The following is a 72,089-nucleotide window of genomic DNA, read 5'->3' on the forward strand; positions in this document are numbered from 1 at the left end:
CCATTCTATGCATTACTGTGTATTGCTACCTGTTGCTGAGTGTCATTTCTTACACAGTGATATTTGTTTTTCTCCTGTGCCTTCAGTTCCATCTGGCCACCCCTATTTATAGGTGGATATGCAGGTAAGATGAGCCTATGGTGTCCTGGGTAATGGACTACCTGTCTGGCGGGCTGCAGTTTGTGAGGCTCAAGGACTGTGTCTCTGATACTGATATGGGAAACACCGGAGCACCACGAGGAGCAACAACAACAACAACAACATTTATTTATATAGCACATTTTCATACAAACAGTAGCTCAAAGTGCTTTACATATTAAAGAATAGAAAAATGAAAGACACAATTATAAAACAAAATAAATCAACATTAATTAACATCGAATAAGAGTAAGGTTCAATGGCCAGGGGGGACAGAAAAAACAAAAAAACTCCAGACGGCTGGAGAAAAAATAAAATCTGTAGGAACAGTCCATCTGCTTTTCTCCTCACTCTGTGCACCTCAAACTACACATATAACACCAGGTCATGTCACTTGCAGAAATTCTCAGATGATCCTTACCTCATTAGGTTAAACTAAAGGAGATTAAGAGGAGATGTGATTGAAGTGTTTAAAACTATGAAAGGAATTAATACTGTGGATTGAGACTGCAACTTTAAAATGAGTTCAACAAGAACACGGGGACACGGTTGAAAACTTGTTAAGGGTAAAATTCGCACAAACATTAGGAAGCTTTCCTTTACACAGAGAACCACAGATGCTTGGAATAAGTGACCAAGTAGTGTGGTAGACAATGGGACTTTAAGGACCCTCAAAACTAGAATTGAGGTTATTTTTGTTAACCTTTGTTGGGCTGAATGGTCTGTTCTCATCTCATTTTTCTAATGTTCTAACACTGGTCACCACAAGGAACAGTGTTCTTTCACTTTCTGTTTCTCTTGACCCTGTACACCTCAGGCAATAAATATAACACCAGATCATGTCAATTGAATAAATTCCCTGATGATTCTGCACTAATGTGGTGTATTTACAGTATAAAGGTGGTGAGAGTATAGGAGTCAGGTGATAACTTGGTTTGTTGGTGCAAAGAGACTTCCCAGCAGCTTAACTTCATCCGAATCAAGGAATTGTTTATTGACTTTCACAGCACCAAAGTGCCTCTGTGTTCAGGGAGTGGATGTGAAGGTGATGCACTGTAACAGGTACTTGGGTTCCACATCAGTGACAGGCTGGACTTGTCTCGTAGCACAGAGGAACTATACTGCTCACAAAAATTAAAGGAACACTTTAAAGAAACACATTAGATACATCAGATCTCAATATGAAGTTGGATATCTATACAAATAACGACAGGGCAATGTCTTAGGAACAAAAGGATGCCAAGTCTTTTAATGGAAATAAAAGTTTTCTGCCTATAGAGGGCTCAATTGTGTAGACACCCTAAAATCACAGTGAAATGAAGATGTGGCAGGCTAGTCCATTTTTTCAAAAACTTAATTTCTGCTACTCAAAATGCTTTTCAGTATCTTGTGTGGCCCCCACGAGCTTGTATGCATGCCTGACAACATCTGGGCATGCTCCTAATGAGACGACGGATGGTGTCTTGTGGCATTTCCTCCCAGATCTGTATGAGGGCATCCCTGAGCTGTTGTACAGTCTGAGGAGCAACCTGGCGGCGCCTAATGGACCGAAACATAATGTCCCACAGATGTTCTATTGGGTTAAAGTCAGGGGATCGTGAAGGCCATTCAATTGTTTCAATTCCTTCATCCTCCAGGTACTGCCTCCATACTCTTGCCACATGAGGCCGGGCATTGTCGTACATTAGGAGGAAACCAGGACCTACTGCACCAGCATAGGGTCTGACAATGGGTCCAAGGATTTCATCCTGATACCTAATGGCAGTCAAGATGCCGTTGTCTAGCCTGTAGAGGTCTGTAATTCGCTCCATGGATATGCCTCCAAGATCATCACTGACCCACCACCAAACCAGTCATGCTAAACGATGTTACAGGCAGCAAAATATTCTCCACGGCTTCTCCTGACCCTTTCACGTCTTTTACATATACTCAGGGTGAACCTGCTCTCATCTGTGAAAAGCACAGGACGCGAGCGGTGGACCTGCCAATTCTGGTATTCTATGGCAAATGCCAATTGAGCTCCCCGGTGCTGTGCAGTGAGCAGAGAGCGCAGTAGACATTTGGGCCCTCAGGCAACCCTCATGAAGTCTGTTTCTGATTGTTTGGTCAGAGACATTCACACCAGTGGCCTGCTGGAGGTCATTTTGTAGGGCTCTGGCAGTGCTCATCCTGTTCCTCCTTGCCCAAAGGAGCAGATACTGGTCCTGCTGATGGGTTATGGACCTTCTATGGCCCTCTCCAGCTCTCCTAGAGTAACTGCTTGTCTCCTAGAATCTCCTCCATGCCCTTGAGACTGTGCAGGGATACACAGCAAACCTTCTGGCAATGACACGTATTGATGTGCCATCCTGGAGAAGTTGGACTACCTGTGCAACCTCTGTAGGGTCCAGGTATCACCTCGTGCTACCAGTAGTGACACTGACTGTAGACAAATGCAAAACTAGTGAAGAAACAGTCAGAAAAGATGAGGAGGGAAAATGTCAGTGGCCTCCACCTGTTAAACCATTCCTGTTTTGGGGGTCATCTCATTGTTGCCCCTCTAGTGCATCTGTTGTTAATTTCATTAACACCACAGCAGCTGAAACTGATTAACAACCCCCTCTGCTACTTAACTGACCAGATTAATATCCCATAAGTTTCACTGACTTTATGCTATACTCTGATTAAAAAGTGTTCCTTTAATTCTTTTGAGCAGTATATATAAGAGCAGAGCAGTGCAGGCTCTTTTTCTTAGGATACGGCATTCCATTAATGTGGGAAGTGACATCCCTCACATCTTCTAAAACTCTGTGATGGCCAGTACGATTTTCTACACTATGGTGTGCTGGGCCTGTAACATTATTTCAATAGAGGCCCACTGAATCAACAAGTTAATTAAAACAGTGGTGTCACTAAGGCTGGTGCCATACAGGGCGGTAACCAAAGCTGAATTAAGACACCCACAAGCCCCTGGGTGACTCAATGAATAAAGTTTCTTAACAAAGATTTGATCATACCTTTAATGATGCAGCGCACAGACATTTAATTTAGTGAAGTAATTACCACTATTAATGGTGCATGGACACTAGATCATTTCATTGAGTGGGTGGGTGGGTACCCCTTGGGTGGGTGGGTACCCCTCCACCCCTTGGTGATTTCAGCCCAAAACACTGCACAAACATTTTATAGGCAGTCATTTGAGAGTCACTACCTCTGATGATGTCACCCAGTGAGGTTCACTTCCCCAGCACCTCCGGAGTGATGCCACTCAATTAAAAGGTTAAGCTCAGTTATAGGATGCTCTCTTGATCCCCTGGAGATAGCAATGGAGGAGAGAGTGAAGATAAAACTGATGGCCATTATGAACAATGCTGCACATCCTCTCTATGAAACACTAAATCTGAGGACTTGTAGCCAGGAAATTATTCAGCAGAAGTGTGTCAATAAACACCACTAGGGCTCCTTCATACCTACAGCATAACTGATATTTTTTTATCCTTAGCAAAGTCACAAATATTTCTTTCCTTTTAGTTATTCTGGTGTGTATCTGAGGGGGACGTTGTTGTTTGTTATTGCTAGCTGCATAATTCCCATGCTGTAAAAGGCCCAGGTTCCTAGAAACTATTGAAGTCGTCAGAAAAAAAAATTAAATGTTGAGATGTCAGGTAATTGAAAGGAACTACACTGGGCATCTCTCTCCTAGGTTTCGTTGTGCTGACGTGCTCACCTCACTTGTGTATTAGCGGCGGAAGGAAAAGTAAAAGGGATACTGTTTTGCCGATGTGCTCGTCTCGCTTGCGTAAGAGTTTCTCTCTTTTCTCAGTGGTTTTACTTTGGCAACAGGTTTAACTTGGGACTACCTTGCTGGCTCTCTGAGCTTCATGGTGTAGTAGCCTCGCACTTCCAGGCCAGACAGAGACACACACTTGCGAGCATAGACGTTTATATATAAAGAGATAATATTTATTTATTTATTGATCTTCACAAAAACAACTAATTTTCTCCAGGGTTAGTCTATTCACAGTGAATGTCATCATAATTATCAGTATGACATTAGATTTCTACGTTTCTAATGTTAATCTATTCATTATTTTTATTGTGAATTCTTGTGCTATAAAGATACATTTCCACAGTCAAAATAAACAATTTTCCGTAGATATATAACTGAAGAAGAAAAACTCCAAAGTTCATGTTTGCATAAGAATTTAAACTCTTTGCTTGGGAAGCTCCAGGCTTACACAAATGACAAATGAATCACAAACAACCCAAAGGTGATAGTCATTTGACAGTCATAATTATACATAATGTTGTATGACTTGTGAGTCCTTTCTATCTCTCTAGATATAAAAAGCCCCCTTTGGAAGGGCCATAGTTTTTGTTGGACTATTGCTGACAAAATGAAGACAAAGGAGCATTCTGCTGTTGTGAGAAACAAAGTCATTGAAATGCACAAAGGCAGGAAATGGCTACAATTACTAGAAAAGGCCGTCCATCAAAACTAAATATCAAAGCAGAACGTCAACTGGTGAGATAGACGACTAAAAATCCAACCATCACTCTCAGAAGTCTTCAGTGCTCTTTGGGTTAAAATGGAGTTAATGTGCAGGTATCCACAATTTCAAGAGCTCTCCATGAAACATGTAGCAAGAAAAAATCCATTCCTTAAGAAGGTCCACATAAAGGCACGTATGGCATTTGCTACCAAGCATGAGAAATACCCAATTAAAATATGGGAGAAGGCTTTATGGTCAGATGAAACCAAAATAGAGCTTTTTGGCCAGACTTCAAAGAGGTATGAGTGGCATAAAATTAACATTGCCCAGACCTCAGGAAACACCAGACCTACAGTGAAATATGGTGGTGGCAGCATCCTGCTATGGAGATGCTTTTCATGTAATGGGACTGGGAATCTTATCAGAGTTGAAGGGACAATGGACGGAAACAAATACTGTAAATTATTGCAGAAGAACTTGTTCCAGTCTGATATGAACCTATGGCTTGGTTCCCCCACACTATGCGACTCTTCAGTTCCACCCGGGGGAGTAAATGCTAACATTATTCAAAGTTATTGTCAGTTTTTACATGTATTTTTATTAATATTTAATTTAATATTGTTTTTTGTATCAGTATACTGCTGCTGGATTATGTGAATTTCCCCTTGGGATTAATAAAGTTATCTATCTATCTATCTATCTATCTATCTATCTATCTATCTATCTATCTATCTATCTATCTATCTATCTATCTATCTAAGATTCATCTTTCAACATGACAAGGACCATAAACATGAGGCCAAAGCAACAATGGAATGGCTCAAACACAGAAAGGTGAATGTTTTGGAATGGCCGAGTCAAAGCCCTGACTTTAACCCTGCTGAGAATCTGTTGCACTATTTGAAAACTGCTGTCCAGAGGCACCATCCCACCAACTGAGAGGATCTCTAGAAATTTTGCCAAGAAGAATTGGGAAGAATCACTCCTGAACAATGTGCAAAACTGGGACATACTTACATACCCAAAAGAATGAAGGCTGTTACTGCAGCAAAAGTGTTCTCGACAAAGTATTCATGTGTAGGGCTTGAATACTTTGGTAAACATAAACAGAAGTTTTTCTTCTTTAAAGCATAAAACTTAGAAGCTTCTCCTCTTTAACACTAGAATCCCTGAAGCCTACGAAAAAACTCATAATCCCAGCCCACCTTAAATTCCTTCGCACCTCTCCATCAACGTCATTTGTTTTGTAAATGTGTTGATCAGCACAAGCAGCCTGCTATCCCATCCCCCCCCAAGACCTCCGCCACCCTCCCCAATACATACATTTCATTTGTGTTCCATGTCTACAAAGATCTGGGTAAGTGTAGGATGAAATGCAAGGCAGGAATTGTTTAACACATAACCAAAAAAGAAACATTTTTTTATATTTTAGTGATAATTGACAAAATGTAGACATAAAGTGTATAATGTGTGAAGACTGAAGTCCAAATATCAAATAAACACTTTCGCAAAAGGTACAAGTATAACAAAACAAGTGGGCTTATATCTACAGAAAATGGCTTATTTTGACTTTGGAAATGATCTATCTATCTATCTATCTATCTATCTATCTATCTATCTATCTATCTATCTATCTATCTATCTATCTATCTATCTATCTATCTATCTATCTATCTATCTATCTATCTATTCATTATATATTGCCTTTCGCATCTATCTGTCATATAGCACCATTTATATTTATCTATCTAGTCATTATGCAGTGTCTTTCAAATCTGTTTAATTGATCTATCTATCATGCAACACCATTCATATCTATCTATTATATACTGCTTTTCCATTTATCTCTGTATGTTAAATAGCACCATTTATATCTGTCTATTTATCTATCTGTCTTTTAGCACCTTTCATATCTATCTATCTATCTATCTATCCATCTATCTATCGATCTATCTATCTATCTATCTAAAATATTTGTATGCCCTTTTTACTTTAGTGAACATAAAAGAAAGTAATCTTCCACTCATGGGATTTGTTAAAAATACCCAATGGAAGCCATACCTTTAGTTCTAAGTGTTTGTTAGCATGGAATAAATACCACTATGAAATTATTTTCCATTGGTCACCAGCACTACAGCCCTGATAACAAAATGAATACTAAAGCATTAAAAACACAAGTAATATGTGAATGAACAGTAATTTAAAACAATGCTTTTTTGTATTGCTAGAACAGAAATTACTTAGACAGTTGAACATAATGTTCTAGCCTTGTTACTGAGTTTGATCGTAGGAAATCCAATCTCAAGGGCATTCAAAAAAAAAAAAAAAAAACCTTCAAAATATTTTTTTTTTCTTACAATGATTAAGACTGGTCTCTAAGCAGTGAGAGTAAGTCACTTTGAGACCTGTCTGCCTTTCAGGGCAATCGTCTTTCAACATAGTCACCCAGGAATATTAGTCGTATTGCATTTAATCACCAAATTCTAGCGCAGAAGATTTCAATTCATTAAAGGCACTCAGAAATTCTGGCCAGCTGTTTCCTGCCGCTTGGCTGAGGACAAGGTGGAGAAAGACAGGCAACTCAATCCTCAGCAATGCTCGGCTGTGCTCAGCATAATTCAGCCACCTAATTATACTTTCAACTTCTAATTCTTAAGGTGGAAGCTGTATATCTGACCAGGAATGTAAGGAGCTTAGAGTGTTTTGTGAGCGGAATTTATAGGTGCATTCCGAATCAATATTCCTAGAGTCAATTAGAGTTTTCTTTTGAATTGAATTATACAGCGTAGTCACATACAGTATTGTATGCAGAGCAAGCCAAATAAAGAAATTAATTTATGCTTTATATAGTGAAGAGCTGTAATGACAAATCCTGATTTCATGTATTTTTTTCCTTAAACAGTTTTGTTTAATGTTTAATTGCTGCTAAAATATTATGTTGTCTTTCTCCAAGGAAGAAAAAAGAAGAAAAAGTCAACATTTAAAAAGGCTATAAAGCAGCACTTTCATTTGCATCTGTTTGCTGTATTCTTGTGATAAAATATTGACTCAGTGGTTTAACTAGAATTATCTGTTGTGGTCAAAAACAGGATTTTAGGCTTAGGCTCATGCTATTACGAATTACCGCTGATGCTCTCATTTTGGTGTCAATTGTATAGCTTTAAATGTAGACCAGGCAGAGCCAAAAAAAAAAACAAACCTTCATGACAGAGAGGTTTTCACAACAAGGGGGTTGACACACCTAAGTTCACGGCAGATGGCGTTTCTTTTTACGTTCTCCTGTATTAAAGCAAGAATTCTGGGCAGCCCGACTCCCTTGTATCTGCAGGCAATTCTGCCTCATTTCCATATATTATCAGCTTCCAATGATGGCTACAATGCTGCTGTTCCAAAGGATGAAAGAAATGCATAAGACATATTGTGGAGGAAAAAAAAAATCCCTTTGTTGCCCAACCATTGTTATGTGGTGTGTCATGTCTTTGGGTCCAGTAATTCACTTTATACCCATGCAGAGTTCAGTTTGCTTTCTTTACGCAATTCCATCCATGAAAGGAACAAAAAAAAAAAAAAGTAATCACCCAGACGTACAGTACAATGTCATGGCCTGGCAGAGCATGCTGCTTTTTCATCTTTCACCATCCCCATCTGCAGTTTCAAAATAGTAATGAAGGCTTTTAAAGTTGATCATGCGTTTACCAATCACAACATTCAATTAACTCTGCATTCTTTAGGAAACACACATGGCTCACAGCAAATCAATAACTCTTCCAAACTGAGATTGTCTGTATGTACATTAGCCATCTTCACTTGACCCTTTTATTACCGCCACACTTTGTTAGGTCAAAAATGCAGTTAAACAAGGTCAATAGACAGCTGTAAGGAAAGGCAGTCGTATTTTATTTTGTCCAATTTGGACGTCTTCTCAGATTTGGAGGGAAGTGTTCTGAATAGAAAACTTGTGGCAATTAAAATAATTGGAAGAATTATTTATGAAAATGAACTTATTTCATACTAAAAATACCTTTTACTGTGAATGTTATTCATTGATTGGGTTCTCAAATGGATGGTGAGAATGTAGGGGGTTATGGGATTGTTACGTCATTCAGTAATGACGTCTCTATGACGTTTTTAGTTTAAATTTTAGAATACTGATGTTAACTCGGGATGGGTATTGGCACTGGTGTCTTGACTTGATTCAATTTCGATTTCTGGATTAGCATGCACTGATATACTGTATTTGAAGTGCTGGCTTTTTTAGAGATTACTTAACCATGCATAGAGGACATTAATATAATGTGACAAATTTCAGTAACACTTTATTTGAAAGGTGTCTACATAGTAAACTTCAAAATAATTGAATAAGCATGGAATAGCATTTAAGAAGAAATACTTGATTAGTTGTTATAGATAGATAGATAGATAGATAGATAGATAGATAGATATATACTTTATTAATCCCAAGGGGAAATTCACATACTCCAGCATACTGATAAAAAACAATATTAAATTAAAGATTGATAAAAATGCAGGTATAACAGACAATAACTTTGTATAATGTTAATGTTTAGCCCCCCCGGAGGAAATAAAGAGTCGCATAGTGTGGCGGATGAACGATCTCCTCAGTCTGTCAGTGGAGCAGGACGGTGACAGCAGTCTGTCGCTGAAGCTGCTCCTCTGTCTGCAGATGATCCTGTTCAGTGGATGCAGTGGATTCTCCATGATTGACAGGAGTCTGCTCAGTGCCCGTCGCTCTGCCACGGATGTCAGACTGTCCAGCTCCGTGCCTACAACAGAGCCTGCCTTCCTCACCAATTTGTCCAGGCGTGAGGTGTCCCTCTTCTTTATGCTGCCTCCCCAGCACACCACCGCGTAGAAGAGGGCGCGCGTCACAACTGTCTGGTAGAACATCTGCAGAATCTTATTGCAGATGTTGTAGGATGCCAACCTTCTAAGGAAGTATAGTCGGCTCTGTCCTCTCTTGCACAGAGCATCAGTATTGGCAGTCCAGTCCAATTTATCATCCAGCTGCACTCCCAGGTATTTATAGGTCTGTACCCTCTGCACAGTCACCTCTGATGATCACGGGGTCCATGAGGGGCCTGGGCCTCCTAAAATCCACCACCAGCTCCTTGGTTTTACTGGTGTTCAGGTGCAAGTGGTTTGAGTCGCACAATTTAACAAAGTCCTTGATTAGGTTCCTAATGAACAATTAATATTAATATTTGGAAAATATGGAACAAGATATAATTGCTCTTTTAAAAAAAAACTTTTTCAAGGCAATGCACCCATTCAAAATTTGCCATAATGTAACTAACATGTATTGCCACATCAAAGTCCACACATATTATGGGGGGACTCCTTGTTTTAATACAATACAATGGCATCTACTTTATAAAACATCTATATCATCCTGCGAATTATATTATTATAAAATAATCGAATATTGCTTCTTAAATAATAAATGCTATTCAATAACCTATTTGTGTGTTATGAATCTCCACATCAACACCCTTCAACTAAACTGTTAGCCAAATTTATTCCCCTAATGGACTTTAAAATAATCTTGAGTTAGTTGAAATTAAAAATACAGTCGGAAGACTTGCATTCTACAAGTTACACATATCTTCAGTTGTTCATGCGTAGCAGTCACGTTATTCAGTCTCAAAAATGTGTTCTCACCGTACGTCTTCAGACTAAAAGGAAGCATTTTAAAACAAGGATCTAGAGCTGATAATTGTTGACAGCGGTGTTGGATAAATGGAACATAAAAGAAAAAGAACCGGCCATTGTGACTAATAATGCCGCTAATATGATCCGTGCGTTACAGCTTATGGAGCTACTTCACGTCGGCTACTTTCGCATACACTCACTTGATATCACAGGCTGCCCTGAAAATTTCAACAATTTTCTGCTTGCTTTGTTAGGTCAGGTGCTTTGAAAACTTTTTCTGCCGTGGCAGTACAACTAGCCATGTGCGTAAGAGAACCATCGTTTATTGAAGTAGCCAACACACAAACTTGTGATTGTTGCAGTCACACGATGGAACAGCGAATTGGAAATGCTAGAAAGGTTTTTGGAACAACGGCCAGTCATCTCAGAAGCTCAACATATAAGTATCGAGGTAATTCCTGGTGAAACTGACATACAGCACGCTTCTCTACAACATATCAACCACAGGTGCTGAGTCATTTTTAAAGTAGTGGCATCTGATTGTCACGTAGGAATCTCCTGCCCTGCATATTCAAGCTGTCACAAGTTAGGGCTACTCTCTTTACTGACCGGAGAGACGTGGCAATGCTTTGCTTAAGATCTTCATAAAGCCTTGGTACAATAACGTCACTCATTTGCTTTCTGTTTGGCATAGCATACCACAGTTCATAAACCTGTATCACTTGTCCAAAGCCCTTTTTTCAACAATGGTGTAGTGTCTCATATCCTTACAGATAAAAACTAATATAGACTGTTATGATTTTGGGCATGAGACGAATTGAACGGAAGCTTGTATAATTACCTGATTCTTTTGAGTTAAAGAGGAATCATTACTTGAACGAGTCACATGACTCTCGTTAATTTGATTCGAGAACAAATCATTACCAGAGAACAAGGTGTACGATTTTCAGGTCCTCTCATTTGTGAACAAATCATTACACCGGAATGAGTTACAAGATTATTGTTCACTTATGATTCTGTAACATAATGTCTTTATTTAATTATGTATGTTTTTATAGGGGCAGCATGGTGGCGCAGTGGGCAGTGCTGCTGCCTTGCAGTTAGGAGACCTGGGTTCGCTTCCTGGGTCCTCCCTGCATGGAGTTTGCATTTTCTCCCCGTGTCTGCGTGGGTTTCCTCCTGGTACTTTCGGTTTCCTCCCACAGTCCAAAGACATGCAGGTTAGGTGCATTGGTGATCCTAAAATTGTGCTTGGTGTGTGTGTGTGTGTGTGTGCGCACCCTGCGATGGGCTGGTGCCCTGCTCGAGGTTTGTTTCCTGCCTTGCATCCTGTGTTGGTTGGGATTGGCTCCAGCAGACCCACGTGACCCTGTAGTTAGGATATAGCAGGTTGGATAATGGATGGATGGATGTTTTTACAGCTTATTGACTGTGCTAGGCATGTAACATTATCTGATTCTTCTGAGTTAAAACTGATTTATTACTTGAGAATGAGTCACATGATTCTCATTCATTTGATTTGTGAATGAATCATTACCCACAAATGAGTCAAACGATTATCAATCACTTATGATTCTGTAATATAACATTTTATTTTAAATTAGGCTTTTCTAAATATGTTGTAACTATTTTTGTTAGAATTTCTTTCCTCAGCATGTATTTACATGTGTTTTATCGTGTATTTATTATGTTGGAATTGTTTTTTTCTCCTGGTATGTTATTGCTCTGAGTCTTGTTTAATTATTTGTTTCTTAAAAGTCACACACATTCTGTAAGATCCGTAGGTGGAGCCCCAAGAGGCCGGGTCACTTTGACATCTCTGCTGTTGTGTGTCTTTCCTCTGGCTATTTAGATCAGCCAGAGAAAAGTATCCAGTAGTGCAGGGGTGCCCACACTTTTTTGACTTGTGAGCTACTTTTAAAATGATCAGGTCAAAATGATCTGCCTACATTATATATATATATATATATATATATATATATAGTGGTACATGGCCGGCCATTCATCCCGGCCAATACCCCCAGGCTGCCAGATGGAGCCCTCCTTGCAGCATGGAGATGCCCCGGATGCCTGCAGGGAATTATGGACAGTGGACTTTTAATGCACAGCCCTGCTGGATACCATGGGGGCCACCAGGAGTCGCTGCAGGAAGGCCCAGGGACTATTTTCCCTACACCCCGGAAGTACGTCCCAGTCACATGGACAGAAGAAATGATGTGCTTCCGGGATAAAGAAAAGGAGTTTTTACCTGACAAGGTCAAGGACTATAAAGGACTCTGGGAAATCCCAGACGGATGAGCTGAGTTGGGAGGCAGGGTGGCTAAGCGTCTGGGAGTGGAGGATTGTGATTTGGATTGGTTTATTGAGAATTGTGGAGAGGAGCTTGCTTTGTGCACTTTATTATTATAATACAGTAAATAATAATTATTGGACTTTTACCTGGTGTCTGACAAGTGGTCTGAGGGTACAAGGGAGCGAGAAAGCCTTAATCTGTCACAATATATATATATATATATATATATATATACATATATATATATATATATATATACTGTGTTTTAAAAAAATTGCACTTTTAAGAGTAGTTTTACTGTACCATACGTTTTACTTTTACTTGAGTACATTTGCGAAGAAGAAATATTACTCTTACTCTGCTACATTGGGCAACACTCGAATCATTACTTTTTTTCCATTAGAATAAGTCTGACAAACAATTTTCAATCTGCTCTGAGTAGCGTATGCTGTCAAGTTGCGCCCATGCCTTCCATTGCGTCTCCAGTTCTGATGCGACGTTCTGGATGTTCCCCAAATCAAGGCGCTGCAGCTTTGAGGAAAGATTTTGCATTTTTCATTTGAAAGTATTAACTGAGCTAATCATATTGACCATGCTTTTCTCTTTTCCTTGCAGCTGTAAATTAAGCTCATTCAACATGTTGGTCAGATCGGAAGAAAATGCCAAGTCTAGCGGCCATTGATCGTTATAAAGTGGCTTGTATTCTGCATGTTTAATGACAAGGAGAAACTAATTTTTCTCTGACCAGGGGTCTTGAAATCTCAGCAGGAATTTCTCTGTAGCCCTCTGCCGCAACGAAGGCATCTTTTATCATCTCTCCATCTTGGAAGGACTTCTTATGCTTAATGATCGAGTGACTCAGCCAGAACGATGCTTCGGTGTGTCTGCCATTGCTTTTGAATTCAGCCGAGTGAAAAATGACAGCTGTCTGATTAACTGAGATTTTAGTTCCCTCTCCTTTCTCTTTCTCAGATCACTTTTCGGAAGGAAGTCAGTTTCATAGTTTTTATGAACAACTCAAAAGTGCCTTTCCACATTTTCTTTCTTTGGAATAGCAATGATAGATTGACAAATCAGACAAATGCAGTTCGATTGTGACATTGTGAGAGAAAAAAAATCCTGTTCCAAATCCACATCTAGCCCATACTCTCCCCACACAATTTTTTTTTAAATGCCTTCTTTAGTCGATAAAAATTAGAAGGCTAACTAGATCACTTAGATAGCAGGAGTTCTGCAGTAGCTCGCGCGTTTGATCATGCGTGCGGGATGACCAGTGTGTTAGAAGAAAAGAGATCTCAGACTGGCTGCCCTGTATGTCAATCAAGTGGCAAATGCCATAGGGAGGATATATAATTATATAATTTTTTGAATGCAACACGATCTACCTGCACTACCTTTCCAATCTACTGGTTGATCGCGATCGACTTATCGGGCACCCCTGCAGCAGTGGATCACTGAATGTTGTAGGAGCCTTTTTGTACTAATATTGTCTTCATTGAGATTTACCTTTTTTTTTGCTTTGTTAACTGTATTGGGACTTGTTAGCCTTGGATTGTCTTTTAGGAACATACTTTTTGCTCTTTTGCACATTTTGCAATTTTTTTTTATTTTGTTAAACAAATTTTCAATTACAAATATTCTTTGTAGGAATTTGTCTCTACAAGCCAAAGTTTGAAGGTTTTCTTGTGAGAAATTTTTAAGTTATAGTCACGTTAACCTGCACTCTCTATCAACAGGTCATCAAAATAGCAACATCCATGAAAACTAAATGGCGTAACTGTAAAAATAAATAAATAAAATGGTAGCAAATTTTAAGTGTTAGAAAACAATTTTAAATGCACAAAACCACTTTCAATTTGAATACCCTGATATTTAAAACCTAACAACATTTATTCGCAGAGAAAGGAAAGTCAGTGATAAACCTGCTCAGAAAAATGTACAGTATAAAGTTCAGGAAAATTCACATTGGTTTCTAGTGCTCACAATAATTGTTGGACACCTGCTTGTCCATAAAAGTCTCAAATTAAAAATAAGTAAAAACGTAACAAAGCCGATCAATGAATGCGGCCTGTAAGTAAATGTCGAAACAAAAAAAAAAGCTCTATATACTCTGTACAACCCAAATTGAAGCTCTTCAAACCAATTTATACAACATCGGTCAAGTGGATGAGTGTGTGGAAAAAGGGACTCCAAACGTAGAATTATCAGTAGACTAATGCTTGCGGAATCATTCTTAAAACAGCTCACCTGCCAGGATTTGTTTCTTTTTATGGGGAGGAGAAATAGTTATGTAGCTACAACAAGTGTGGCTGTTTTGAGTTGATGACATTGCAGAACCAGTGATATAGTGGGTCTGTGGTATGTGCATTTTATTTGAATAAATAATCAGCACGCTTAAGCTTTCAGGTAGGGTGTAGGTAGCGTGCTAGAGCAGCTCCAGAGGCAAATGTGGGAATGGCATTCCTCCATTCACATGCGCATGTGCAGGACTGACTTGTATCCTCATTAGTACCGGAGTCTTGATTACTGCACCTGTATCCCACAGTAGTTTATAAAGGAAGCGAAATTGTGAGACCAGAAAGAGCAACGAAAAAATTAAAGGCAGAGAAGAATGAAGAGTTTGAAGGTTGAAAGGCAAAAGGAAAGTAAAAGTGAAGGAAGAAGGCAGAGAGCGAGAGACCAGCACAGTAGAGTGGAGGCAGGCAACCAGGAAGAGAGCCCCGAGGAGGACTGTATGGTCGACACTCAAAGGGACTGAAGGGTGTCGCTTCAGCTGATCATCATTGGGTAGCTGGAGTAACTCGTTGCTCAAAAAGACACCTGTGTAGGTCCTTGGAGTGTTGGCGTGAGTCGGAAGAGTGAGGCTCGGCATGGCGCTCTGATTGGAACCTTTGATAGCAGCAGCCTGGATTTTAAATATTGGCTGGGCCTTTTGGGAAGACATTTCTTCTGGCTGCAGGATCTTCCAGACATCAGCTTATAGAAAAAAATGCTGAGGCCCTGGATCAAAGGACATGGAGCAAATTTGGACTGTCACAGATTCAGAGAGGGCACGTATAATTTTTTATGAGATATTGTTTTGTCTTGGTAGAGTAATATATTACTCTAGTTTCCCTTTTTGTATTATTAATATGTATCCTTTGTCAGAATGCCTCAAATCTCCCAGACTTACCACTGTTTATAAGGTATTGTACCTTATATCTACTCCCCACCTCCTCTCTACATGTATAACCTCAGGCAATTAGGTGTAGTAAAAGACAAGCAGGGGTTTTAAATTACAATTTAAACAATGTATTATTGATAATATTCAAAAATAATAACAATATGAAAAGTACATTTGAATATTGGCAACCATACAACCTGATTAATGTTGATGCGGCACACAGACTTGTTAGTTTCTTAAAATGTCTCTAGTTAAGGCATCATTTGTGGTCAGCTTTCTTCAGAACAGGCCACATGCCTGTCTCAATATGGCTACCAAGTTGTGCTCTTCATTGTATTGTCCTTTTCAGTTCATGGTGTGAGATGGTCTTTCATCAGATTGGTAAGAGAGAGAGAGAGGATGAGGTAAATCAAGCAAATTTATAGGTTTTTTGTCCAACCCCTACAGCCAATAGGGTGTTGTGGTACTTAAAGGCTTTTGATATACTGTAAGCCAGTTCCAAACAGCCATACGTCAGACCAATGGGACAGAGAACACCTTCACACCTGCCCCCATGAAGCTTGGCAGTTAGGCAGCCTGGATATCTTGTGGGGGGTGAGAGAGAGTCCTGCAGAGAAACATTTACCAAACTTGTTTGAGGCACTTCTCCCAACCCTGTCGTAAAATTACAACCTCTTTCCTAAAAGGGGAGAAGTTGTTCTTAAACCATTGCTGTTATTATCAATAATGTAACACTAAATTACATTGCTTTGTCTAAGTTACAAATTAAGACATACAAGATATTTATCAACTTGTATGCAAAATTTTACATCACAACAGGTATCCTATACTGGGCAAATCCATAATAAAAATTGCCAATGTTATATTGTAACAGTAACTTTACAGACATACAGTCATATTAAAAAGTTTGGGAACCCATCTTAATTCTTTGGATTTTTGTTTATCATTGGCTGAGCTTTCAAAGTAGCAACTTCCTTTTAATATACGACATGCCTTCTGGAAACAGTAGTATTTCAGCAGTGACATTAAGTTTATTAGATTAACAGAAAATATGCAATATGCATCATAACAAAATTAGACAGGTGCATAAATTTGGGCACCCCAACAGAGATATGACATCAATACTTAGTTGAGCCTCCTTTTTCCAATATAACAGCATCTAGACGCCTCCTATAGCCTTTGACGAGTGTCTGGATTCTGGATGGAGGTATTTTTGACCATTCTTCCATACAAAATCTCTCCAGTTCAGTTCAATTTGATGGCTGCCGAACATGGACAGCCTACTCAAATCAGCCCTTAGATTAGCATTTCTCAACCTTTAAGTATTTGCGACCCGAGTTTTCATAACAGTTTTCATCGCGCCCCCCTAACTTTTTTTGAAAGGAGCCCACTAATACCAATTTGTTCTTTTATAATTAATGATATATCATAGATGCATATTTTATTATACCTACTTAACTTTTATCGACATTTATCTAACTCTATATTTATGTTTCTATTATCAGAATGTAGTTTAAGTTAATTTGTTTTGGTTTCAATAGATGTATTTTTCATATTTTTGATTCTTGTTTACTTTTTTTCACATCTTCATGCCCCCCTTTTTGTTACTTCGCGCCCCCCTAGGCCCGCCCCACAGTTTGAGAACTACTGCCATAGATTTTCGGTGATATTCAAGTCAGGGGACTGTGACGGCCATTCCAGAACATTGTACTTCTCCCTCTGCATGAATGCCTTTGTAGATTTCGAACTGTGTTTTGGGTCATTGTCTTGCTGGAATATCCAAGCCTTGCATAACTTACTGTTGCTTGACCATTATCCTGAAGAATTTGTTGATATTGGGTTGAATTCATCTGACCCTCAACTTTAACAAGGGCCCCAGTCCCTGAACTAGCCACACAGCCCCACAGCATAATGGAACCTTCACCAAATTTGACAGTAGGTAGCAGGTGTTTTTCTTGTAATGTGGTGTTCTTCTTATGCCATGCAAAGCACTTTGTTCCAAAATGAATCTGGCTTGTCTAAATGAGCATTTGCATACAACAAGCGACTCTGTTTGTGGCGTGAGTGCAGAAAGGGCTTCTTTCTCATTACCCTGCCATACAGATGTTCTTTGTACAAATTGAATTGAATTGTAGAACGATGTACAGATACACCATCTGCAGCAAGATGTTCTTGCAGGTCTTTGTAGGTGATCTGTGGGTTGTCTGTAACCATTCTCACAATCCTGCGCATATGCTGCTCCTGTATTTTTCTTGGCTTGCCAGACCTGCTGGGTTTAACAGCAACTGTGCCTGTGGCCTTCCATTTCCTGATTCCATTCCTTACAATTGAAACCGACAGTTTAAACCTCTGAGATAGCTTTTTGTAGCCTTCCCCTAAACCATGAGACTGAACAATCTTTGTTTTCAGATCGTTTGAGAGTTGCTTTGAGGATCCCATGCTGTCTGTCACTCTTCACAGGAGAGTCAAAGGGAAGCACAACTTGCAATTGACCTCCTTAAATACCTTTTCTCATGACTGGGCACAGGTGTCTATGAAGTTCAAGGCTTAACAAGCTCATCCAACCAATTTGGTGTTGCAAGTAATCAGGATTGAGCAGTGACAGGCATTCAAATCAGCAAAACTGCAAGGGTACACAAATTGTTGCACGGCCAGTTTTTCAAATTTGATTTAATTCCATACAACTAAATACTGTTCCACTAAAAATCTTTGTTCGGAAAACACCTTAGTGCTCAGGTGTTCCTAGGAAATGAAAGACATACCACTGTTATCTTTTTTGTTGAAAGGATAGTCAATTATTATGCAGGCTGAGAGGGGTTCCCAAACTTTTTCATATGACTGTATGTCCTGAAAGCTTACCCCGTGCAAGTGAATGAAGTTTGAGGTCACACATAAAGTAATGTCCTTAGTCCATTACATAAAGTATTTGTATCAATTTCTTTGCAGCTGAAAGGGTGTGGTGTGCATTTCTTGTAAAATCACTGAATGCCACTTTAGCTTTGTCCTGTTCTTCAACACTAAAATGTAAAGCTTTAAAGGTCTTCTCTGACCTATCACCCTCTCTCTTTATTCTGCAAACTTCACATTTATTTGATAAATTGCGAAGTCCTTGCACTTCTACTTACTTACTGGCAAACTCTGAGATGCACGAATTTCACGTGTTCATCTGGAAAGTCATTTACAAAAACTTTGACACATGTTCCTGTTTTTGTGTGTTTTTGTTAAATTGCTTGTTCGGGGTCTGCTGGGGAGTGAGGATTACTGTTGTGCTGTTATTTGTATGGCAGTAATAAAATTTTACTTGTATGAGCGACGACAAATAAATTTCCATAGAAGTGAAAATGCTGTGACAATAAAATCCTAGCTTATATCAGCGAGAATGAAAATATTCATCTTTGCTGACTTTTACAAGAAAATAAAATTAATATATTAGGCTCAAATGCAGCTAAATAGGACAAAACTGTGTATGGACGAATGCAGACAGTAAACTTCAGCAGACAGCATAAAACTTGATAAAAGACTGCTGCCATTCTGCTTCTGAGGGGTGAGATTTACTGAAAAAAAAAAGCATACGGAAGTCTGCACAGCAATTTATTTTACAGAAAACGGCTAAGTGGATCTTCAATTACTTGTAAATAAATAAACGCTTAAATAAAACATTAAGAAATTCCCCAAACACCATTTCAGGATAGCTTGAGCAAAATAAATAAATAATTCTGGCAAGACTACAGTAGGGTTAACCTTACGAAATTTAAAATTAGATTACTGGGCTTTTAAGCTTATAGTGTGGTTCTCTCCCCATGTGTCATCTGCAGTGTAAGCTATTAAGGGGGCTTCAGTAATTCCTTACAGGCTTGAAGATTGCCTGCTTGTCTGAATACATACAGTGAGGTGGCCTCTTTTTGGGCTTTTCCAATGGCTTCTGCCATGCATAGCTCAGCTGACGCGTCTAAAAGAGAACGCTGAAGATAAATATATTTGCATTCAACCTGCTAATCATTGTTGTGCGTGTGGCATGCAACCCTGTAGATGACATATAAAGTGAAACATAAAAGAATGCAAAAGAAGGTTAATTTATATTTTTTGGAAAATATGGAGAAAAAACACCTGACATGAGGACTGTAACAAAAGTGCTATATAGGCGCCGACCCGACACAGACTGACACCGGAGGCACGTTTAAAAGCAAGTGAGCTTTTATTGTTCTTCACCAGTGGGGCACGTCTTTCTCGTGCCCCACAGGCAGAACACAGTCCCAAAACACACAAGTGAACACAAAAGCACAAACACTCTTCCTTTACCACACTACTCACGGCAGCTTTGTCTCCCCCCTCCGGACTCTGGCTCCTGGAGTGGTGGCTGCTGGCCTCTTTTATAGTTCACCCGGAAGTGCTCCAGGTGCTTGATTGCCGAGTTCCGGCTGCACTTCTGGGTGTGGTGAAAACAATGCCCATAAGGGCTCAGGAGTCCCAGCTGCAGCAACCCCTGGCAGCACCTGCAGGACCCAACAGGGCTGCACCAAACTCCAATTCCCATGGAGCCCTGCAGGAGACTGAGGCACCATTCCAACCCAGGTGGCTTGCCATCTAACGTCCAGGGGGAGATATTGAATAGTCCATGGCTGCTCCCCCTGAACATATACTGGCCGGCCGCCACAAGACATAAAAAGGAATAATGATATACTAAAATATCACATGTATGTTTTTAACCTGCACACCACAAGCCAGTCCAGAATGAAATGAAGTCAGAAGAGATACGTGATATATGACTTGTAGTCTGATATATTATATACTGTACTAAAGGTGCTTTATCAATATATGATGCTTTTCAGGTACGATACAACACCAGGCTTCAGCAGGCTAAGCTTTTTTTCTAGTTATCCAGCTCATCCCCATCAAATAACTGGAGGGCATCCTGATTACATGCCTTGACTTGGCTTGTCTCAATCCAAAGAAATGTTCTGATCTACTCTGAAGTCCTCTTGTATTCTCAATGCACCAGTCCTGTGCAAGAACCTTCTTTAGGCTGCTTCTACAGTTAAGGCCACGTGAGCAAAAAAATTTCATACTCAATGTTTCACAGCTCCACATATTAGAAATTTAGAACAGTCTAGATGAGAACAGGCCATTCAGTTGAACAAAGCCTCCAAGCCCTATCCATTTAATTCTTTAACAAAAAACATCTAGTCGAGTTTTGAAAGTCCATAAAGTCCTACTGTCTACCACACTACTTGGTTGCTTATCCAAGTGTCTGTGGTTCTCTGTGTAAAGAAAAACTTCCTGATGTTTGTGTGAAATTTACCCTCAAGAAGTTTCCAGCTGTGTCGCCGTGTTGTTGATGAACTCATTTCAAAGTCACCGTCTCGATCTACTGGACTAATTCCATTTATAAACACAGTCCACAAGAGGTAGGTAGAAGTATTTTGTGCTTTTATTTTCAAGTGTGAACTTAAACCCGGACACAGACAGACGGACATCATTATTCACCCAACACACGTTTATTATACTAATATTTACAATGTTTGGTTCAGTGCACTTCCCAGTGCTTCCAGCACCATTCCCCCAAATGTCCAGGCCTCACAGTCTTTGTACCTCTCTCTTGGCCGCCTCCCGTCCTCTCTCTAGCTCCGTCCTCTTCCACCCGACTTCCACCATCGACTGAAGGGAGGCGGACCCTTAAATAGGAACCCGGATGGGTTCCAGCTGCATCCCGGCACTCCTCCGTAGCCACGCCCCAGTGTGGCGGAAGTGCCGCCTGCTCACCCGGAAGCCGTCCGGGTGTCCCCGGTCGTCTTCCCCCCAGCACTTCCTGGTGTGGCGGAAGTGCTGGGCTCCAGGGATATTCAGGCACCGGGGTGCCGCCTGGCCCCCAACATAACCAGGGCAGACGCCACCTCGCGGTCTGGAGGAGGCACAAGCCCTCCTCCGGTCCTCCTGGGCGATACCACACAAGTAGCAATAAAACTGTCACAGATTCAAAAAGCTAAAGGTGCAAATGTGCAGTACAAGTTCTTCTATTATTAAATACATACAGGTGCATCTCAATAAATACGAATATCATCATAAAGTTAATTTATTTCAGTAATTCAATTTAAAAAGTGAAACTCATATATTATATAGATTCATTACCTACAGAGTAATATGTTTCAAGTGTTTATTTCATGTAATTTTGCTGATTATGGCTTACAGCTAATGAAAACCCAAAATTCAGTATCTCAGAAAATTAGAATATTGTGAAAAAGTTCAATATTGTGGACTCCTGATGTCCCACTCCACTCAGCTAATTAACCCAAACCACCTGCAAAGGTGCCCTGGGCCTTTAAATGGTCTCTCGGTCTGGTTCAGTAGGCCACACTAGCGCCTTCAACACCATCCAACCTTTGCTCCTTAGGGACAAGATGACAGAGATAGGAGTAGAGTCATACCTGGTGGCATGGATCATAGACTGTCTTACAGACAGACCTCAGTATGTGCGTCTCGTGAACTGCAGGTCTGACATTGTGGTCGGCAACACAGGAGCGCCGCAGGGGACTGTACTTTCTCCGGTCCTGTTCAGCCTATATACCTCAGACTTCCAATACAACTCGGAGTCCTGCCACGTGCAAAAGTTTGCTGACAACACTGCTATTGTGGGCTGCTAGAGTGGGCAGGAGATGCTGCAAGATGCTGTAGAGCCTTGCGTCCGAAGGTGGCTGAAAGTTGTTGAAAATGGAGGCGCTCATGTGGAGGTATACAACTAGTCTTCAAGGCGTTGGAATGTGTTGGCAAGCCTAGCAAGTAAAACTGCAATGACTCCTTTGTTGATGCTAGAAATATTAATAAACTCAGTTTCTTGTGTACTTTTTAGGACTTTTTAAAAAGTGTATTGTGACTTTTGGACACCCTGTACATATAAATATATCAATAAAAGATGAGGTTAAAGTTGAGGACGGATTCCTTCCACTAAAAGCCATGAGTCTTGGTGCTTCTCTCTAAAAACTGCACCTCTGACCCCGGAGCAGTAATGAGGCAATCGACTGAACCGTGAATGTACTTTCAGCCGATCACCCCAATTAACGCCCCACACTACCAGTCATAGCCTTACTCCTCCGGAGCCAGAGCACCATCATTAAATTAATTATTTAAAATTGTACTTCACCACCAACCTCTGCCATCATTTTGCCCCACCAAAGCCTACATGCCAAAGATGCCAGTGCTGGTGAAGAAATCCACAATAAAGACAGTTCAGTCAGGGACTTGCCAGGCAGCCATGCTACTACCATACTGACCATTTCACAAACTGATTACAAATATTCCAAACTTGCTAATTTTATCACAAACTGTTCAATACTCTGCACTGAAAGCGGAGTCTTTTTTGCTCAGTAAACTCATGAACTCTGTTTTTTTTTGGCCATTCAGCCCAGCACTATGCCCCTTTGACACTCAAATAATTTCACTGTGGCACAGTAATTGAACATGTTCAGATACCACGTTTTTACTAGCAATGTTCATGATGTTTTTTTAACCTTGGAGACATCCAGAAGCACTTTTTGTATGAATAAAATGAGTCCACTTTGCTTTGGGTGCCCTTTTAAAAATTACTTCCACAACATTCGTCTGCCTTCCAGTTATATATTCAGTTATGTCTATGCAAGATCACTCTTGGTATTCGTATCAGGCCAGTTTTCCTTGAAATGTTTGTTTAAAAACATGAACTGTCTATCTCCCATTATTCTAATTATGTGTTCTTCACTGTGTATATGTAGTAAGTAATTACCTTATAAAATTAACAAGTGCACTATCTTTGAAATCTGCTCTGTCATCTTCTGCATAAAGATACTACCATAATTTTATTTAGTGAAGCATGTCACCCTAAAAATCGTTTTTTATCATACATGAATACAGTGCTGGGCGATATGACGATATATATCGTGGGGACGATAGAAAAGTGTCTATCGTCCTATTTCTCTTCTATCGTTTCTAACCTAATTTTATCAATTACTAAAGAAAATATTGTATTAAATAGGCTATGACAAATGAATGATAATGTCTTGTCGCTATGCAATGCATACTCTACCCTTTATATAAGTGATAATCAAATTTAAAAATGAACTTTTTCGCAAAGAAACTCCATCTTGTGGTTTTGTGACAGTTCAGTTAAATGTCACTTCAAAATAAAGTTGCAAAAAAAAGTATGCAATGATATTTTTGTCAAACTTTTAAGAGAATAACTGGAAACGTACTTTATTGTGGGTGGTTTATCGTGATATATATCGTTATTGTGATATAAAATAATCCATATCGTGATATATGATTTTTCCATATCGCCCAGCACTACATGAATATATCTGACCATTGGCATAATCCAAGGTTAAAAGCTCTTAAATAGATTGATCATGTAACACTTTATATTGAAATAACTCTAAAATAATCTAAACTACACTGGATTTACAAAGTATTCTGACCCCTCCACTTTCCACACACTTTATTTATTGTGTTGAAGATTTTATTTTAAATGAAATTATTTAACATATCTGCCCATCAACTTACACTCAAAAACCCATCTCTCTATTATAAAAAAAAAATCCTGGAAAGGCAAAGCAGGGCGATGAGACGTGATCTTTTCGGAAGTTCTCGAATACACTTAAAAGACTGGCGAGACGCAACCAATATCAAATAAGAGCACAGCCAGCAAAACACTCAGTCGTGTAAAGGCACGTAGCACACACAGATCCTGTGCTCTCAGCACATATAAAGCGTATAAGGACAATACTTTCTAGATGAAACATCAACGACTAAGCAAAGAAGAAAGAGCAGCACAGAGAAAAGAGACCCAAAAGCGTTGGAGAGAAAAAAAGGCAGATAAGAGATTATGAAAGCAGTGGAATTCGAAAGGCTCAAACAAACGGTGGCACGATACACATGCAGAGAAAAGTACAGAATATGAAAGTATTGTAGCATCCCAGCCAGGTTGAAGCCTTTTTCGTTTTAAGTGACTGTTAGGTCCGATTGAGGGAGGGCGGAGTACAGAGTACAGCACGGAAGACTGATAGCGGGGTATTGATTGATGCGGTATTGTTTGCGAGACGCAGGGGATGAGGGGTTGGAGAAGGTGCTAGAAAGTTGTGTTTGGGGTTATGAAGTCGGCGATTGTTCAAGTAAAACTTTTGTGACACTTTATTACGTCAGTTGCTACAGTATCAAAGAAAAGATAGTAAAGATCGCATTAGCGCAAACAAAAGGAAATTAATCAACAGGACCAGGTGTAATTGAAAAAATATCAGGACAAAGTGAGGTCAGAAATAAAAGGCGAAGAGCAGAAAACAAAGTCTTTTCGTATTCGCATCATTCAATGCACAAAACGTAGATTTACACAATAATGGACCATATGCTATGAGAATCTGTGGTTCCGCAACAGTTAAAGCAACGACAAGTTTCAATTCAAAGAAAACACAATTCGGTCAGCTTTATATTTATGATCACAGAGAAGCGATGTAAATTTTAACAGGCAACAAGAAAGGTAATGTATGTATTCCGTGAATAACATTAGACACCAAAGGAGATTGTGATATGCCATTCGTATTAAAATGTTTACAGTTTCCCGTGAGAATATCTTTTGCTATGACAATTAATAAATCACAGGGACAAACATTAGAGAAAGTCGAATTATTTATTAGAGAAACAGAAACAATATTCACTCATGGGCAGTTATACGTTGCATTATCACAATGTGTCTCCAAAAACGGAATCAAAATTCAATGCGATCTTGAAGAAAAGGTAATTCCAAATATTGTTTTTAATGAAGGTTTAAAGTAAAAGTGCAAATAATGAAATTGAAACAATTCCAAAGAAAAAAAAAGCTTTTAAAATTGTATATCCAATTAAGCAAACACAGGGGTTGGCGAGCGAAGCGAGCAGGGGGCAGAGCCCCCTAGTATTGAGAAATTAAGAACATGATAGATTTCAGAAAGATCTGAAAATATATTAAAATTAAAAACTGAAATATCTCAGTCATGTAAGTATTCAGACCTTTTGCTCCGGCACTCCAGATTGTGGTCAGATCCTCTCAAGCTCTGTTGGATTGGATGAAGTGTCTGTAAACTTCCATCCATAGATGTCCACTGTGTTTAAGTCTTGGATTTGGCTGTGCCACTCAAGGACACTCAGAGACTTGTCCCAAAGCCTCTCCAGCATTGTCTTAGCTGTATGTTTCAGGTGATTGTCATGTTGAAAGGTAAACTATCACCCCAATCTGAGGTTTTTTTCAATGACTTCTCTGTGTTTTGCTGCATTCATCCTTCCCTCAATTCTGACCAGAATTGCTTGGCAGACAGAGTGCTTGGACACCTGCACAGTGAGTTCAATTTATAACCAGAAATCTTTTTCCTCATATGGTCAGAGTCTTTTAAACTGTTATATACGTACAGTCGTGGCCAAGTTTTAAGAATGACACAAATTTTAATTTTCACAAAATTTGCTGCCTCAGTTTTTATGATGGCAATTTGCATTTACTCCAGAATGTTATGAAGAGTGATCAGATGAATTGCAAAGTCCCTCTTTGCCAAGAAAATGAACTTAATCTCAAAAGACCCATTTCCATTGTATGTCTGCCCTACCACAAAAGGACCTGCTGACATCATTTCAGCGATCCTGTTGTTAACATGGGTGAGAGTGTCGATGAGGAGAAGACTGGAGATCACTCTGTTATGCTGCTTGAGTTAGAATAGAGAGGTTCAATTGTTGTGAAGAAGACTTCAGGCCGCCCAATAAAGTCCAGCAAGCGCCAGGACCGTCTCCTAAAGTTGATTCCGCTGTGGGATCGGGGCACCACCAGTGCAGAGCTTGAGTGTGGGTGAGAGTGCATCTGGACACACAGTGAGGCAAAGATTTTTGGAGGATGGCCTGGTGTCATAAAGGGCAGCAAAGAAGACAAGAAAAACATCAGGGACAGACTGATATTCTGCAAAAGGCACAGGGATTAAACTGCTTAGGACTGCTGGGGTAAAGCCATTTTCTCTGATGAATCCCCTTTCCGATTGTTTAGGGCATCCGGAAAGCAGATTGTCCGGAGAAGAAATGGTGAGTGCTACCATCAGTCATGTGTCATGCCAACAGTAATGCATCCTGAGACCATTCATGTATGGGGTTGCTTCTTAGCCAAGGCAGTGGGCTTACTCACAATTTTGCCTAGGAACACAGCCATGAATAAAGAATGGGACCAAAACATCCTCCAAGAGCACTTTCTCCCAACCATCCAAAAACAGTTTGGTGACCCACAATGTCTTTGCCAGCATGATGGAGCACTCGGCCATAAGGCAAACATGATAACTAAGTGGCTCGGGGAACAAAACATCGAACTTTTGGGTCCATGGCCAGGAAACTCCCCAGATCTTAATCCCATTGAGAACTTGTGGTCAATCCTCAAGAGGCAGGTGGACAAACAAAAACCCACCAATTCTGACAGTGCAGTCAGGATTTGGCCCAGAAGTTGATTGACAGCATGCCAGGGTGAATTGAAGAAGTCTTGGAAAAAGAAAGAAGGGCCAACACTGCAAATACTCTTTGCATAAACTTAATGTAATTGTCAATTAAAGCCTTTGAAAAGTCTGAAATACTTGAAATTCTACTTCAGTATACCATAGAAACATCTGACAAAAAGATCTAAAAACACCACATCAGCAAACTTTGTGAAAAGCAATACTTATGTCATTCTCAAAACTATTAGCTAAGACTGTAGTTTCTATCTTGCCTTTCAACCATAAACGTCAGCTTGATGGAGTACTGCTAAGACGGTCGTTCTTTCATCAGGTTCTCCCATCTCAGCAGAGAACTTCTAAGCTCTGTTAGAGTGGCCATAGTGTTCTTGACCACTTCCCTGCCCAAGACCCTACTTGCCTGGTTACTCAGTTTGACTGCCTTTCCAACTCTCCAAAACAGTCCTAGTGGTTCCAGTCTTCTTCCATTTCATAATTATGGAGGCCACTGTACTCCTGGTAGCAGTCCGTACTTCAGAAATGGTCTCTTGTCCTGATCTGTTCCTCACCACAATTTGATCATGGAGGTCTTGGACTTCATGGCTTGGTTTTTGTCCTGATATGCAGTGTGAATTGTGGGACCTTTCATACACAGATAAACATATGCCTTTCTAAATGATGTCCAATCAATTCAATTGGCCACTTTTGTGGACTTCAATCAAACTCTAGACAGATCTTAGGGATCATTCGAGAAAACAGGATGCACCTGAGCACCATTTGGCAGTGTTACAATAAAAGGTCTGAATACTTATATGAATCTGAGATTTCAATTGTTGATTTTTAAATAAATTTGCAGATGTTTCCAAATATGTTTTCACTTTGTCATTAAGGGTTATCGAGTGCAGAGTTGTGGGCAAAAATGTCAAATGTGTCCTTTTAAAATGAAATCTACAATACAATAAAGTATGCAGAAAGTGGAGGAGTCAGAGAACTCTTTGAATCCACTGTCAGTTTTTGCTCCTCAGTATGTCCATGTTTTGTAAAGGCAGCAATTGAACTGAGCTCTTCACAACAAAAAAACAGCAAATGAACTCAATGCTCCATTTTGGTAACAAGGAAGCAAATGAGCTTCAAGAACACTTTTTGAAAAACTCTAATAAAAGCCGGTTGCCTGCCCTCTCCTTGTGTGATCAAAATGAGCACCTGGCTTGCTTGTTTTCATCTTTTTAGCAGAGCTTACAGTTTCTCAAAACACACAGAATGTTACTACATCATTATCTCAAGCCCAAGGTTTTTTTCCCATGGGAATGAAAAACTACACATCTAACCAAGCAAAATACTCTAAATCAGTGTTTCTTACACTTTTTAGTGACCCAATCTTACCCTTGTTAGTGTCTTTAAGATCCAATCTATGCCGACCGTCAAATGGAGATAGTCATTGAGGGGATATTGGCGGTTCCCCCTTGGTGAATCACTGCTGACAGTCATAGTGGAGCAATGTCGACTGCTTAAACTGTCTGTGCCGGCCCATCGCCAGTCACTTCACGAATAATATGTTATCCATTCCCATGGAATACAATGACCATGACTCTTCACAACCCAAAATCTGGCAACAGGCAACCAGAGAAACTATGCTTCAAATCACTACCTTTCAACTCTCCTTCTTCTGCAGCATGACAAGACTTTCAGGCTAAGACCACATCTCCAAAACCTGTCAGTTGACAAGGTTAAGGTATCTCCGATGCCCAGGAAACAAAACATTTCTTCCAAAAGACCAACTGAGCACCAAGTAACAGCACCTGCTCTTCTTCAGCGTTCTTCATAAAATTATTATAATACACTGAATCCAATTCTAGTTAGCATAACGGAATCCCTGGACAGAATGCCAATCCATTGCAGGGCCTACTTATAAATGGTGCTAATTTAGAAAGGCCAAATTACCTAGCATGCACGTTTTGGGATGTGGGAAGGAAATCAGACCTACTGTACAGGTAAGACTGACACATCATTCCGTCGCTGAAGATTCCTTTACAAGTTCCTTCCTTCCCACACTTTATGCTTCAAATACAGTACTTGACAAAGACACACAGCAGCAGACATTTTGACATCATCTTCACTACAGCTGCTATACCTTTATTCAGCTCCTCATTAGATGAACATTTCCTTTCTCAGGAAATATTTTTGGAGGATAGAGATGCCACCTCCTGAATAGCTTCACCCTGCCCATCATTTCCACTCCACATTGGTGTCCAATCAATTCAGTTTGGCACTTTTGTGGACTCCAATCAAGTTCTAGACACATCTCAGGGAGAATTCAAGTAAACAGGACACTTGACCACAGTTTGGAGTGTACATCTTTGCTACAGAGCTGAAGAAACAGCAGTGCAAAATAAGGGATTGACTATTGGGTGTGAAAACACAAGAGCCAGATAGGAGCCGGTTCTACATACTACTGGTGTACAGCCACATGGCCTTGACCGTGACTCTGGTAGCACACTGAACAGGTAATGTTAATACTGTTAAAGCTGAAAAATAATGAACCAAGTGTTTTACATGTAAATTGTGTTACCAGAACCACCGAGAGGAGCACTGGAGATTGTTTAGGATAATGGCCTTAATCGTTCTTTTAGAATAAGTACCTTACTTCTGTTTTATTTATTGATTTATTGACCATGAAAAGACCAGGATATTATTCACTTAGATAGCACAATCTAATTTACCATTAGCTGCCCAGTGAAAGTTGCTCATTATTATATGCATACTAAGTTTCTCCTTGTTTGATCTCAAGGTAGACCAAGTCTGATGAACATTACAAATTAACAGGGTGAATGAAGTATGGCTCATTGAGTAAGTACAATTTCAGCGGATGATTACGGTGCAGGGCTTGCAGCGTTTTTGTGGGTTTAGAAAGAAGAAGTACAGTAGCTTTTCATATTATTTTATCTATTAAGATATTTCAGAAAAAATACAATTTGGCAAAATTGATTTTATTCATATTTAGATAAATACTTTAAGAAATATATTTATTTAACTTTAGGAAATTGGAATAGGATTTGAATTTGGAATAATATTATATTTTAGGCTAACCATTTAGGAAAGTTTCATCCATTCATTCTTTTTGGATTCAGACATCACCTCCTTTACAATGATCCTCAACACAGGCTCCCCCAAATAGTGTGATGAACTCCTGCTGCACTCCTTGCTCATCTAAGACACTGGTGGGCAAACTGTGGTGATGGCAGGATAAACTGTCGATAATGGCACATACAGTGGGCTGTAAATAAAATCTAGGTGTGGCAATGAATCCTGGTAATCTAGCCTTACCAGGATGTTAGGTTATATAGCACAACATATGGAAATTAACTCAAAGGTGGTTATGTTTAAGCTTCACAATGTGCTAGTATAGCCCCACCTGGAGGACTTTGTGAAGTTTTGGTCTCTTGGCTACAAAAAAGTGCTATACAAAGTCCAGGGAAGAGTGATATGGCCGATTCTGGGACTGCAATGAATGAGTTATTGGGAATGATTAAAGGAGTCAAACCTTTTTAGTTCACGCAAAAGGAGATAAGGAGATGACACGATTGAAGTGTTGAAAATCATGAAAGGAATTAACAAAGGAGATCCAGGTTGTTACTTTGAAATGAGTTTAACAAGAGCATGGGGGCACAGTTGGTAACTTAATAAAGATACATTTCTCACAAATGTTAGAATGTTTTTCTACACATAAAGAACTATAGACATACCGAATAAGTTATGAAGAAGTGCGGTGGACAGTAGAACTTTAGGACCTTTAAAACTCAACTTGATGTTATTTTGGAGGAATTCAGTGTATGGGATTGGTGAGCTTTGTTGGGCTGGGAAAAATGATAACTAAGTGGGCTTTTTAAAAATGAGCCAAAAAGATGTCAAGGGGATTGCAGTCAACCGTCCATATTTGTTTCTATGCATTACACACACTCTCGGATAACAACTACAACTACAGTGGATTGCAGTTTCTTCTGGATGTGTTCTCCTGATTGTCATCACATTGATTGACAACCATGACACTGATTGACAACACTTGGCTTTAATCTCACCATCAGATTACCTGCTAAATTCACATATTTTTGCCATTCACCGAAATATAATACTGGGTGATTTTCCTCAATAAATAAATGACCAAGTATTACATTTTGTCTCATTTGTTTAGCTGGGTTCTTCATATCTACTTTTTGGAGTTGTGTGAGAATACGGTGATGTTTTAAATCATATATATTCAGGAATATGGAAAACTCTAAAGGGTGTCTGCTTGTCTGTGTGATTTAGTCTTGGTCAGATACAAACTCCCAATCATGCCAAATCTTCATGCTCCAACTGGAACCTGGTAGGACAAAACTTTATATTTCAGTGCTTCTCAACCTGTGGGGTGGGCCACCCTAGGGGGGCGTGAAGTAACAAAAAGGGGGGCGTGAAGATGTGAAAAAAAGAAAACAAGAATCAAAAATATGAAAAAAACATCTGTTGAAACCAAAACAAATTAACTTAAACTACATTCTGATACTAGAACAATAAATATAGAGTTAGATAAATGTTGATAAAAGTTAAGTAGGTATAATAAAATAAGCATCTACGTTTGTTAGGGGGGGTGCGATTAAAACTGTTATGAAAACTCGGGTCACAAATACTTAAAGGTTGAGAAACACTGTTAAATTTCATTTCATAAATTTCATTTTCATTTCAGATGACTGTTCACTGGGGTGTTCATTTCACAAATCGTAATCTGCCCCTGCTGTACTGGACTGTTATACTTTATTAGTGTTATCTGTTTACTGAGTAGTGTCTATTGTTTGGTTCTGTTTCATGTATGTAATGTAAATAATTATCACCAGCCGGGGATCGGGGAGGGTTATTACATATGCAGTTTTTGTTTAAAAATTATTTTTTTTGCCTTCTTTATTTTTTTGAATATACACATTATTATCTTTATTATTTATCACATGTCAGTGTTTCTGTGTCTGGGTATGTGTGTGTACAGGGTCAAGGCTGTGTATGTTCCTTTAGGTCCCAAAAATATTAAAAAAACAAATCACCATCTTTGGACAGTGTGAATCTTAGCGTCTTTGTGACTGCTACAAACTACTGGAGGTTTTCAAGAACATGTAATTTAGGAAGACACATTAATTGTTCAATACTTCTAAGCTGGAGAAAGCATGCTTTAAAAATCTTACAAATGTCCATCCATCCATTTTCTAACCCGCTGAATCTGAATACAGAGGCATGGGGGTCTGCTGGAGCCAATCCCAGCCAACACAGGGCACAAAGCAGGAACCAATCCTGGGCAGGGTGCCAACCCACCGCAGGACACACACAAACACACCCAGCGCACACCAGGGCCAATTTAGAATCGCCAATCCACCTAACCAGCATGTCTTTGGACTGTGGGAGGAAACCGGAGCTCCTTGAGGAAACCTACGCAGACACGGGGAGAACATGCAAACTCCACGCAGGGAAGACCCGAGAAGCGAACCCGACCATGGAAAGTTAAATCCTTCTTCTTCTTCTTCTTGAGTCCTTAAAACCAAAAGTTTCATATGCCATTCCAATGGCGAGCACAGGCTATGGCTCTGTTGGTGGCCACAGGGAGGTCCTCCAGGGCGCATGGTTCGTCCAGGAATCGGCAGATCAGGAGGTTTTCCATGGTCACAGTAGTAGTGTTCTTGTTGCAACCTCTGTCAGATTTTATCTAAATCTGCAATCCTACTACAGTACATACCTTAACTAAATAAAGTTACTATGCCTACCTTAGCTAAATCCTTATCAAATACTGTAAAATACCAACAGTAAATTTTGAACATTTTCAGCTAATGTAAAATTTGAGTATTTTGAATTAAAAGAATTTAGCATTGGCTTAATATTCATACAATTACTACTCTCAAAGCCACTTCTTTGCCTTGCTGCTCTCCAGGTTTTTTTATTTAGCGTTTTCCATTGCCTTTTGCTTTGCCCAAAATGTTCCACATTAGCCAGGGCAGGGTTTCATGCTAATTCACGTCCCTGAGTTTCTACATTCATTAAAGCTGAACTTACCTGAGAGGCCTACAGATGAGTTCTATCTGTCACATCCTCTTAGCTGTGGCACCTGTAAGCTCTTGCTTTCTGTACTTAGGGCTTTTTGGCACTTTTACTTCTGACTCTTGTAGTGTTTGGGAGTTTCTCATCTCTTTTGGAATATTTAGTTTGTAATGGTAGTTTCTAATTTCCTTAAGATGTTGAAGAAATTAAAGTATTCTTCTGTTAGAGACATTTAGGTTAACAATTGCAGTTCTCTTTTGAGAAATTTTGTTTTTGGATTAATTTGTTTTGGTCCCTTCTTGTGCTTTTTGTTCTGTCAAGAGTGAAAACTTTGCAAATTGAATTTTAAAGGGACTGAATTGAGAGATAAGATAAAACATAATTAGAAATGGGCTGAGGCCAAAACCAAAAGAGCAAACTGACCAAATCAACGACTCCCAAAATGCTAATCAGAAATCATTGTCAGGAACATACTATTGTTATAAAATGTTTTTAAACTCTAGAAAAACAATAACTAGTACTGCAAAATTCATTTTGAATTTATCTGCAGGTTTGGACAATTAGAAATAGCCTACTGGTTATGTACCAGCAACCCAATGATGTGACATATCACCACTTCTGGCCCAGAATTGATACAAATTAACAAAAGCCCTAAATGAAACTGAAAAACAAAATGGCCACGTGGTAAATGTAAAAGTAATGTTGACAACATCTCCAGTTTAAATAAAAAATAATGAAACTAAAAATAAGCAACAAAATTATGATACCTTTGATAAACAATTTCTGGATTTGTGACTTTTGTTCATTCCATGAGTCCTTTATTAGTTCCTTTTGTTATGTATTGTTGATAATTTTTTTAAATTATTTCTAAGTTAGGAGGATATGTCTTCTTTATCATTACTATCTTTGTGTCCATTTTTGTTTAACTGAGTTGATTTTCACTAAATTCAGTCTTTAGCATTTAAGCAATAGATAAATTCTGATGAAATTGTAACGAAAACTGGAATATCGTTTACAAAGTGAGTTAAAGTAGTTTCTGTGTAGTAAACAAAATGAAAACAAGACTGAAACTGAAGATCAGATTCAAGATGTTTAAGATAAAAAAGTAATTGGATTTTATTCTTTAATTTGTAACAAAATTTAGAATGGAATCAGATTACTTTAAAAGAGGTTTAGGAATGGCTAATTTGAAGGAACCCTAATTCTTAGTTAATTATGTCCTGTAATACTTGTGTAACTTTAATCTAAGTGAGTTTTTCAATGCAATAGCTGGATTTAAGTCAAACTGACATATCATCAATGTACTCTTGCTAACATGGTTGATAACATGTGATAGGAGTTTTGATCCTCTTATTATTTTAATTATTATTAATATTTATTTAGCAGATGTCTTTATCCAACGTGACTTACAAAGTGAGTCAAAATACGAGGAACATTCAAAACGTTTCCGCACTTTTAAAGGACTAAATTAAACACTTTAGTGAATGCACCTTCCAAAAACAAATAAATCCACCAATAGCATCCATCCATTATCTGGCCTGCTATATCCAAACTACAGGGTCATGGGGGTCTGCTGGAGCCAATCCCAGCCAACACAGGGCGCAAGGCAGGATACAAAACCCGGGTAGGGCGCCAGCCCACCACCGGGCACACACACACACCAAGCACAATTTAGAGTCGCCAATGCACCTAACCTGCATGTCTTTGGACTGTGAGAGGAAACCCACGCAGACACGGCGAGAACATGCAAACTCCATGCAGGGACCCAGGAAGCGAACCCAGGTCTCCTAACTGCAAGGCAACAGTGCTACCACTGTGCTACCGTGCCACCCAATAACATCCATCCATCCATTTTCCAACCCGCTGAATCTGAATACAGGGTCACGGGGGTCTGCTGGAGCCAATCCCAGCCAACACAGGGCACAAGGCAGGAACCAATCCTGGGCAGGGTGCCAACCCACCGCAGGACACACACAAACACACCCACACACCAAGCACACACTAGGGCCAATTTAGAATCGCCAATCCACCTAACCTGCATGTCTTTGGATTGTGGGAGGAAACCGGAGCGCCCGGAGGAAACCCACGCCACCCAATAACAAATACATGAAAATGTATTTCAGTTATTTACCAGTGACATTCAAGCAGCACTTATGTTATATACTTTCTACATGTGAGGGAAGTTCAAAAAGCTTTCACACTTATTTTTAACTGTATTTATTAAGAATTTCAAAAACAAATTACAACACTTTTCTACATAATCACCTTCCTTTGCGATGCGATTTTCCCAGCGTTGTACCAACTTTTTAATTCTCAATTACTACTCCTCCCACCTAAACCAGGGGTCCTCAATCCCAGTCCTGGAGAGCTGCAGTGGCTGCAGGTTTTTGTTCTGACCTGGTTGCTTAATTAGAAAGCAATTCTTGCCAATAAAGCACTAACAAGCTATGAAATTAAATTAACTCTGCTATGTCAGGTCATTCTCATATCCTAGATTTTCTTTCCCTTTCTATCATGCAAATGATTTGAAGGCTAAAATGGACGAGTAATTCTCAGTCCTTCACTTTTTTCTCTTCATTTTTCTTCCAAGTATTTAATTAAACCCAATAGTGCAGATAAATACACACAGGTGTAAATATAAAGAAGCTAAATGGAGAAATGCTGATCTCTCTTGTCATTTGCATGTTATTGATAATAAGGAGCAATTAAAATAGCTGTTTAAGACAAAATTAAGCAATAAGGGCTCAAAATCACTAAAGTGAAGCAGAAGTGTTACTTTAGCAATAAGTGCTTTTTATTAAGCAACTGGGTTGGAGCAAAAACCTGCAGCCACTGCGGCTCTTTGATTGAGGACCCCTAACCTAAACCGTTTCCAACGAAAGTATAAAAGTGCAGAAACTTTTTGAATGTCCCTCGTATATACAATAGTTTTTATATACTAGAATATATAATACTAGCTGTGCAGCTGTGGCACAAATTGAGAGGGGCAGGCTGGAACCAGTCTCAGGCAAAACATATGGTAGCTCATTGTGTGAACGTACAACGTGCATGTACCACAAAGCTGAGTTTGTCTGCTTGGGTTGAATGAGAAGTGAGGTGCATGCAAGTGATGAAAAAATGTAAAAGTGCATACATGCGCCATCTCACCAAGCACAAGTCCCGCTTGTATAAGCTTCTACATCTTCTGTAGAATTCACCACAACTCCCATGGCTGTGGTTAAGCATGAGCCGAACAGACTGCTCCATACACACACGCACACACACACATCTTTCATAGTGAGAACTGAGGTGCATGCAAGCACTGAAAAAATGTAAAAGTGCATACATGCGCCACCTAGTGGCTGTGGCTGAGCGTGAATAGAGCAGACTGCTCCATACACACACACACACAAACACACAGGTTTTTCGTTTTTATATGCCTTGTAATATACAAGAATGATTAGCAGGTGCAAACATCACAAACAACAGAGAACGAGATAAAAACCAAGCAAGATGAAGAAGTAGAACCTCTACTACAGTGTACATTCATACCTGCGACAAGACGAAGACACACGTATCAGGATCCTAAACTCCGTGTCACTATGACAGCAGCCTTCTTGTATTGGAAACACTAAGCAGTTCCAAAATATTTAATGAAAAGGTGCATTTTTCAAAAGATGCTGAAACAGGAGTGAATTGGGTGACATATTCAAAAAGCCAAAGGGAGATTTCACAGCTTTGGATTAAGAACACAGAAGCACTTTTCAGTCTGGGCATGTATCTGGCAACAGGAGGGATGGTCAGCAAACAGGCAGAAGCGGAATGGAGACTCCTTGAAGGGACATATGGAGAGACCAAATACTGGACATATTGAGGAGGAAAACCATTCAGAGAACCGTAGATCAAGACAAGTGTTTTGAATTGGATCCTTGCAGGAACAGGAAGCCAGTGGGGAGACCGAAGTAGAAACGTATGTAGGAGTGAAAGGAGGAATAGTGAACACTGTGTGATAAAGAGTTGGAAAAGTCTGATGTCATAATTAAATAATTATTATTTATTGACCATTTAGTCATTGTACTTATTTAGTTTGAATGATTGCATGACACCATTTAATGGTTCTTCATTGCCATTTTATGAAGTTTTGTATGGCTACAGCTAAACTGTCTAAGATTGCTTTGCCCATTGCCAGTCACGTGACTTAAGGATCACATGGCATTGTGAGTTATCATTACTGCAGTACAAAAGAAGGCAGCATAGTATGGCATGCATTCAGCTATTTGTATAACTGAAGAAAGATTTCATGTTGGTCATGTTTTTTTATTTTTTGGATTTTTTTTTTTTGATCCGTACATCTCTTTTTGTCTTTTATTCTTCATGCACATTTTAACCCTGTCATTATACAGTACAATACAATACCATATAATTTATTTTTGTTTAGCCCAAAATCACACGAGATGCCGCAATGGGCTTTAACAGGCCCTGCCTTTTGACAGCCCCCCAGTCTTGACTCTCTAAGAAGACAATGAAAACTCCCCCAAAAAAACCCTTGTAGGGAAAATAAAATGGAAGAAACCTCGGGAAAGGCAGTTCAAAGAGTGAGACCCCTTTCCAGGTAGGTTGGACATGCAGTGGGTGTCAAAAAAAGGGGGAGTAAATACAATACAATACACAGAACAGAACACAAGTAATCCTTAATATAATATAATAGTAAAATAAAAATATTACAAGTACAGAGCAGAATTCAACAGTAGATGAAATCATATAATAGGATTTGGATTTGTTCAGAGTACTGGAGACCTCAGCTATCAAGCTGCCTCCCCCTATTGGTCATTCCACAACTGAGTCAGTGCTGGGCCAGCCAATCCAATGAAAGGACCCCTCTACCCCATGATTCCTGCAATCCTCCATCAGAGATGACTTTACTTTAGGCAGGTAGAACAACTTGGCAGTTGTGCAGTGGGCGAGAAGAGTACCGAGAAGAGAAACAGAATAGGTGAGGGTTAGTAACAAATTATAACTATCATGTTACTTATGTTTTAGTGATAATGACTGACAACAGAGATGCAGTCTGTACAGTTAATCAGCAGCTCTAGTCAGGGTGTGCTAAACTGAAGTAGTGAGTCTTCAGCCGGGATTTAAAAGCTGAGACTGAAGGGGCATCTCTTATAGTAGCAGGCAGACCAGTCCACAGTTTAGGGGTCCTGTAACTAAAAGCTTGACCTCCCACTGTTATTTTATTAATCCTTAGAATCATAAGCAGACCGGCATCTTGAGATCTTCATGTACATTCTGGTTTGTAAGTCATGATAAGTTCAGACAAGTAAGCTGGTCAGTTTTGACCCTGTGCTTATTATTAACTACTCCTTTGAATCAGCTATTCATTTTCTTTTTCAGGATAGATATAGAATGCATTTATGCAATCTGTAATCATATTTTATCTGTTTTATTATTAAAGAAAATTATAGTAGGTAGTGCTGCCACCTCACAGATTAAAATGTTGTGCTTGTTTGTTGTATGTCTGGAGTTCTCCCTGCGTCTGTGTGGGTTTTCCTTCCACATTCACTAGGCACGCATGTTAGATGTTCATTACACATTGTCTCGGTGTGAGTGTGGGAGCGTGTGTGAGAGAGCTGTGCAATAAACTGGCACCATGCACAGGGTTTTATCTTTCTTGGTACCCAATGCTGCCAAGAAATGTTTCAGCCCGACTGTGGCCCTGAATTATTCTTTTTGTTGTTGTTCTTCTTCTTTCTCTCTTTGTTTTTCCACTTGTAAGTAGGGCAATGTACTTGTTCAACCTTCTCCAAATAACTTGGTCTTGCACCTCCTTGCCAGACAAGCCATTTTCCTTCAGATCTTCTTTTACTTTATCCATCCACTTCTGCTTTGTCCTCCCTTGTTTCCTCTTCCCCCGTACTTCCATTCCCATCACTCTTTTGCCCAAATATTCACTGTCACTCCTCATCAAACGTCTATAACCACTTCAACCTGCTTTCCTGTACTTTCTTAGAAATCTCTCCCACTTTTTTTGGTACCTCTGATTATCTAATTTCTTATTCTGCCCTTTTTTGTAACTCCGCACATCCATCTCAACCTTCTCATTTCTGCCACATCTAACTTCTCCTGTGCCCCCTTTACTGATCATGTCTCAGCTTTATAAATCATTGCTGGTCTTACCATTGTCTTCAAATCCTTATGTTTAACTTTTGAATTACATTTTCAATCACACAATACTTTTAAAACCTTCTTTCATTGTTTACATCCACTCTGCACATGGGGGGTTATCTCTGCATCAGATTCTTCATCTTGGGCTACCACTGATCCTAGATATTTAAATGTATCCACTCTTTTCAATAGCTCTCTCTGCAGGCTAACTTCTGAATCCTGATCATTGTTAAACCTCACATATTCTGTCTTCTTCTTCCTATTTATCTTCAATCCTCTATCTTCCGAAGCCCTTCTCCATTCTTCCAACCTCCTCTCCACTTCATCTCTTCTTGTGCTACACAACGCAATGTCATCAGCAAAAAGCCTGCACCAGGGGGATTGGTCTTTTATCCCATGATTCAACACATTCATAACCAGATCAAAGAGTTAAGGACCTAAAAAAGACCCCTCAAAGTGGGATCTTGTCTGTTACTCCAGTACTGCTTTTACCCCAAGTTCTCACTCCTGTGTGGACAATCCGCACACACACTTCACTGGTCCTTCTTTCTCTCCCATGCACCTCTAGACCTCTTGGCCCTGGATATGGTTATATCTTCTTCTTCTTCTACTTCTTTTGGCAGTTCCCATTAGGGGTCGCCCCAACAGATCATCTTCTTCCATATCTTTCTGTCCTTATCATCTTGTTCTGTTACACCCATCATCTGCATGTCATCTCTCGACACATCCATAAACCTTCTCTTAGGCCTTCCTCTTCTCCTCTTCCCTTACACTCTTCTCCCAATAAACCTCTCATCTCTCTTCAGCACAAATCCAAACCAACACTGTCTCACCTCTCTGACTTTGCCTCTCAACCATCCAACTACCCTCTAATATCCTCATTTCTAATCCTGTCCACCCTCATCACACCCAAAGCAAATCTTAACATCTTTAACTCTGCCACTTCCTACTCTGTCTCCTGTGCCACCATCTCCAGCCCATATAACATAGCTGGTGTCACCACCGTCCTGTAGACCTTCCCTTTCACTCTTGCTGATTCCCGTCTGTCACAAATCACTCCTGTCACTCTTCTCCACTCACTCCACCCTGCCTGCACACTCTTCTTCACCTCTCTTCCACAATCCCCATTTCTCTGTACCTAAAATTGGTTATATAATGTTGTTATAAAGTCATTACTATCTATATTATGTGGAAGCACTTTACGTTGGTATTTCCATATTTCTCATTTGACCAGTTAACCTACTGTTCTGAGTGATTTTTGAGGATTATTGATATTTGTATCTATTAATCAGAAACACTTTTATTCGCCAGTACTTAATGTACAGGAATTTGACTGGAGTCTGGAAAAGTACTAGGCAAGGCCTTTTTATAAAATATAAAACTTTTATTCTGGCAACTTTATTAATCATCACTTCTGCTCTAATTTACAGCTTTCTAATTCAACATACTGTGTGGTCCCATTAAACCATACTCGACTTTTTTTTATTTTTTTTTACTTTGTTTAACCTTTGTTTTTCAGGGAAGCAGCTTCATTTAATGCCACTTTAATATACGACTAGTAATTGTTTGACAGCTCATTTATATTAATTAACTTCCAAGCTCAAATTTGTAGTTTTTATAATGTCAATAAATTGTAAAATGCTATTATTATGTAACTGTTTCTAATTTAGCTTCTAAATTGAGCAATTATTGAAAGGGAAGAAGCAATCAAAGATAATCAAATAATGAATTGCTTACAGTGCCTATAAAAAGTATTCACCCCCTCGGAAGATCATTTCATGTCATTTTCTAACTAAGACGCTCAATTCCAGCTGGCATAAGGCACAAGGTAGGGACAAACCCTGGACAGGGCGCCAGTGTATTGCAGGGCAACCATACACACACACATGCACACCCACACACACACATAGCTAGGCCCAATTTAGTATCGCCAATCCCCCTTAACCTGAACGTCTTTGGACAATGGGAGGAAACCCACACAGACAGGGGGGAGAACATGCAAACTCCATGCAAGGAGGACCCGGGACGTAAACCCTGGTTTCCTTATTGGGAGGCAGCAGCGCTACCACTGTGCCATCTTGCCGCCCCCCTCAGACGTTTTTATATTGTATTGTTATGCAACATTGAATCACAGTGGATTTAATATGGCTTTTTTGACACTGATCAATTATTCAGGATTAATTTAGTCATTAATCTAAAATAATTACAAATAGAAAGCACAAAATAGTTGATCACATAAATATTCACTTCATTCAACTCACTATTTAGCAGATGCACATTGGGCGGCCATGACAGCTTATGTTTGTTTGCTCGGGACTCTGTTTCTCTATCAGCTTTGCACATCTTCCCATTCTTCTTCTTTGCAGAACTGTCATGGAGATCATGAGTGAACAGCCTTTGCCAAGTCCAGCCACAAATTCTCAATTGGATTGAGATTGGGACTCTGACTCAGCCACTCGAGAACATTCAGAATGGTGGTTTGGAGCAATTCCTGTGTAGGTTTGGCTTTAAAGTTGATGTTGTTGTCTTGTTGGAAAACAAATCTCCCAAAGCACATTTGTTTTTACAGACTGCATCATGTTTTCCTCCAGGATTTCCCCATATTTTGATGCATTCATTTTGACCTCATAAGCCTTCCAGGTTCTGCTGCTGATAAGCATCCCCACAGCGTGATGACGCCACCGCCCATGCTTCATGGTGAGAATGGTGTGTTTTTCATAATGTACAGTGTTCAAATATGGTGTTTAGTCTGATGAGCAAAAAGATCAACATTGGTCTCCTCAGACAGTAGACTCTTCTTTCAGCTGACCTCAAAATCTCACATGTGCCTTTTGACAAGATCTAGCCAAGATGCCCTGTGTGTTTTTTCTCCTTACCACTCTCCCTTAAAACTGTGACTGGAGAAGCTCCTTAATGATTGATTTAACTAGTGTGAAAGATGCCCCGGACACACACAGACACAACACCAGATGTCCGCAACACACATGGTTTAATTTTTGTTTCCTGCACACAAAACAGCATAAACACAGTGCCCAAAGAATCAGAGTCTTTTTCCATTCCTTTCTCTTTTTAATGCCTTTTCTTCACTGCCTCCTCTCCTCTCCTGCAAGCTCTGTCTTCTTCTTCCCGACTCCAGCTCCCTGAATGGAGTGAGGCGGCCCCTTTATAATGCGCCCAGATGTGATCTAGGTACTCACTAATGACCTTCCTGCAGCACTTCCTGGTGTGGCGGAAGTGCTGCATGGGCACCCGGAGGCACTCCAGGTGTACCTTCTTCGGCATCACTTCCTGCTGTGGCAGAATTGCTGTGGTCCTTCAGGCACCCCTGGCGGTGGCCACGGATCCCCAAGGGGTTCAGCCTTCCAGTTCCGTGGCTCCCACACAATCCAGGATGGCTGCCCTCTTGCGTCCTGGGGAAGGAATTGCCCCTCTCCCAGTCCCCTGCCTCTTGAGGCCACCAGGTGGGGCAAGATCCCTGGCCATCCATCACACTAGGCATTCAGTGACTTGGATATTTTGTCTCCATATCCTGTCTTGTGCTTTTCCATCTCCTGGCTGCTTTTCATACAGTTGATTGGAGCGATCTTTTGTTTTCATTGTGTAGGTTAGTCCACCATACTGACTGTGCCCAAGTTGGCCCTTCCACACTCAGGTGCATTTAGATTACAATCAGTAGAAACCCCAGACAGGTGACCTCCATTGAACTAATTCTGTGACTTCTAAAACCAACTGGCTGCACCAGTAATGAATTAGGGATGTCAGATAGATAGATAGATAGATAGATAGATAGATAGATAGATAGATAGATAGATAGATAGATAGATAGATAGATAGATAGATAGATAGATAGACATGAAAGGCACTATATAATAGATAGATAGATGTGAAAGGCACTGTATGATAGATAATTAGATAATTAAAAATTATATATAATAACATATGAAATGCACTATATAAAAGACATAGATAGATAGATAGATAGATAGATAGATAGATAGATAGATAGATAGATAGATAGATAGATAGATAGATAGATAGATAGACTGTACACTATGGTCTGAACACACACCAAGATGACAAAGAAGGAATATTCTGACTTGGCAGTCCCAGTGAGGCAGTATGCAGGCGTGTTGCCATTGGTATGATGGAGCCCCAGTAGCGTTTCCTGCTGAGTAATTTGTTGGTTGAAAGTCCTCAGTGTTAGTGTGTCCAAAGAGGATATGCAGTAGTGTTCATAACGGTGCTCATTATTGTTTTCATTCTCTTCTTCACCACTATCTCCAGGTTGTCCAGAGTACATCCCATGGCTGAGCCTGCCCTTTGAATTAGCTTCTTGATTCAGTGGGCCTAACTTGAAGTGATATTAACAACCCAACACACCACGGCATAGAAAAGTGCACTGGCCATCACAGAGTTGTAGAAGATGTGCAGGATGTCACTTCCCACATTAAATTAACACAGTCTCCCAAGAAAAAACAGCCTGCTCTGCCCCCTCTTCTATAGTTCCTCTGTGTTCTGATACCAGTCCGGCCTTTCATTGATGTGGACCCCCAAGTACTTGTAGGAGTACACCACCTCTGCATCCATTCCCTGAATACTGACTGGACACGGAGGCTCTTTGGTTTTGTGAAAGTCAATAACCAGTTCTTTGGTTTTGCTGATGTTAAGCTACTGTCAATTCTTTCTGCTCCAGGAAACAAAAGGTCTTCACTTGACTCCTACTGCAATTGACTTTAGGGCTCAGCAGCTGTGAATCAGTAGCATTATCTACTATGCCACTCACAACAAAAATTAACACAACATAAAAGACCCCCCACTTAATTCAATTTAGGGTCTTGGAGAGCAGGAGCCTATCCTGGATGCACTGGAGTACAACACAGGAGTCAACCCTAAACTGGACTCCAGCCCATTAAAGGGTCAACTCGCATACACACCCATGAAGGACCAATTAGCATTTACACTAACAAGTAAAAAACTTCTGTCTTGGCAATCATGACCATAGTAAGGCATTATTCAGGCATATTGCCACTGGTATGACCGAGCCCCTGTAGTCAATGTCAAATTTATTTATATAGCACATTTAAAACAACATAGAAATGCTGTGGCCAAAGTGATTTACAATAATAGAATAAAAGAAAAACATACAATTAACATGAATAACATAAATAGAAATAAAATAAATGATAGTGTTTCTTGACACACTTCTGTTGAATAATTCATGAGCTGAAAGTTGTCAATGTTAGTTTAGCAGAGAGAGGATATGCAGAATTGTTCATAATGGTACTCAGTTTTGTTTTAATTCTCTCCTTTGCTATGATTTCCAGGGGGTCCAGAGATCCATCTTGCAATTTTGCATTGATCTCGACATACTTTTAGTTAGATTTTCAAAGTACAAAGGAGCTACAAAGCACAAACCTGTCATAGATAGAAAAGGAGGTGATTGCAATAGCATTAATTGTACAACATGTTTAGAAAATGAAAAATAAAACTTGTGTAATTGTATGATAATTCAACATTTTATGTAGTAAATGTCCTGTGGAAATTCTTTACATAAGTCATAAGATTAGATTAGACAGAATGACATTTGACTTTTTGTATAAGCTCTTTAAATAGATAGATAGATAGATAGATAGATAGATAGATAGATAGATAGATAGATAGATAGATAGATAGATAGATAGATAGATAGATAGATAGATAGATAGACAGATAGATAGATAGATAGATAGATAGAGTGTAGTCTGAACACACAGCTGAATGACTAAAAAGGTAAAAAATGAAAATGAAAACTCCTTACTTGACAGTTATAGTCACAATGAGACACTATACAGACATATTACTGTTGGTATAAAGGATTTTGACACACTTCTGCAGAATTTTTCATTACCTGAAAGTCCTCAATGTTAGTGTAGCAGAGAGAGGATGTGCAGCATTGTTCATAATGGCACTCAGTTTTATTTTAATTCTGTCCCCCTGTACTAACTCCAGGGGGTCCAGAGAGTGTTACATATACAGTATGAGTCTGCCTTCTTAATAGTCTTGTGATTTGGTGGCCTCTCTTTAAGTAATGTTGCCAACCCTGAATACCACAACTTAGAAGATCTCACTGGCCATCACAGATTTGTAAGAGATGTGAAGGATGTCGCTACCCACATTAAAAGAACACGGTTTCCAAAGGATAAAAGAGCCTGATACTGATACTGACTATTAAGAGTTTAATAGTAAAAATGAGCAAAAAATCTAATATATCAGGCATACCTGATGAAGGCTTTACAGATGAAACATTCTTACCTTAACCTTCTTTCATTTTCAGTATGGAAATAACCTTTAACTTTTTTTCCTATAAATACTATTTATATATGTATTCATGTATGTACGAGGGATGTCCAAAACGTTTCCATACTTTTATATTTTCATTGGAAAGGGTGAAGGTGGGAGGAGTACAAATTAGTCGTGTCTGAGAGTGTCAAGTGACTGGGAAAATAGCATCGCAAATGAAGGTGACTATGTTGAAAAGTGATGAAATTTGTTTTTAAAATTCCTAATAAATAGTGTTAAAAATAAGTGCGGAAACTTTTTGAATTTCCCTCATCATGTATATGTTATTGGTGGATTTATTTGCTTTTGGCAGGTGCATTCACTGAAGTGTTAATTTTGTTATTTATCCTGTCCTAGTAATGAAATCCTCAAAGCTGTTTCATCATGATGTTTCTGACTCACCTTGTGACTTTGAGTATCTTACCAAATTTATGTCTTTCAATTACTATAACATACTGTATGTTGCAAATTCGTTCCTAGTTTGCTAGAAACTCCCAGTGGCAAGAGAACCCACCTGCTTGAGACCATCCGAAGGGGAAAATGCGAGAGATCCAGACTGGTAAAGGTAGACTTAATACAAATAGGAAAGAACTGGTAGTGGTCCCTGTATTCCTGTATGGTCAAATGGCAGGACCCTCTGCTCACTCTGCTGTCCCTTTATCAAGCAGCCATTTGTCTGAACTTCAAAACAGGTAATTCACTTGAAGCCCGGCCAGCACTTGGATGGAAGAGCATTTAGGAAAAGCTTGGGTTGCTGCTGGAGGAGGTGTTGGTGAGTCCAATAGGTGACGCTTACCTTGTGGTCTGAATACAGATCCAAATGCCCCAGTGCAGTGATAGGGACAACGTGCTGTAAAAATGGTGCTGTCCTTTGGATGAGAAGCAAAACTGAGGTTGTGATTCTTTGCTGTCATAAAAGATCCCATGGCATCTTTCAAAAAGAAGAGGGTCTTTTCTAATGTCCTGGCTAAATTGCTCACCACAGCCCAGTCTTTCTGGCCCGCTAATCATCCCTTGCCCCTTATTAGCGGATTACAGTGGAACCTCGGTTCATGAACGTCTCAGTACACGTACAAATCGGTTTACGACCAAAAAGTTCACCAAACTTTTGCCTCGGTTCACGACCACACACTCGGTATACCAACAAGCCAGTTTCCCTTTCGGTTTGTACACGTTCAGTCTCTCCCTGTGCATTTCCTGTGCAGCAAGAGAGCGAGCGAGAGATTGAGAGCGCGACACACACACACAGGCATGCGAGAGAGAGGCACACACACACAGGCGAGCGTAAGAGGCACACACACACACAAGTGCACGAGAGCGAGGCACACACACACACACAGGCCCGCATGAAAGGCACACACACACACAGGTGTGCAAGAGAGAGGCGCACACACACACACACAGGAGCGCGCTAGAGAGAGACACACACAGGCGCTCCAGGCTCGCGAAAGTGAGACACACGCACACACGAAAGAGAGAGAGAGAGCGAGTGAGTGAGAGAAGGAGGGCTGGACGCAGAAGGTAGAAGAGGCTCGTTTTTGTTTTCAGTTCTGTTTCCAGCGATCGGTTCATCGTGTGCATTGTGTCAATGTTACTTTTCTTGGCGGTTTATTAAATTACGGATTTTTCAAATGTTCATTTTTTTCCCTGTGCTTAGAAATCATTAAAAAAAAAGAGTGTTTTTAGCGAGCGGTTCCTAGCACTATAGCGCAAACTCTTGCAGTGTTAGTTTTCTCTGTTGTTCAAGGTTTTCTCCATGTTATTCAGTGTTTTTACATTTAGTTTACTATTACGCTGTGCATTCTATGGTATAGTTAACTATATTTTTGTGCTTAAAAACTAAAAAAATACATATTTTCATACAGTTCGTACGGTCTGGAATGGATTAATTGTATTTACATACAATCCTATGGTGGAAATTGCTTCCGTTCACGGCCAGAGTTTTGGAACAAATTATGGTCGTGAATCGAGGTTCCACTGTATCTCATTTACCCATTCACCTCCTAATAGTTAGAGCACAAAAATGGCACCCGTCACATCATCCAAATGGATGCTACACACTGGTGGTAGGTGAAGTGGGTCCCCACTGTCTATGTGAGTAGTGAGAAAAGTGCTACATAAATGTAGTTAACTAACTACATGGGCAGAGGGCTATGATGGTGACCCCAGGACTTTATAGATCTTCTCAGGAAGTGACCACTTTAAGTTTAGAATCTTTGAAGTAAGGTAGGGGAAGTGTTCACAAGAGGACAGAACAGAATCCAGAATTGTGAACAAAAGATAAAGAGCTTTACTTTATGGTATTTGAGAGAAAGGCAAATGGGTGAACCATCGTACCGTGAGCCACCCTACCATCGGCCTGCATGGATACATGTCTTCTTAGAGAGTCAAGGCTGGGGGGCTGTCAAGAGGCAGGGCCTGTTAAAGCCCATTGCGGCACTTCTTGTGTGATTTTGGGCTATACAAAAATAAACTGTATTGTATTGTATACCGGCCCAGAAGTGTTGATTTCTGTCCAATAAGGTTGTACTTTGGTGTTTTCCGAGCATTCATCCTATTCTGGTGTACTTTGTAAAATAATCAAAGTGCTCTGAGCCTGCATTCAGTGAAGAAAGTTACACAAAAATAAACTGAGCTGAAATTAATTGAGTAAGCAATCTTTTTTACATTCATGCCTTTCTTTCCATTTATGGATTTTGTAAGTAGAGGGTTGCCATGAGCGCCTCCATAAAAAATTTAGTGACACCGATCCGTGACTGAAGGCAGTGTAGAGTCTGATAAAGTGTTAACGATAGAAAGACACTGTATAAATGTATACTGTATCATGGAGCAGGCCTTATATAAAAAGATAAGATACTGTAAATTCTGAATATTTTGCTGGTTGCTACTATTTGCATTTCAATAAGTTAACAATTAAAATCACATCTTAAAATCTTAAAGTCACAACAAAGAGGATCAGTTATTAATGACATACAGTACCCTCCATAATGTCTGGGACAAATTCACATTTTTCCTTGATTCGCCCCTCTATTCCACAGTTTAAAATTACAAATCAAACAATTCAGAAATCATTCAAGTGCACATTGAAGACTTCTATTTAAGGGGATTTGCATAAATTTTGGTCACATTATGTAGAAATTAGAAGACTTTTTCTACACTGTCCCCACATTTCTGGGCACTATAATGTTTGGCGTCACTGGTGTTTGTGTTTGCTGATTTCATTGCTTCATGAGACACTTCAGCCTTCTTCTAACCCTTTGGAGTCTGTAGTTGCCACATGTGGAGAAGGGCTGTGCCAATGAAAATCAAAGAAGCCGTTATGAGGCTGATACAAAGGAGTAAAACAGAGACATCAGTAATGTAGAATGATTTAAATCATCTGCATGGAAGATCATGAAGAAGAAAGAAAGCACCGGTGGGCTCAGTAATCACAAAGGCAACGATAAGCCAAGGAAGACCTCCACTGTTGATGACAGAAAAATCCTCACTATGGTAAAGAAAAACCTACAAACGCCTGTCCGACAGATCAGAAACAGTCTTCAGGAGGCCGATGTGGACGTGTCAAAGACAACTATCAGCAGAAGACTTCATAAGCAGAAACACAGAGGCCACACTGCAAAATGCAAACCACAAAAACAGGATGGCCAGATTACAGTTTGTGAAAAGGGACTTGAAAGAGCCTGCAGAATTCTGGGAAAAAGGTCTTGTGGACAGACGAGACAAAGATGCACTGTGTATTTAATAAAGTGAAAGAATACAAGAAGTGATCAATTCTGATAGTTATTACAATAATCTTTGAGAAAGTCCTAAAGATGGCCAAAGATTATTTTACATGCTGATGAAGAGGGCTGTAAATGAAGACCAGAGACCAGGCTGTTGTTAACATGGAGTGGAAGGGAGGGATGTAAGTTAACTGGAATGTCTGTGATACAAAGTTGGCAGGAAGAAAAATGAAAGAAGGTATTTGTCAAGACAAATGAACTTACTGAAGATGTCAAAAATGAGAAACCTCACTGAAGTCATTAAAAGAAGAAAGTGTACTGGTTGGGACACGTCATGGCAGACACCAGACGGCTGAAGGAACAGATGGAAGAATGGTGAAGAAACAAAATATAAAGATAATCAAATATTAAAAGAAAGAAGATGAAAGAGAGCTTATTCTGGGTAATTAAGAGAAGTCTTAATGAAGTGGTATGCCTAGAATGAACCTTGATGTGAAAAATGAGGTGCACAAAATTTTCTCTGGCATGATAAAGACATGCAGTTTATTTGTCTTATTTTGTAAGAAATAGGCTATTACTCATGACAGCTGCGTACTTGAAAGAAAATCTGTAACTTTGAATTAAAAGTATTAGTTTCAATAAGAAGAGGCACAGCAGTGCAGCGGTTACCATTGCCACCTCAAAGAGCTTGGATCAAGGGTCACTTCTTGTCACCCTACCTTAAATATTTATTAGATATGTCACACTGGTTGTATTTATAGCTAGTTGTGCTACTCGTCCAAGATGAGTTGAATTCTAAGCAAACAACGATGACCTCAGCATTAACATTTGCAGAGCACCATACAATGCATATATGTCTCTGTTATAGGCCATTTGATATGGGATTCATGAAAGCAGTGTAAATATTTGTGATGCACCAACTATTACAATGACAAATGCAATGCATTTTATTACTAAAAGTGCTTGTGATGCACCATTTGTTGGAATGACAGTGATAGACACACAGATACACAGACATTTATCCTTTTACCAGTAACCACACAGTGCACGATAACGTGCAGTGAATACACTTGACTTGAGCATTCGTAGTTTTCATACTCTTCCTCTGTCACTGTTTAGCATTCGTTTGCTCAGAGGTTGATGCACTTGCTGCTTCCTTTTCATCGGCATCCTCTCACGTTAAAACTGATTAAGTCAGTGTTGATGTTGCAATTACTTAGTACGTTTTCTGTCATTTTTCACTTAATCTGCCACTTAAGTCTTTATTAGAACATTAGAACACTAGATGAGAACAGGCCATTCAGCCCAACAAAGCTCGCCAGTCCTATCCACTTATTTCTTCCAAGAAAACATCAAGTTGAGTTTTGAAAGTTCCTAAAGTCTTACTGTCTACCACACTACTTGGTAGCTTATTCTAAGTGTCTCTCATTCTTTGTGTAAAGAAAAACTTCCTAATGTTTGTGTGAAATTTACCCTTAACAAGTTTTCAACTGTGTCCCCATGTTCTTGATGAACTTATTTTAAAATAACAGTCTTGATCCACTGTACTGATTCCCTTCATAATTTTAAACACTTCAATCAGGTCTCCTCTTAATCTTCTTTTGCTTAAACTGTAAAGGCTCAGCTCTTTTAATCTTTCCTCATAATTCAACCCCTGTAGACCTGGAATCAGCCTAGTCGCTCTTCTCTGGACCTTTTCTAGTGCTGCTGTGTCCTTTTTGTAGCCTGGAGACCAAAACTGCACACAGGACTCCAGATGAGGCCTCACCAGTGCATGATAAAGGTTGAGAAGAACCTCCTGTGACTTGTACTCCACACATCAAGCCGCTATATAACCTGACATTCTGTTAGCCTTCTTAATGGCTTCTGAACACTGTCTGGAAGTTGATAGCTTAGAGTCCACTATGACTCCTAAATCCTTCTCATAAGGTGTACTCTCGATTTTCCGACCGCCCATTGTGTATTCAAACCTAACATTTTTACTTCCTATGTGTAATACTTTACATTTACTGACATTAAATTTCATCTGCCACAAATCTGCCCAAGCCTGTATGCTATCCAAGTCCTTCTGTAATGATATAACGGATTCCAAATTATCTGCTAATCCACCTATCTTGGTATCATCTGCAAACTTAACCAGCTTGTTACTTATATTCCTATCTAAATCATTTATATATATTAAAAATACCAGCGGCCCTAGCACTGACCCCTGTGGAACACCACTCTTAACATCGGCCAGTTCTGATGAGGTTCCTCGCACCATCACCCTCTGCTTCCTGTGTCTGAGCCAATTCTGCACCCATCTAAAAACATCACCCTGAACTCCCACTTCTTTTAATTTGATGCCCAACCTCTCATGTGGCACCTTATCAAATGCTTTCTGAAAGTCCAGATAAATAATATCATCTTCTCCACTTTGATTGTATCCTTTTGTTGCCTCCTCATAGAATTCCAGCATGTTAGTAAGAGACGACCTTCCTTTTCTGAGCCCATGTTGACTGTTCAGAATATCTCTTGTCCTTGCCATGTGTTGCTTAATCTTATCCTTAATAATTCTTTCCATTAATTTTCCTGTGTTGCATGTTAAGCTTACTGGCCTATAGTTGCTTGGATCTGCCCTGTCACTCTTTTTATATAATAGGATGATATTTGTCATTTTCCAGTCCTTCAAAATCTCTCCAGTGTGCAGTGACTTCCTAGAAATATGTGTCCAGGGTTTATGTATGTACTCACTAGCCTCCTTAAGAACACAATGATAAATATTATCAAGTCCTGGTGATTTGTTTGATTTCATCTTATTTAATCTGAGCAGCACTTCTCCCTCTACAATTTCCAAATCCCTCAGTACCTCCTTAGTAGTTGCGTTTACCTCTGGCAGGTTATCCACTTGCTCACTTATAAACACCTCAGAAAAATGTAAGTTTAGGGCATCCGCTATTTCACTGTCAATCTGCATCAAGAATGATTTAAGATATAAAGAGGTAGGGGAAGTGACGGCGAAGGTGGTAGGGATGAGAACGACACCCATACACATGCACCACACGGCCGCTGCCGAGAGTTGATTCTACAATAAAATAAAATAAAAATAAAAAGAGGAATAACCTTGGAGGTCAATCATCACCCCAAAAGCAGACAGTAAACGTCATGTAGTACCTTCTTCTTCTTTCGGCTGCTTCCGTTAGGGGTCACCACAGCTGATCATCTTTTTCCATATCTTCCTGTCCTCATCATCTTGCTCTGTCACACCCATCACCTGCATGTCTTCTCTCACCACATCCATAAACCTTCTCTTAGGGCTTCCTCTTTTCATCTTTCCTGGTAGCTCTGTCACGTAGTGTATGTCTACCAAATTTCAGGTCAAACGGTTTGTGAGCTACAGGTGATTTAAAATCCTGGACAGACAAATGGAGAGCCACGGTAGCATATTACATATAAAGATTAAGGTGGAGATAACCCAGGCTACACTGAGTACTCTGGCTAGTATAAATATAAATACGTATTGTGAAAGCTGGCCCGGACACACACAGACGGACATCATAAGTTCACCCAACACACTGTTTATTTACAATATTTACAAGTTTTGTTCACGTGCAACCCCAGTGCCTCTTGCACTCCCCCAAAGTCCAGGGCTCACAGTCCTTGTGCCTTTTCTCTGGCCGCCTCCTGTCCTCTCTCCAGCTCTGCCAACTACCTCCCGACATCCACCCATGACTGGAGGGAGGCGGCCCCTCTTATAGGAACCTGGATGGGCTCCAGCTGCTTCCTGGCAATTAAACTTGGCCACACCCCTGTGTGGCAGAAGTGCCGGCTGCGCACCCGGAAGCCGTCCGGGTGTCCCCTGTCGTCTCCCCCCGGCACTTCCTGGTGTGGCGGAAGTGCCAGACTCCCGGGATAAATAGGCACTGGGGCGCCGCCTGGCGGTGGCCACGGGTCCCTACAGGGCTGGGCTTCCAAGCCCTCTACCCAAGGCCCCCAACATAACCAGGAGGGACGCCTCCGCGCGGTCTGGAGGAGGCACAAGCCCTCCTCTCGTCGACCACAGTATATATATGTACAGTATATATATATATATATATATATATATATATATATATATATATATATATATATATATATTTGTACACACACACTGTGGCAATTAAGGGGCAACTGTGAAGAATTTCCTGGAAATTCACCCTGTGACTGGCTTAGGTAAACATTTATTTTTTCCAAGCGCCCCATGATGCCAGCCTGACATCACACAGCTTTAGCAGCCATACATAGAACTTTCTTGCAGGGCTAATGTAAGATCTTGGTGAAGCTTCTTTGGCTATACATGATGTCAACACCCGATCAGTACTCCAGCCTTGCATCCTGCACTCAAGAAAAACAACAACAACAACAACAATGTTTATTTATATAGCACATTTTCATACAAATAACGTAGCTCAAAGTGCTTTACATGACGAAGAAAGAGAAAAAAGACAAAATAAATAAAAATTCAAATAAGACAAATAAAGAAAAAAACTTGAAGTGTTTTCATTTGAGAGGTACATCAGCTGACCATAGTAAGAATATTATGAGTACTGCCACTGGACATTTAACATTGATCTCTGGGCGCTGGAGCCTTAAAGGAACCCTCCTCTTCCCCAAGAAAGAAAACCCATATCCATCCATCCATCCATTATCCAACCCGCTGAATCCGAACACAGGGTCACGGGGGTCTGCTGGAGCCAATCCCAGCCAACACAGGGCACAAGACAGGAACTAATCCTGGGCAGGGTGCCAACCCACCGCAGGACACACACAAACACACCCACACACTAAGCACACACTAGGGCCAATTCAGAGCTGCCAATCCACCTAACCTGCATGTCTTTGGACTGTGGGAGGAAACCGGAGTACCCGGAGGAAACCCACGCAGACACGGGGAAAATATGCAAACTCCACGCAGGGAGGACCCGGGAAGCGAACCCGGGTCTCCTAACTGCGAGGCAGCAGCGCTACCACTGCGCCACCGTCCTGAAAACCCATATGACCCTGTGAAATAATAATAAGATTTATGACTGTTTACAAGGCATTCCAATCTTCTTCAAGGAAAAAAGAGCGCAAAGCATCTGCACAGAGATGTAGCAGTGCTACTATCAGTTAGAACTGCATCTCCCAGCAGTCCCTGCAGGGGCTGTTGTGATCAAAGGGGGTCAGAGGTATTTAAAAGGAGGGCAGGTGTCCAAGGGGAGGGAGGTGTTTTTTTTTGTTGTATTTTGTGTGTCGTTTACCTGTCGGACTGCCTTCTGTTAATTAAGCCATATTTAATCGCTGTGTCCTGGATTGTACTCGTTGTTGGGATCTGGATCATCTGTCTACCTGTGTGCTGAGGACTGATTGTGGATTCATTGGCTTCCCCGCAGGAAAAGGAGCGCTCCTGAACCATCCATTCATCTTCACCCTTACAGTGTCTACCGGTAGGACTGTTTTTTCATTCCCTTACAACATACAGATCTCTGGACTTACTCTCGTCATCTCTCATTACATCCGGTGTGGTTTTCCATGGACTTAGCTTTGTGGAGTTGTGTTTTTGTGTTTAATGTAATATCGCCGTAGGGGTACAGGGGTGGTATTGTTTTCATTTATATTATTTAATGTCATTATATTCTTTAACTGTTGTTATTCCCCAGCGTGCTTTATTTTGTCTCTGTTTGTGAGTGTGTGCGGGCGGGCCAAGGCTGGGAGTGTCCCTGGGATCCTCTATAAAAAATAAATAAATCACCGTCATCTTGACGGTGTGAATCTTAACGGCACTGGACCGCTACAAAGATCAGAAAAAAAAACAGGCATTCGAGTGACACCTGGTGCCAGGATTTCAAACAGTGGAAACAGCCTCCACTTTGTGGTATGAGGAGTCAAACTCTGTGAGCGTAATGATATATAGAATTGTATTACATTTGTTGAATTATGTTTGTGGTTATCATGCCGGTTGAATGTTTTGTTGGAGGCAGAGTGTTGGATCACATCGTTGGCCACAATAATCAGTCTAACGTGGTTGACAGGCGCTTCTGTAGTCGTGGACCCTTAAAAGACCATGGCACCATTATAAGCCATTCAAAACTAGTATTTTTGTGAATTTCCCCTTTGGATTAATAAACTATCTATCTATCTATCTATCTATCTATCTATCTATCTATCTATCTATCTATCTATCTATCTATCTCAGTTCCTCCTTCCCTTTTGACTTTGTCCCACCCCCAGCTGGGACACCCAGGAGGACCGGAGGAGGGCTTGTACCTCCTCCAGACCGCAAAGGGGCGACCGCCTTGGTTGTATTGGAGGCCAGGCGGTACCCGGTGCCTGAAGAAACCTGGAGCCCAGCACTTCCTCCACACCAGGAAGTGCTGGCGGGAAGAAGACAGGGGACACCCGGAGGGCTTCCGGGGTGCGCAGCCGGCACTTCCGGCACACTGGGGCGTGTCTGCGGAGGAATGCCGGGAAGCAGCTGGAGCCCATCCGGGTTCCTATATAAGGGGCCGCCTCCCTTCATTCAGTAGCGGAAGTCGGATGGAAGAAGAAAGGAGCTGGAGAGAGGACTGGAGGCGGCCAGGAGAAAGGCAGTTGGACTGTGAGGCCTGGACTTTGGGGGATCGATGCAAGAGGCAGTGGGTTGTGCACTAACTGAACTGTAAATATAGTGTAAATAAACGTGTGTTGGGTGAAACCAAAGATGTCTGTCTGTCTGTGTCCGGGTCAAGGTTCACAACTTCAATGCATTTCGTGGAGTTCGGCAAAGAATATTTCAGTGATTCTGCGGAACTGCATGGTTTGCTCGCCATTAATGACTAATAATGGCAAATCAAAAATAATTACCACAGATGACTGAAAGCATTATTTGAGTGGAATAAAGTTGGATGTTATACTTTACTATGTTAAACATAAAACAATCTCAGCAGCATCTTTTCACAGTCGTATGCAATGCCAGAATTAACCGAAATGCTGAGACAAATGAGAAATGTTTCTGCTAAATTTACCGTTACTATTCCCATCTCACCAATATGTTATAATATTCAGAAATACAGATTTTTTAATCTGTATTATAATGTTCCTGCATTTTTTCATGAGGTACTTTTTAGATATGTTTACCAGACAAGGTGCTATGTATTATAAAGATTGGAAGGTAATAAATTAAGAATGGAAAGATAAAAAAGTTTTATTAACTCTCTCTGACTGATTTAATGTGCAGTCCGCCACAGTTTAGGCAATATGACACGCATACATTAAGGATATAAAAAAAGCAGTTGATCAAACGACGTTGAAGGAAAAAACTAAAACAAAACACATTTACAGAAGTGAACTAAAAGCATATTGGCTTTTGCGTGTGTGCATTAAAAGATCAAATGAGGGAAGCAGTGGGCCACAGCAGTAGAGATGCTTAAAGCAGTCATATGCTGAAGTGTGTGCTTTTCTTATTTACGATGCCAAAAAGGTCTGAGGATCTATAAAAATAAATAGATCTGTGTGGCACATGTAAATAGTTCCATACATCTGTGATTTTTGAAAATCATCCTATAAAAGAAACTCAAAATGTGAAACCCCGTCAGCTATCAGATTTTTGCTCTGTGTATCAGACTTTGCCTGAACTTGCTGTTATTTTTTGCAACTTCAAGATTATAATATCGACATTATTAAAATATTGCAACAGAAATGGTGATTTGCTTTAAATGATGTTAAACTAACCTTGTAAAAAATAACAGAGTGGGTTTATTTTTTGACAATAAAATTGTTTATCAGTAATTTCCATAAGGCATTGTGGGTTTAAATCCCCTGTCTGGACATTTTCTGTGCAGAGTTGGAATTTACTTGTTAGTGTAAATGCTAATTGGTCCTTCATGGGTGTGTATGCGAGTTGACCCTTTAATGGGCTGGAGTCCAGTTTAGGGTTGACTCCTGTGTTATACTCCAGTGCCTCCAGGATAGGCTTCTGCTCTCCAAGACCCTAAATTGAATTAAGTGGGGGGTCTTTTATGTTGTGTTAATTTTTGTTGTGAGTGGCATAGTAGATAATGCTACTGATTCACAGCTCCTGAGCCCTAAAGTCAATTGCAGTAGGAGTCAAGTGAAGACCTTTTGTTTCCTGGAGCAGAAAGAATTGACAGTAGCTTAACATCAGCAAAACCAAAGAACTGGTTATTGACTTTCACAAAACCAAAGAGCCTCCGTGTCCAGTCAGTATTCAGGGAATGGATGCAGAGGTGGTGTACTCCTACAAGTACTTGGGGGTCCACATCAATGAAAGGCCGGACTGGTATCAGAACACAGAGGAACTATAGAAGAGAGGGCAGAGCAGGCTGTTGTTTCTTGGGAGACTGTGTTAATTTAATGTGGGAAGTGACATCCTGCACATCTTCTACAACTCTGTGATGGCCAGTGCACTTTTCTATGCCGTGGTGTGTTGGGTTGTTAATATCACTTCAAGTTAGGCCCACTGAATCAAGAAGCTAATTCAAAGGGCAGGCTCAGCCATGGGATGTACTCTGGACAACCTGGAGATAGTGGTGAAGAAGAGAATGAAAACAATAATGAGCACCGTTATGAACACTACTGCATATCCTCTTTCTGACACACTAACACTGAGGACTTTCAACCAACAAATTACTCAGCAGGAAACGCTACTGGGGCTCCATCATACCAATGGCAACACGCCTGCCTACTGCCTCACTGGGACTGCCAAGGCAGAATATTCCTTCTTTGTCATCTTGGTGTGTGTTCAGACCATAGTGTACAGTCTATCTATCTATCTATCTATGTCTTTTATATAGTGCATTTCATATCTGTTATTATATGTATTTTTTTATTGTTGTCTATCTATCTATGTCTGTGTCCATGTCTATGTCTTTTATATAGTGCATTTCATATCTGTTATTATATAGAATTTTTCATTGCTATCTATCTATCTATCTATCTATCTATCTATCTATCTATCTATCTATCTGTCTTTTATATAGTGTATTTCATATCTGTTATTATGTATAATTTTTCATTGCTATCTATCTATGTCTTTTATATAGTGCATTTCATATCTATTATTATATATCATTTTTCATTGCTATCTATCTATCTATCTATTATAGTGCCTTTCCTATCTATCTATCTATCTATCTATCTATCTATCTGGTGTGTTTTTAGACCTATACGTATATATACATATAATTAATGAGCTTCTTTAAAAAAACAAAAATCACCCTGGGGACAAATAAAGTTTAATCTATCTATCTATCTATGATTCAAGAAATAATTACCTTCCATAAAAATTGTGGTTTAAGACTTGAAAATTGTGCAAATTTCCCATTCGGTTATTTGTTTAATATATGTAGTGATTAGAAGAAGTGCAGTTTTTCATTGTTCAAATTTAGATGTCATCATTTTTAATCTCGGTAATTGAACATAATTCAAAATTTCCAATTAATGCCTTACACAATGCATTCTCCCATGCTTATATTTACCATGATTCATATTCAAAGTATAGATAAAAGAAGATGTTTAATTGCATATCATTATGGTTAAAGATAAACATCTCTGGATTAAGAGATACCCTTTTCAGCAGAAGTTGACTCATGCAGCAGAATGAATGGCGGCGAGGATAACTCATGTAAACACAGCTTAAAGAAGCCAGAGATAATTAGTTTAGTTTAAAGAGACTGTAAAAAATATGACAACATAACTCACTTAACAGGCCAAGGCTTGTTAGTTTACATAGCTTCCTTGTGCTTTTAATAATTCATCACTATGAGCAAACTTGAAATTTACATAGAAATTTCTTAACTGCGTATGACCACATGTTTCATCAGTTACAACTGAAAAAAACAAAGATAATAAAATGTTCACTGTTACCGTATTATTGCTAAAAACCTTACATATTTATTTGCATATCTTTAGTCAATCAAAACTTTGTTTTATTCAGTTTCTTCCATCTTCTTTTTTGTACAACAGCTTGTCTACTGCTCATGGTGGCACTGACCTCTTGTTACAAATTGTTTCTTCAAACTAATGCTTGATTGATTAGCACATCAGCATCTCTGCCGTTCAGTTCACTTAATTTAAATGACACTGACAACAATACTGTGTTAAATACTTTAATAGGATTCTTCTTATTTTAAATTGGAAATTGGAATATACTAGTGCCCACCTACAGTAGTGTGAAGGTGTGGCTCAAGATTTGGTTTGGCAACAGGTTTGCCTCAACTTTTGTTTGACACTGATCACAAATTAAAAAAATGTAAGGTTATTATATTATCTTTCCTTTTTCTTAAGATGTTTTGCCCAATGCAGTAAGATGGGGATCCTATCGCATCAGGAATCAACCATGGATGAGTGATCATGTCTAGTGCAGATGATTAATATTTATTTGCTGTATAGAGAGATAGAGACGTTAAAAGAAGGCACTGATAGTCACGACCACATGAGACCAGGTGACGGGAATGGTGGAGAGCTGTCAAACATAGTAGAGATGCTGCAGAATGTTCTTGACTAAGGTGGAGGTGGTAATTGACCACGTAAGGCCAGCCAACAGGTGTACAACAAGAAACTTGGTGTTCTTGACCAATTCCACCACCGAGCCCTCGATGTCCAATGGGGTGTGAACAGCATGAAGTCAACAATAATCTCATTCATCTTGTCCACATTAAGAGATAGATTTCTTAAATTATTTGATACGCTACACATACTTTAGAGGAACAGTCAAATTTTTCCATCTTTTAATAGCAAAAAAATCACAACGAGAAATGCTGCTTTCATAAAAATCTGGTCAATGAGCTGAAGGATGAACTCAAAATCCCAAGAATCAATGAAGAAGCAAGAGCTATGAAAGTTTACTCTTCACTATTAAAAGATTGAAAACATGAGCGTTACCCTTAAAAAGAAGCTGCATGTGTTGCAAATTACTTGTGTATTTCCATAAGCATCTTCACAAAGCATTTTGTTACGAAGACATCGCCAAGCTTGAAGGTTTCATGTCATGTACTCTCCTCAGTTCATACTTAAGCTCAAAGGACTAGCTCTGTCCAAGCTGCGTGATGTAAATGGGGCACACATGGACCTTCTGCAACTTTCAGAAATGACTTGGGAGGCAAAGACAAGACTAAAATGAAGATAAAAAGAAAGATGAAGTGTGTTGAAAAAAGAGAGAAAGAACCCAGCAAGGACAACCCAACCTAACCGAATCTCCTGATGTTCTATCGGAGATCACCTGGAGAAATAGTAGAATTTATGAAACATCTTGCAGTTTTACTCTTTAGTCTTCCATCTAAACAATACATAAGAAGACTGCTGCTCCTCCAAATCTGCCTTCAAGGGTTTAACCATCACAGCATTCTAAGGGAGCCTGACAAAGTGAAAACCAAGCAAGGGGAGTTAATACATGAAAACAGATGACATTGTTGATGATATTTGTAAATTAACAAGAAAATAAGCTTGACAAACAAAACAACGTTTCATCATCAGATAGTAGCATTGTACTTGTAAATTACGCTTTTCTGTTACCTGAAGAAAGGAGCAACTGACAGGGAAACATGGATGGGAACGGAGATTCAGTATATTACTATTACGAGGGACGTTCAAAAAGTTTTCGCACTTTTTTTTTAACTCTGTTAAGAATATCAAAAATAAATTACATCACTTTTCTACATTGTCACCTACCTTTGTGACGCAGTTTTCCCAGAGCGTCATACCAACTTTTTAATGCTGTCAGCAAAAAATGTTTTTGTCTGTGCGCGTAGCTTTCAAATCATCATCTTTCTTCATTCCTCGTAGTAGTGGCTCTAGCTGGATGTCCAGAGTGCTCTGCATCTGTCACACTAGCACGGCCATTTTCGAACATTTCAATCCACTCATAGACGACTCTACGAGAGAGAACTTTATCTCCATATTGAGCACACATACTCAACATACCTTCTGCCCACAAGAAGCGTATGACAGAACGATGTTCCTCTTTGGTGCAAAGCCATCTTCACTACAGGGTGACAACTCTTATACTAAACTGTGAGGGCAGCTGATTTAACAGACAGAACTAGTCACATGATACTTTCAGACACAACCAATTACTACTGCTCCTGCCTTCACTGTTTCCAACGAAAATCTAAAAGTGCGGAAACTCATTTAACGTCCTTTGTATTATTGCTTATGAGCATATCAGTAAATGCCAATGATATGCAGCTGTTCCTGTCCTTCTGTCCAGAGGACCACATGGTATCAGCTAGAATCTCTACCTGTCTCACTGACATTACCATCTCTAGTTCAACTTGTTAATAACATAAACATTGTTATCTCAGCTCATCTGCTTATTCAACACCTTCGATATCTCTGCTCAGCTTGGCTTATTATTGCTAACACCCACCAAGTCTATGGGAATCCTTGAAGTAGTGATCAATGACCAGCATGTTCTTCACTGACCATGATGCAATGATCTCTCAGTCTTGCATATTCACTCTGTACAACAAACACAAGATCAGACCATATCTGAAGGGGTATGCGGCACAACCCCTGGTCCAGGCTTTGGTCTTGTCGCCTCTCAAATACTACAGTAATCTCCTGGCAGGAACTCCAGCATGTGCCAGCAAGCTGCTGCAGATGATTCAAAATGCAGTGGAACATCAAGTGTTCAACAAGTTGTGGTGGGAACACGCCACTCCTCTTTTCAGATCATTATTTTGGTTCCCTGTAGAAGTACATATTAAGTTCAAATCCTTAATTCTTGCCTAAAGAGTAGTCAAAGGGTCGGCACCTATACATATGGAAACACTTGTGAGGTTCTATGTTCAATGCAATAAAATACAAATTATTTCTTGTAATAAGCTCCTACATAGTAGATAGATATGTAATTTTTGTCCCTTCCATGATCTTCTTGACCCGCTAGTAACAAACAGTTCACTGTTTCAGGGAACCATAGCCTGTGCTTGCAGCATCAAGTACCAAGGCTTCAAGGCCAAATATATTCACACAAGCAGGGCCGTCTTAACAGCATTACAGGCCGCCTGGGCAAAGCAGTTCACTGGGGCCCCTATCTACACAACCACTTACAGAAATAAAAATGTAAAAGGTCAATAAAATGAAACATATATTTATTGTATTGGTACTTCCAACAAAATCAGTGTTTAAACATTTAAAAACATGCTGTAGAGCAAAGATTAATCAACACAAATGTTTGAACAATATAACATGAGCCTTGAAAAACACCAAAATTTCAAAATGTAAATGATGCTCAACTGGTAACCCATTCAGACGGAGATGGCACAGTATGAAATTACGATGAATTTTTATTATTAAACAAAAATTTCCAAAAATTCTTTGCAGAGAATTGATTTGAAGTGACGTTAATATATACGCCTTTACGTTATGTAGTGCGTGAGAGCCGTACACAGGCATGCACATGAGGTGCATGCAAAGGTGACCGTGATACTAAATCAGAGGTGAATGTCCACTTGTAACACACTAACAAATATTTATAGTTTAGTATAATATTTATTTATTGACAGCTAGTCACAATATACATACTGTAGATTAGCATGGGGCCACTACTTGTGGGGCCCCGGGCAAATGCCCAGCATGCCTATGTGTTAAGACGGCTTTACACACAAGTGCAGGCTCAGAGTGATGTGAACAATTCTCAGCTGAAATACACATATGTATTTTACTAATTACTAACTACAGACGTGGTGCACATATAAATGCAGACTTGTTCAATCACATAGAGAACAAGGTAGGAGCTGATTAAACATAAATGGAAACCAGCATTATCTGTCCATTAATTAACTGATGAACTACAGTTGACAATGGAGATTAGAATCGTAAAAGAGAATGTCAAAAACAAAGTCACAGTCCCGGAGATATCGGCCAACTGGCCGCCCCGGTTTTTCTATAGTGGAGTCTGTGCTGGCTGTCCAATCAGATGAAAGAATCTTTCCATCTGATGATTTCAACGTTACTTTATCTGAGATGAACAGATAATAAGAAGAGAAACAGAACACACTCAGATCTGCTGAAGAATAGCATCTGATGACGCCACCTCAAATCTCAATGGAGACTCTTTGCATGTGTAGCTCCTCGATAATGGCGGAGATCAGAATTGTAAAAGAGAAAATCAAAACAAAAACACAGTACAAAACAAGTCAAAAACAAAGTCACAGTACAATACAATACAATTCAATTTATTTTTGTATAGCCACACAAGAAGTGCCGCAATGGACTTTAACAGGCCCTGTCTCTTGACGACCCCCTATGACTCTCCAAGAAGACAAGGAAAAACTCCTAAAACAAAAAACCCTTGTAGGGAAAAAATGGAAGAAATCTTTGGAAAGGCAATTCAAAGAGAGACCCCTTACCAGGTAGGTTGTGGGTGTCAAAAAGAAGGGGGTAAATACAATACAATACACAGAACAGAACAAATTCTCAATACAGAATAAAAATAAAAAAACATTACAAGTACAAGGAGTACTCGAGTACTGCACACCCTCATTTGAAATGCTAACTCCCTCATTGTGTTTCAGAAGCATTTGAGAATTCTCTTGTTTGACAAATTTGTGTTGTGTTTTTATAATCTAGGAATTGTAACCAGCTTGCATTTTGTTCTGAGCTGTTTCTTTGAGATGATCAATTTAGTAACCTTGTTCTGTAACACTTGCTCTCAAACAGTACCCCAGACAGCTGTTTGCTTGATTATGTTGACCTCTTCCGTAAGTCACTTTGGAAAATGCTGTCTGCTAATCCAGTGCTTCCTAAACTCGGTCCTGGGGACCCACTATGGCTGCTGGTTTTTGTTCCAACCAGCTTCTGTTTTTAATTGGGCTCCTGGCTTAATTAAGTCAACTGTTATTTGCCAAGTTCTGTGTTTTGCCAACAATACAGAAATTAGAAAACCATCCATCCATCCATCGTCTAACCCGCTGAATCCGAATACAGGGTCACGGGGGTCTGCTGGAGCCAATCCCAGCCAACACAGGGCACAAGGCAGGAACCAATCCTGGGCAGGGTGCCAACCCACCGCAGGACACACACAAACACACCCACACACCAAGCACACACTATGGCCAATTTAGAATCGCCAATCCACCTAACCTGCATGTCTTTGGATTGTGGGAGGAAACCGAGCACCCGGAGGAAACCCACGCAGACACGGGAGAACATGCAAACTCAAGCAGGGAGGACCCGGGAAGCGAACCCGGGTCTCCTAACTGCGAGGCAGCAGCGCTACCACTGCGCCACCGTGCCGCCCAATTAGAAAACTATGTTTGAAAAAAAAAAAATATATATATATATATTGTCAGGGATGCCGGGGTAACGACCCTGCCGGGACGCAGTGAGGGACTGGATGTGGGTCTACGCCCACCCTGGATCACGTGGGGGCTGCTGTCCTGGTTGCTTTAGAGGCCATGGAAGTCCCACCCTGCAGGGGCCCGTGGTCACCGCCAGGAGGCGCCCCAATGCCTTGGGGACCTGTTACCTCAGAACGTCCGCCACACCCAGAAGTGCTGGGGAACATTGAAAAGGACACCCGCTGAGCTGCCGGGAGAATAGCCGGCACATCCGGCACGCTGGGGCGTGGCCAACGGGGGAGTGTCGGGAACACCTGGAGCTCATCCAGGATATGGATAAAAGGGGCCGTCTCACTTCATTCAGGGCTGGAGTCGGGTGGAAGAAGGACGAGGCACAAGAGGAGTGTGGAGGCGGCCCGGAGAAGCAGGCATTGAGTGGCCAGGACTGTGTATTGGGGTTTGTTGTGCACGGACTGTGTCTGAGTGACATTTAACTTGTAAATAGTTGTGAAAATAAACGTGTGGTGGTGGAAAACAACATGTCCACCTGTCTGTGTCCGGGCTGGGTCCACAATATATATATATACAGTATATATATATAAAAATATGCCAGTAACAGAGGAGTGCAGTGAATACACTTGACTTATAGTTTTCATCCTCTTTTTTTCTTTCTCTGTATGTTTACCTTTGGTTTGCTCAGAAGCTGATGTGCTTACTGCCTACTGAGCAGCTCTTCTTTTCTCCACCCTAGCGGCCCACTTCTTCTCTTCTTTCGTCTGCATATTTTCATATTAAAACTGATTAAGTCAGTGTTTGTGTTGCAGTTACTTAATACAATTTCCTTCATTTTTCAGTCTGCCTCAAGAATGATTTAAGATATGAAGAGGTAGAGGAAGTGACGGCGAAAGTGGTAGGGCTGAGAATGTGCTGCACGGCTGCTGCCAAGAGTTGATTCTACAATAAAATACTGTAGAATAAAAATAAAAAGAGGAATAATGCATTTTTTCGCGTTAGAACTGACTAAGTCAGTGTTTGTGTTGCAATTACTTAATACGCTTTTCCTAATTTTTCTCTTAAGCTGGCACTTAAGTCTTCAATCTTCCTCAAGAATGATTTAAGATATGAAGAGGTAAGGGAAGTGACGGCAAAGGTGGTAGGGATGAGAACGGCGCCCGTATGCATGCACCGCACGACCGCCCTGCTGGCCGCTACCGAGAGTTGATTCTACAATAAAATAAAATCAAAATAGAGGTAACCTTGGAGGTCAATCATCACCTGGAAAGTGGATGGTCGACGTCACGTAGTATATGTGTACCAAATTTCAGGCCAATAGGTTAAACAGGCTGCAAGCTATAGGTGATTTTCTTTTTAACAATATTTTCATCTTGATTTTCATTCTACTTGTCCAGGTTTTCTAATTGTTTAATTAATCCATTATTTACTAATTAGTGGGTCTGACGCTAAAGTAGTTGCAGTCTGTGATCATTTAGTGTTTGCCTGGGTGTCTGTTCTGTCTGACTCCGACTCTCTTGATTCACTAACACAATGTCTGACTTGTATCTCAGAATGGATGAATAGTAACTTTCTCAAGTTAAATAAAGAGAAAACTGAAATCTTAGTGATTAGCAATAATGGATACAATGAGGCTATTAGAAATAAACTGGATACATTAGGATTAAAAGTCAAGACGGAGGTAAAAAGCTTAGGGGTGATTGTTGACTGTAATCTGAATTTTAAATCACATATTAATCAGATCACTAGGACAGCATTTTTTCACTTAAGAAACATAAGTAAAGTTAGACCTCTTATATCACTGAAAGATGCAGAGAAATTAGTTCACGCGTTTGTTTTCAGTCGACTAGATTACTGTAACGCACTCCTCTCAGAACTACCCAAAAAAGACATCAATTGTTTGCAACGAGTGCAGAATGGAGCTGCTAGAATCCTAACTAGGAAAAGAAAATCTGAGCACATCACCCCAGTTTTGATGTCACTACACTGGTTACCTGTGTCATTCAGGATTGACTTTAAAATACTGCTTATGGTTTATAAAGCCTTACATAATCTCGCTCCATATTATATATCAGAATGTCTGACACCTTATATTCCAAATCGTAACCTCAGATCCTCAAATGAGTGTCTCCTTAGAATTCCAAGACCAAAACTTAAAAGAAGTGGTGAGGCGGGCGGCCTTCTGCTGCTATACACCTAAAATCTGGAATAGCCTGCCAATAGGAATTCGCCAGGCTAATACAGTAGAGCACTTTAAAACACTGCTGAAAACACATTACTTTAACATGGCCTTTCTATAACTTCAATTTAATTTAATTTAACTTAATCCTGATACTCTATATATTCAGTTCATCATAATAACTATTCATGGTAGCTCTAAAATCCATACTGACCCCTACTCTCTTTTCTGTTTCTTTTTCCGGTTTCTTTGTGGTGGTGGCCTGCGCCACCTCCACCTACTCAAAGCTTCATGATGCTCCAACAATGATGGACGGATTAAAAGGCAGAAGTCTACGTGACCATCATCATCATCAAGCTCTTCCGTGAGAACCCTAAATCCAAAGAGGACTGTTTCATTTATGTTAGGTAGAATGCCCAGAGGGGACTGGGCGGTCTCATGGTCTGGAATCCCTACAGATTTTATTTTTCTCCAGCCGTCTGGAGTTTTTTTGTTTTTTCTGTCCCCCCTGGCCATTGAACCTTACTCTTATTCGATGTTAATTAATGTTGATTTATTTTGTTTTATAATTGTGTCTTTTATTTTTCTATTCTTTATTATGTAAAGCACTTTGAGCTACTGTTTGTATGAAAATGTGCTATATAAATAAATGTTGTTGTTGTTGTTCTGCTCATTTTTAATTGTCTTTAATAAGATACAACAAAGGGAGAAAAATTATAAGGAAATCAACAAAAGAGTTAAGCCATTAGATCGATAACAAAAGGAGACCTATTTCTAAATGTCTTATAAATGTAATAATCATGCTGCTGTGCTTTTCTGAATGTAGAATAAGAGAAAAAAATAGCAGCTAATTAAATGAGATCAGAGTTATCAGTTGTTGTCACTGATTGTGAATCTGGTTGGAACAAAAACCTGCAGCCCCAGGGGGTCCCCCAGGACCGAGTTTGGGAAGTCCTGTGCTAAGCAAATAAATCTAAATATAAATGAATGAATGAATTCAAAAACCAGATGAGCGCTCTACCCAGCATATGATGAACAGAGCGAGTTGAGGATGACATACTATCATGTAATTCTGGGCATTAGGACCACGGCTGTCAAACATGAATCTTGTGCTTAGTTATTAAAGCTGTAGTCAATAAGTAAGGTAAGGACAAAAGGTTTTAGAATGATCTCATGGTTTGTAATTATGTGTTAATTTGAAGTGGGTTTAGTTCATCTGCTTCCCAAATGCCATATGCAACTTGTAAAGGAAACAAAAATGTTGGTAAAACAGAATGTGAATCCGGAAAGAAAGACAAGATGTGTTTAATTTAAAGAAGGAAGGAAAGATAGCCAATAATGGATCATTGGTTAATCGAGGGCAAAGTACAGAATGGGCCGTGTAAGCCAATTTTGATTAACTTTGAAAGATTATATAATTTTAAAGTTATGTTCACAGTAACCTTTCTGGATTTTTTGAAATAGTTAATGGTACCAGTAAAACTACTTAATTGCAGGTGTGATTATAATCTAGCAATAGAAGACGTCAGTGTCACAGGCTAATGCACATATAAAAATGTAATATTACTTTTTCCGGAGAAATAATAGCATCTGAACTGTCAGCAGCATTCCAAAGCTTAGATTTCACAACAGGTATTTGAGAAGGAGAAGCATATTTTATTAAAATGTGAATTCATGTCATTTACTCATCTACATTTCTTAACACTATAGGCTCATCTTTTTTTAAACAGTATAGATGAGCAGTGTTGACAATTCTTAACTTTATCCACTTGTTAATAAAGCAGATCTAAACAGAAAGGAATTCCACAGAGCTTTGAAATACAACTGGCACAGGTTTTCAATAGAAAACTTGGCTGCGCAAAAAAGAGGAGAGTTCAAGTATAAAAATCAGAGCTTTTTTAATGGCCGCTGGCAGTGAGCAGGGTGGATGGGGTGTGAGGTTTACTAAAATACTTTTAGTTCTAATTATCATGCAAAGCGAGAATATTCTACTATTTTAATACCTTTAATATCTGATGTTTATCTCTGCTGCTTTACATGCGTGCAGACATTGCCAGCAGTGACTAAATACATGGAGAATGCCTTCTTTATAACAAAAACATAAATAACTACGTTGATTAATCACAGTGAGAAAAGCTATAAATTGTGCATTTTCATAACAGCTACTTGCTTTTCTGAAAATTATATTTTTTTATATGTTACTCACCGCATGCAGTTTATAGGGATGGTAGAAAAAATAACTGTAATCTCAAGTTTACATGCAGGATGGAGATGATAAAACATTTATGACAGAATTGAAGTTAATGGTGACCAATGCTATACAATTGCAAACAATGTGAAAAACTCTTATAAAAAAAATAAAATCTGACGATACTCATGTTGTATAATCCAAATGTCAGTTATTCAGACATACGTATGCTCAAACCATGCAGAACACTCACATTTTTTCCTAAAATACTGTTAAACAGATACATTGGCAGTCAAAGCACTTTTGGAGCTCTAGGCGGGGTTGATGCACGTCACCTCTCGTTGTCCGTAACGGGTAGTCGGTATTATTAGACTACGAGAACCTGTAGGGGGTGTCCGCCTCAGTGTCCAGAGTGTGTGCTGCTTCAGTAGCACAAAAAAATGAGTGCCCCTTTGCTCAGATACTGCAGACTTTAAGGAGCATGCACCCCTTGGTGTATGTAACGTGGTTACTTTTACTTTCATAAATACCACCCATCGGGTATAGAATTTTAATCAATTAATGATCATTTTTATAATTTAATATAAGCATAAACATAAATGAAGTTGTAACAATGAATTATTAAAATCATAAGGAGAAGGGCTAAAGGTAACGAAAGGGTTGACTAAACAGGGATTAAAGCTTGGGCACGTGAGGCTTTTGCCTGATCTAGAGGAGCCACCAAGATAGTCGGTAAAAGTTAAAATTAAGTAGATGTGTAATGAGCACCCCCTTAAAAACCGAGAACAAACTAGAGAGAAAGCCCAAACACCCCTATTATGAAGAGGTGATAAGATCAATGAGAAAACCTGAAGGACACCCCTATACTATTAAACAAAGCGATGTTTAGAATAATGGAAGAATCAACATGCATTCAAGTTAGTGGCGGCTCTAGTTGATTGGCTAAGATGATAGAAGTCTGCATATTAAGAGTCAGACGAGGTGATGTATTAGATGAGATGGTAATAGGGAATGAAATGTTTCTTATTTGAATTGTTTCTTAATTGTTCACTTACTTCTATAGCACATTTTCTTACACAGGATGTAGTTCAGAGCAGTTTACAGGATGTCCAGAGGAAAAGTTACAAGAAAAGAAAAACAAATTAAATTAGTTAAGAATAATAATGAAATACCAAAAAAAAAATCAATATAAACTTGCATAAAATAGATATATAATTACTAGCAAGGTGGAGTCATATATATATATATATACCAATACATTATCTAACCCGCTATATCCTAACTAAAGGGTCACAGGGGTCTGCTGGAGCCAATCCCAGCTAACACAGGGTGCAAGGCAGGAAACAAACCCCGGACAGGGCACCAGCCCACCATAGGACACACACACACACACACACACACACACACACACACACACACACACACACACACACAGCACGCACTAGGGACAATTTAGGATCACCAATACACCTAACCTGCATGTCTTTGGACTGTGGGAGGAAACCAGAACACCCGGAGGAAATCCATGCAGACATGGGGCCTCCAAAGGTTATTCCTCTTTTTATTTTTATTTTATTTTATTTTATTGTAGAATCAACTCTCAGCAGCAGCCAGCACGTGCGTTCAGGAGCCGTTCTCATCTCTACCACCTTCGATGTCACTTCCTCTACTTCTTCATGTCTTAAATCATTCTTGAGGCAGATTGAAAAATGAAAGAAAACATACTAAGTAATTGCAAAGCAAACACTGACTTAATCAGTTTTAACATGAAAAGATGTCCACGAAAGAAGAGATGAAGTGGGTTGCCAGCCCACTGCAGGGATATATATATATATATATATATATATAGATATATATATATATATATATTGTCAACGGCACCCGGGCACAGACAGGCAGACATTTTGTTTTTGCACAACCACCACACGTTTATTTACACTATTTACAAATTATTGGTCACAAAGACCCCCAAATAATGGTCACAAAGACCCCTAAATAATGGTCACAAAGACCCAGTTCAGTGCACAAACCCCAAACAACACAAAGTCCTGGCCACAATGCCTTTCTTCGGGCCGCCTCCACTCTCCACTGCTTCGTCCTCCTTCCACCCGACTCCAGCTCTGAATGAAGGAGACGGCCCCTTTATAGCTGACCGGATGAGCACCTGGTGTTCCCGGCATTCCTTCGTTGCCGCCCCAGCGTGGCGGAAGTGCCGGCTGTCCTCCCGGCTGCTCTCCGGGCGGCGTTATAAATCTTCCCCCCAGCACTTCCTGGTGTGGCAGGAGTGCTGGGGAAACAAGTCCCAAGGCATTGGGCGCGTCCTGGCGGTGACCACGGGCTCCTACAGGAAAAGGCTTCCATGCCCTTGACCCGTGGTCCCCAAAGCAACCCGGAAGGCGAACCCCACGTGATCCAGGCAGGGCTCTGACCCTCTTCCGGTCCGTCCTGGCGTCCCGGCCGGGTCATGGCCCCTGGCATCCCTGACAGTGCCCCACAGCCAGCGAAGACCACTCGTGGGAAAGAGCGACCCGTCCCGCGAGGGCAGCAGAGCCCCGAAACGGGTCCCACTCGAGGATAGCCGGGGTCCGGCCCCGCACTCCTAGCAGGGACAGGGGCGGAGACACAAACCGAGCACCAGCCCTTGGTGCATCCCTGGGCCTCGCACAGGTTGTGCTCCCCCCTTTTACCGGCACCCCGGGGCCTCCTCGATCGGCACCCCCTCCGAGACCTCCAGCGCCCTTTGTTCCGAGCCACTCGTTCCCCCGTAGGCTCCTCCAGCTGTGAGCGCAGCTGCGCACCGGCAGAGAGATCATTCCGCTGACGGCCCAACATCAGAGGGCTGTTCCGCCACGAAAGGCTTCCATGCCCTTGACCCGTGGTCCCCAAAGCAACCCGGAAGGCGAACCCCACGTGATCCAGGCAGGGCTCTGACCCTCTTCCGGTCCGTCCTGGCGTCCCGCCGGGTCATGGCCCCTGGCATCCCTGACAATATATATATATATATATATATATAT

Source organism: Polypterus senegalus, chromosome 15, assembly GCF_016835505.1.
Source record: "Polypterus senegalus isolate Bchr_013 chromosome 15, ASM1683550v1, whole genome shotgun sequence".
NCBI classification, from domain to species: Eukaryota; Metazoa; Chordata; class Cladistia; order Polypteriformes; family Polypteridae; genus Polypterus; species Polypterus senegalus.